A 72,089-nucleotide genomic window follows, 5' to 3' on the forward strand; every position below is an offset into this window, starting at 1 on the left:
GACCCCAGCAATAGAGCTCAAAGAGGAGGTAATACAAATTATTCCTCTGCTCCTGTGTTACTGTGGAGTTATCCCTTCCTTTAAACTGCCTGGAGTTCAATTAGGTAGCTTTTTCTGAAACTCCTAAGTGGATAAAAGAAAGAAAAGAGAGGAAAAACTCCACAGTGTGTATTCTTTTTTCTTTATTAAACTATATGGGGGAGAGGGGAGTCCTGTTAAAAAACACAGAAGAAAATCAGGGAAAAGGATATCTGTTAAAGGCTGTTTTAAGTGATGTTTGCTAAAATGCACAGTTTTGTTTGGCTGCAGCCCTGTGTGTTTTTAGTGTCATGTGTGGTCCCAAGTACCCTAATACCCGAGATGTGTGTTGATGGATTTCCTCCTGAACACAACATCCCAGATTTGGACTTTTTTTAAACTTTTTCATCCCAGAAATGTAGCAGTGCCAAAGGTCTGTACCTGCAGGACAGAAACCTGTGAGAGCTCAATCCAGCAGAATCAGTTACATTTACAAAGATGACTGTGACAAATGACTAGGAAGGTACTGCTGGAAGCCACCACCCATCACCAGGCTCATAGTGATATTTAATTCACAAGGTTGAATGCCTCTAATCCTGTTGTTGGAAAGTCTGGCTGTCCTGAGGCTGGGCTGCAAACTCTGTTACACAATCCAGCAGGGAAAAGTCATGACTCATTTAAATTCTGTACTCTTCTCTAAGTCCTTTTCCAAGTGGGCAGGGTGACTGGTGGAGGCAGAGCCCATTGCCCTCACTCCTATGAGGAAGGCAGCGACTCAGGGCCTTGGCATGTGTCACTCCTGCTGTGCTTTGGGCACTTCCAGTGGCTGAGATGAATTTCCCTCTGCTGGTCTGGATGAGTGGCTGATGGGGAGCTGTCTACATAACAGGCATCTCCATCTTGTGAGGTGAATCCCACCTGTAAGGCAGATCTGAGGGGATGGCAAGGGAACTGGGCACTTCTCCTGTGGCTGGGCTGTCTCACTGTGCTGTAACACTGCAAGGGTGGGAGCCACTGATATTTTAAACCACCAGAAGTTGATCCCTCCTGTGACTAACCCTTTGCTGCTTTTTGTTTGGGGATGTCACTGCCCCATGAGGAGTCATGCCCTGACAGTAGAACCCTTCCTGGGATCTCTTGCTCCTTGCCATGGCAAGGACAGGGTGCCTGTCTCTGTTCTATGTTATTTATTGCCTTACCCACAACCCCTTTCTAAGGCTATCCTGCACCTGATGGACCTCCTGGAGCAATAGGCTCTGCCTGGACATCACATGTCTCTGCAAGTCCTCAGGCCAAGGGCTGTTTCTTCATGCTGCTGTACAGCACCAGCCAATGCTGAGCCATGCTCAGCTGAAGGTCTTCAGTACCCTCTGTTACAGCAAATTAATCTCCTGACTGTAATATTCAATATCATACTTTTGCCTGAGGTTCATCTTGTCCGTTCAGTCTGCTAGAAAAAGGTGCAGAGTGAGAAACAGGTGGAGTAGCATTTCTAGCCTATTGGCAAAGCAGGAGAATATGAACCTTTAATATCTTTTGACACAATTTTGTAATTTTAATAAATATTTGTGTCTTTGGTCCACTGTAGAAAGCTAATACTAAATTCACTTTTGATGCCTATTTTTTATAAAAGGCTGGAGCCTTTCAACCCCGTTGTGTCTGGTAACTCCTGGGAATTAATTGCACGCTGTCAGAAAGGCAGATCCCACAAATCCAGCTCCAGACTGCTAAGAGTGGGATTATCATTTAATAGTTCAGGACTATATGGGTCTGCTTTTTATTCTACTCTTCTTGGTATGTTTAAACAGGTTTTTAAAAAACTGAAAGCTGAAGCAGAAGTCAGTGCGAGTTCAGTGGGGAGTGCATTGGAGTGTCCCATCTGCAGCATCCACTGCAAGAGCTGCTGAGAGAACTGTGGCTGCATGCAGGCATCACTCAGAGTAGCTGCTCTCTCTCATGGCTCTCATAGTGTCCCTCAGAGCAGCCCCAGTGGGATGAATAGGCTCAGGGAACACCTCAGCTGTCCTTTGAGCTGCTTCCAAGGAAGCACGGTCCCAGTGTGTTCTGCTGCCTGCCTCAGCTCATAATTCTGTGCATGAACCCACCAAGCTCCATTTAAAACCAGTGGGGCTGCTAGGAAGGCTTTTGCTGAGCCTTCCCTGCTTCAGTCATTAGCCTGTCTTCTAACTTCCAGGACAAATTTACCTGAGAAAAATTCATAAACACTTATTATTGTTCCAGCTGTTACATCAAGTTCTTCTGTGCTGCTATTTATCCCTTTATATACATATGCATGTAGAACATGAAATCTTATAAAATGCAATTAATACTGTGCTGTATCTTTAGAAGTGTCTGTGATTACATTCTGGGATTCTTCTCAGCTGTTTTCTGTTGGTGACTCATTGTCATTCAAGCCCAGCTGGCACAACGGGGTTCTTGGTTGTTTCTGGCTGCTGAGGTTTTATAGCAAATGTATTGTTATAGGCAGACAAGTGGAGAACCTTGTGTTTATTACTGTTGAATTCATCTCATTTTTATCACTGCCATCTTCAAGGTCATCTGTTTCTGACATGAAATACCTGCCCTTCAGTCCTCCGCCGGCAGTATAATTCCTTTTTTAATAACCTGTACACTTCATCAGGACTTCTCATGCTGTAACTGTTAATGAAACTATCAAGACAGGCAGACCCCAGGCTCCTTCCTTAAGGAACAACTCTGATAAGCTCCATCAAATCTGACATGGACCCTTTCTGCAGTGCCCCCTTCCCCTGGCTTCTCTCTTTGAAGCTCTCCTTTAAAACCTGTTCCCAGCCTTTCACAGCAGGGAAATCTGACAAGCAGGTTGGGCATTGCCTGGATTCTTGACCTCTAAGATACTGGACTCTTTCTGGGCAGTTTTGTCTCTATTCTCTGCTTAGTTTTAATATTTTTTGTAATATTCTTTTTATGTGCTTTTACTTCTCCAGAGAAGCTAGGAGCTTGATCCTAGCTCTACAAAGTTTTACATTTGCCACAGGTATGAAATCTTCATAGTGTTAATAGCTTTCATTTGAAGAAATGTTGGGCTTCCTCCACATGCAGTCCCCTGAGGTCCTGATTCCACTTTCTGTCTCTAGTATTTTGTATTTCTCATCATACTTTTGGGGGTTTTTTTCACTCTCTATTCTTGGCAACAGGTACAATACATTTATCATGTTCACATATTTGACAATACTCAAATCTGTAAGTGTGGTGTTTCATGAGGGATCCTTATTCCTGCAACAGACTGAAATTCCCTACAGGAACCAATGAAATCCAAAATGTTTGGGATCACCACTTGCAGTGTATCATAAGTATCTGTAAATCAGAAGTATATCATAAGAATCCATAAATCAAACAATAGCTTTGCACACAATAGTAAGTTATGCACCATCTCATAATTTATTATAATACAAACAAGTTTGTCAAACACAAGATATTGTCTACTTATGAAAATATCAATATTCACAATTTAAATAGCTGATAGGTCTCATAATTTTATATACCAGCAACTCATCTAAAAAGTATTTTGTTCCTAGCTGTGGTCTTCAAGGATGTATACCTATAAGTAATTGTAAAACTGTCCATTTGCAGCTTATTTTTTCTAATTGTAGACATTTGAAATATAAATTAGAGTACAAAAGACCATCTCCACAACAAAGATGGTTTTGTCTCCAGGATACTTTTTCCCTAAATAATGACACTATATGTGCTTGGTTAAGTTTTTTACTACTGGCAAATTAGGAGGTACAAATAATACAGCAAGACATTGGCTAGTTAGCAACAGTCATTGCAAAATGCTTCACACAACCAAAAATAAGGCAAGTATTATCAACAGCAGCTCCCATATGGCAGACTAAAAAGTCAAGGCTTTATTATCCAAACTGGCTTTGAATGTCTGTTAACAGGATACAGCTTGATCCAAAGCCCTCCTAAAATGATGGGGATTTGAAAAACCAACTACAAAACCCACTAGCAACCTTTCCTTTGACTTCAAAGGGCTTTGGAAGTAAGCTTTTAAAGCCCTAAATTATCAGAAGTGAAATGACCAATCCACTGTACATGAAAATTGCACCTTGTCATTTCTAAAATGATATGGAGAAGTATTGTGAGTTTTTCCAAATAAGTTACAAGAATTTAATAGGTTATTTTTCATGGGGAAATAAAATATACAGAAAGATTTTTGTTTTTAAATATGGTCATTTACAAAAATACGTTATCAGGACAGAAAAGATCAGACAACACTGATAGTCTGCAGGATAACCATTATGCTACAAAAATTAATAAATCACAGCATGTGAATGGCAGCATATGCCATGCACTTAATTAAATTTTTTTTAATAAATAAAAGCCCTAAACATTCACTATTTTCTTTAAGGTTACTATTATATTAAGTAGAACAGTGAAATTCTTGTATAAATAGGTTTTTTTCCCCATAGATACATTCTCAAAAATGAACCACTTATCTATATAGATATTGCACTTCAGACTCATTCACATGTAACTCAGACAAGCATTCCTCATAACAAATGTAGAATAAAAATAAGTTATAAATACAGTGTTTTCCCAAAATGAGACATACAGTACCTTTTCCATAAGGTAACTTTGGTTACTATCAACTGACAAAGACCAGAGAGAGGTTTGTGAGAGAAGGGCAGAAGGGATGGCCACAAAACTGAATTTCTGTAAAACACCACTAAAGGAAGCAATAATTTTAACCTTTCCATGAAAAATACAGCAAGGCTCAGCATCCCTTTTGCACTTATTACTGCAAGGGTGAAGCTTTGAGATCACAGGGGCAAACAGCTGACTGAGAGGCTCTTCATTTCCCTTTGGGGATGTTTAGGTGGGTACCATCCTCTCGGTGGTGAAGGTGGAAAGTGTCAGCTTTTGCTCTCAGCCCCCATTTCCCCAGACATGCCCCTCTCCTTGCTCTGACCTGTGGGTCCTTGGGGTGCCTGAGCACCTCAAGAGGAGTGCTGAGCAGCTCTCCCAAACACTCTGCCAGTGGGAGAGGACTGGGGGGTGTGTACTCCCCAAGGCCCTGGGCATTTGGACCAAACTGAGCAGCCTTGATCTCTCCTGAGAACACCCCTCCATGTAAGAGCCAGCCCTTGCCTGGGGACCCAATTTTCACACCTTGTGCCTTTTGCTGCCCTTCCCTCCTGGGCTCGGGTTTGTGGGTTTAGCTCTTGCAGGATGTCAGTATGAGGTGTTGTGCAAACCCACCCTGCGTGGCAGAAGGGAACCAGGCTGTTTTCCAAGACTTTTGTAGACTTGGCGTTTCTTAGGGAAAAATGCACCAAAGCTGAGCCATCCAAGGGTTTTAGAGAGATGCTTTCAGCCCTCAGATCCCACCACAGTGGGACTGATTGGATCCCTTCTGAAAGGACCCCTCTATGTTAGTCCCTGATGCACCATGAGCTCTCTGCTGGCATTGGAGATGGACACAGGCACAAATGCAGTGCTAGCACCAAGGTACTTGCTGAGGAGCTGCTGTGTCCACTGACCACACTGTGCTTGTGTTCACCATGTACCTTCACTGCTCTCATGTCAGTGAGGCTGCATAAATGCCCAATATAGAACAAAAAGGTTGTGGTATGTGGCTCCAAGACCACATGCAAAGATTTGAAAGTGAAAGAAATTAAAAGAAGTACATTTTCAGCCTTCCTGTAAATCTCTGCTTATTTTCTACACTCAGCAATGATGGGATGCTGTTTTTTGAGTGTGAAGGAAAAGAAGCTAACCTACTTGAAGTAAGTGTAATACTTAGATCAGCTTAGACTAAGGCTTTTATATTTTTACTACTGTTGGGTATTTAATGAATTTCTGTCATAATTGTTTTTAACAATTAAATGGCAAATCTGCAACAGAATGGCATCATCCATCAGGAGAAAAGCTTAGGTTGAGGTTTTTATATGTTAATCCTTAAAGGCCTGAACATGGAGGATAACTGAGAATCTGTATTGATTAAGAAAGAACTTGAAGGTTCTGATCACTCCAAACCTCACAGAAGCAGCTTTGGTGGGACCTCTGCATCAGGCAGGACTTGGTTTCAAACTTGAAAGTCCTCAGACACCATAACTGAAATAGTTGGGAAAAGATGCTGCTTTTGTTCTTGGCTCTATAAACTTCCCTCCCTCCCTCAAGCTCCCCTGTCTCGGTCACATTCTTAAATAACAACTTAAAACACATGAACATTGGCAGCTTGTGGATTGCTTTCCATGCCAAAGCTGCAACAGGTACTGTATCGGTCCTTGAGCCTTGTTCAAGTGAGCCACAAAAGGGCTTGTCACCACTTGTGTCTCACACGCTGCCTCCTGCAACGAGGTCTTGACAGCAAAACTGTGTGTGGTGGCATTTTGTGTCAGATTCAACACATAATTTTTGGCAAGTGCATACATCAGAAATGGCACCTTCCACAGTACACAAAAGCATCCATTCACTTTGTCGACAGCAAACGACACAGTCGAGCAAGGTTTTGTTGTTGTGTGTTAAAAGGTTGTAATTAAACACTGCTGTGGCTTCGCCCCTCCAATGACTTTGGACTGCACTGATGCTGGGATGCAAAACATTTGAGGGCGACTGAACACTAAGACTTGAACTCTGAAGCATATTCAAAATGCTATATAAGAGATGGAGGCGTTTGCCTTCTCACTTTTCCTTCTAAAATCAAGCGCTCCTGTTCCTTCCTGACAGTCTGCTCTGCCCTTGGTCTCCCAGGGAAATGAAATCAAATGACCACTCTTCAAAACAGCCATTTCAGCAAATTACATCCTGAAGATGTAACCACTTGAAAGGAACTTGCACCCAGAAACTCCAACTATTGCCCTTTTCATGGTGATATTTTTATAGGCTTTCCATTCTTATCATACTGGTAAACAAGCATTTTGATGCAGTGAGAGTTGGCTGGGGAAATCCAAGGGCTGCTAGTTATGGAAAAGTTATGATTTGTATAGAATTGCACTGGTTGCTTCTGACACTTAAAGAAGGCTTTCAGTGTGGCAGCTGCCATTGTGCGAAATCTTTTGCTAATAAAACAGTAGAGAAAGAAATTAATTGCAGTGTTCAGCAGTGCAAGCATATTGGCGATGTCCGACACGATATGTACCACCCAGCTGTTGTTTATGGGTGACACGTAGAGGTGATACAATATCATGATGATTCTTGGTGCCCAAAGTATGGCAAAAATAGAAGTTATAGTAAACAAAATGGCTGTTGTTTTCCCTGTGGAGTACCCTCGCAGTCGGAAATTGCTCTTTCGCCGCAGCTTGTACACAATGATGGAATTCAGGATGAAGAAGATGGAGCAGGGCACTAAGTAAACAGTAAAGCAGTGGACCCAGATGAGGACGTGATGCATTGATGTGCTTATGTAGTCTTCAATCCAAATATTGGGCCACCAGTAGTAGGGAATGCTGGTCAGAAAGCAGGTGATATAGACACTTACTATGACTTTCCGAGTACGAGCAGGGTAGGAGACTGTGTGATACTTCAGCGGGTGGCACACAGCTATGTACCTATCGATGGTTAGTGGAACTGTAATCCAAATGGAGGTGTGGATGGAAGAAAATTCCAAGACCTCAATTATTTTGTCCAGTACCTGAGGCATCTGTTTGTTTAAGATGAAGTCTTCCATGAGGAAATCAACGAAGACGATGAAGAAGAGAACCAGGATGTCAGCAGCAGCTAGTGCTAGAAGATAGTTATAGGAGGACTTCTGCCTGCGAGCTACAAGCTGGGAGAGGATGATGACTGTCAAGATGTTTGCTGTGGAGAAAGAAATGCAAAGTTAGGCTATTAAGGTGTACCACCAGCTTTTCTGAGCACTTGTTTGGAGCTGCTCAAGCACTTGGCAGCATGATTACCTTTATTAAATTTAAGCCAAAAGGAAAACACCACAGTCAGGTCCCTCAGAGAAACTGTTGTACTGGGGGGAAGGCGGGGCCCTGCTCTCAGCTGTGGAATACACATCCTGAGCAGAGGGTACTGGGACCCCTGTCCATGCACACAGAGGCAGGGGTAGCAGGAGAAAAAAGCTAATAGCTCACATGCACATTTTCCCTTGGTTCTCACCTTGCTTTTTTCACTTTTTTGTTTAACCAGGGACAAATGAGAAGAGTGGGGTGGGCTTTGGGGAAAACACATTTTGTCTCTCATCCCAGCTTGTGGTACCTGACTGTTTTAGAACTGAAACCAAAGCCACTTGGATTAGGTACTTCTCTCTTGACTGAGTGGGCTCCCAATCGAGAGAAGGACTTTCAGGGAAACAAGTGTCCTCAGCTCTTCCTGAGACTCTTCTGTGATTCAGTCATTCCTGTCTGACTGCTCTCCTACTCATGGGCTCTGGGGAAGCATCTCCCTTCCCACCACTGAGACAGTCAGCTCCACGAAGACTTGCCTGCTTCCCCAGAGCTGCCCTTTAGAAGTCCTTCAGCTGGAAGGCATTTTTCCTATAAAGTGATATAATTTAGCCTTAAATGAAATCCTTCTGGTCACATCAGACATGATGGATGTTCTGATTCAGCATGAATGTAAACATCCCTGAATTTCCCAAAAAGCACCTGTTTGCAACTCTCTGGCCACAATACAGACCTGTCACCTAGATGTACTGCATGGCAGTTAAATAATATTGTGGTGAAGTGCTGAAGTGTCTTTGCTCTGCTCTGTCACTGCCTGGTTTGCCTCAGTTTTCTAAAGCTTTGGTTAAACTTAGATATACTTTAATGTCTTCTTGAACCAGGGATCAGTCCTACAGCCCCTGGCCAGGCAGAGCTCCCCATGAATATAAACAGCCTTTGCAACCCTTGAGAGCTTTCCTGGTGCACTAAGATGCAGCCAAATTTTAACTACTTGCTCTCGTTTACTAGAACTTACTGTGTAGTCTTGAAGTGGGAAAAAAAAATAATTCTACTATTCCTACTATCACTATGGCTGGAATGAGACAGGCAAGATTGTTCCCATCAGAAGCTGGTATCACTTGGCTAGAATAATACTTGAAGTAGTGCTTAAAAATCAGAGCTCTGGTGTACTGTACAAGAGGCTGCCAAATGTTTGTAGTTGATACTTTCCTAAGTGTTCTATAAATCACCTCTTCTGTGCATTCAGTGCTTCAAACATTTCTGCCAGCTTTGATGGATTTCCCAAAACAAATCAACAATACTTGTAAGGATTCCTTTAAATCAGAGAGAAAGGAAGTTGCTGACATTAAGGTAATGATAACTTAGGACACATGTCCTACAAGTGGAAACGCTCATTTTTTAAAAACTGTTTTACTTGGCACTGAAAAAAACTTCCTCCTTCATGAGTGCCTTCAAAGCCTGCTGTCTGGAAGCAGATTTCTGCCACCAGGGAAATGAACTGCAGCAGAGTGAATGATCTTGACTAACAGCCCTCACCAGCCCTCACCTATTTTTGTATTAACTTAATGTATTAATTTTGTATCTTGGAACAAAACTAAACAAAACATGACAATCAACTGACTCCTTCCCTATATTAAAAAAAAAAAAAAAAGACAGCATGATCTTTCCAAGGTATTGTCTCAAATTGCCTTCAGGGGAATTTTCCCGATTCTGTCCTCCATTAATGGGAATGCAACTGCATTGATTTCAGCTCAGAGCAGACGTGGGAGACAAGAGGTGATACAGTCAGAACTGCTGTGTCATTTTTCACTTGCTTACGAAATGCCTCTGTTGTGCCTGCTGATGAGCCCTGGAGGTGCAGTGAGTGATGTACTGTCAAGGAAATCCTCGAGCTGGAGTGTTTATCATGGCTCTGCAGCCACTGCTGGTTTTGGCCAGACAGACTGACTGGCTCGGCTTCAGATATTGGATGTGACCCATGGGGCGCATCTTCTCTTTAAATCCTCTGGATTTGACTCATTCCAGTGGCAGCAGCTGGAGCTAGCGTGCAGCAAGGGGGATGTCTCAAGACACTGGTCCCTGCTGGTAACTCTGGCCTGACTGTCAGACCAGCTCCTGCAGGGATGCTGAAGCCAGACTGTGCCCAGGCACAGCAGCCCCGCTCCCCACACTTTCTACTAACCCCACTCAGTTTTGCTACAGGAGCAAATTTATGATCAGTCCTTTCCTCTGTACCCTCTGCCCCTGCCTCTCAGGGTTACCAGCCATGGCAGTAACAGCATGTGCTGAAGCGCAAGTTATTCATCTAAGGCCAGCAAAGCCTTGCCTGGTGAGCTGGATTAGAAAATTGATCTGACAAAAGACATGCTAGCTCTATCCCATTTTTTCTGCAAGGGTTACTGTATCTTGTACTGGAAATGCTTTCCCTGGGATCACATTCAAGCCTTTTCTGGCTGGATGATATGAAATACAGTAACATCACTTACTTTGTGAAAACAGATATATACTGGGGTGCAGCAGAAAGTTGCCAGTGTGACAATGTCTTAGCACAGGGTCTGTGACTGTTTTTCTTGCTGCATACTGTATAGGGAAAGTGTAGATGAGCTATGAATGTCTCAGTCTTTCACCCATTTCCTAGCCAGTGTTGAGTTAGTCCTTGGTGTGTCCTCAAACACCGCCTAAAACTCAGTAAAATGGAAAATGGGTGGGCACACAGCTCTGTGTGAACAACTGTGTCCTTGTGCCAGTGTCTCTGTAAGTCCTACTCTCTTGTTCTCCTGTGGGTAAAAATTACCCACTGTGGGTGAAAGGTGATGGAAGAGTATTTGCAACCATATTTTAACCTGGCTGACCCTAATTCTTGCACTAATACTGTAGTGTGTGATGAGGACTGTGGCAGAGATGGTGATGACGGAGATAGAAAAGTATCTGTCTCTACTGTTACATACGTGGAGCTACAGCTGTTGGAGAGGTCAGCACCCCTAAATTGTCCTGGATGGTACACTGCCCATTTCTTGCTGTGTTTTTTCTAGATACTAAGTGGTTAAGATCATTTGAATTTGAAAGAGATTGATCACTGTGCTGGGAGATGATTAGGGGATGACAGATGGGAATTTATGCCAGCGTCGCTTGCTGCAGTGCAGTATTCTGAATTTATAAATATCTGGTTGAGAACCAGGGCTTGATTAGGGACTAGCTGGCTGAAGCCTTGAGGTGCCATTGGCAGATGATTAGAAGCAACTGTATGAAATGGCAGTCTCAATTCTTTCCCTTAAGGCCTGAGGATGCCTTTGAGGCACAGCGTCTGAAGGTCTCTGATACCCAAACACCCTTGGCCCACACTGCTCAAAATATGGCAACCTTCTAACTCAGCCAGGCTTCATCATGGGACACTCACATCTCTCCTTTGACATCTCCCCTGACTTTATCAGCTTCTGAGTACAAACTGTAGCACTGAAATTCACGCCACTGGAGGTTCTACATGGCTGAGAGGGATCTCCCTTTAGGAGTAACTTTGGTTCTCATGTGGATTTGGGTTTACTTCCCATACCAAAGCCATGCTGCCATGGCTGCAGAGCCCAGGCAATCTTCTGTGCCTCCTCAAAGCAGTGCCTGTGACCTAAGGGCACAGTTTTTTCCCCAGCTTCTTAGTTCATGGATTACAGTCATCGCTCAAACAGTGTCTAAGGACGGCCTTTGCAGGGGATTCGAAGAGCTCCTTTCACTGACTATCACCACTGCACGTGAGCTTAAGCAGGAGCAATTGTATCTATGTAAAGAAGAAATAGGTGTATTTCTGGGCTTTCTGGTTTGGGGTTTTTTAAACTGAGAGCACTTTGCACGAACACAGCAGCCCGTGCAGTGTAACAGCCATTACAACACGAGCAGCAGTGCCGTGGCGCTGGGGACAAGGCTGGTTGTGTGGCTCAGCAGTTCAGCATTACTAACCACCTAAATGAAGTAGCCACGAGTGTCGCTCACTGAGTGTGATAAACATTAGGCCACGGAATATAATGGACATCTTTTACCCAATACAGTTGTTGCTAGGATCCCCACAAATAATTGTGCAATGTACGAAACTTCTCTGCAGGCCTGGCATTAGTCACCTGACCGCCACAGAGAGACAGCTTACAAATGGGAAATTTTAAGTTGCTTTAGAAAACATGTTAGTAACACCTCGGTCTTAGATTTAGAAACTCTGAGAGTGGAAGTACAACATGCTAAAAATACACGGTGAGAAGAAGGGATGTTTTGGCTTGATGGGAATAGATGATTTCCTCTGAACTAGGAGGCAATATTCAAATGTAAACAGGTACTGTGTCCAGCAGCCAGATCTGACCACGGTTACTAATGCACCAATAGTTACCAGGCTGGAGATAAGGATGGCATTTAGCCCTTACTTTGTGTGGGAGCTCTCTGGGGAAGCTGATGACAAGGGCTGATTTCTGATGGAAGTGCTACATAACAGGAATTATTTAAAAAGAAACTCAGAATTGCTGTGGCAATTTAAATACTTGTTTATTACTAAAGTTGGCTATAGCTGGTTACGTGGCCTTTGAAAATGACCCCTGGATGCTGTTTGCCCTTAAAAATGATAGGGCAGGTCCACGTTTTCCTCTTACAGCCAATATGGATCAAACTCAGCACTAGAGCAGATGGGGACAGCCTCTGTGAACTGTGCCTCAATTTGTTCCTCTCTTTTATTATCGTATCCTGAGATCCTTCCTTAAACTGTTGTGAAGCGTAAAGAGATACTTTATAGAATATAATTAGTACAACACAAGTTCTTGCTTCCCTGGGAGTTCCTGTGAGGATTGATTTTTGAAAATAAATGGATTTATTTGCTGTTCAATTGTCTGAGTGCTGTCGAACAGCTCACGGCGAGGCACCCCCAGGAGGGAAGAGCTGTCAGCCCCTTCTGCTGGTTCCTGCATTATCTCCGTGGGGATGGAGGGGGATATAAGCAAAAAAAATGAGCATCATAAAAACTACAGCAGACGTGGATGTAGGACTGCTACTGGAGCAGGTTTCACATCTTGTAGGAAGGCTCTCATGTGGTGTGCTTAGAAATCCCACGTGCAGAGACAGACCACACCAGTTCTGAGGGTGAAAGAGAACTTGGAGGGAGAGGATGGCCAAGCTCCCGCCCAGGACAACCTGAACTCCCTTTTATATGCAGGAGACTGGGTTAGTCACTGCCAGAGAAAACACAGCATGGCCTTGCACTTACAAGTCACAAGTGAATGAACGAGTTAGTGCCAGAGGCCAGATTCTGACAAGGAAATCTGGCCTCTGGGGCCATTTTTCTCACTAACAGCATTTATTAGCTGAGACGGCTCTGGGGAAGGATGCAGTGAATGAGGTACTCTGCTCTGCAGCTGGCATTAGCCATCAGTGGGTCATGGAGGCCAGAGAAGGATTTTAATCCAGCAAAAGCACTTCCTCGCTGTTGGAGGCCACAGATGCAGTAATGGCATGGAGGTGCCAGTGGCTGGTATTCACTTTGAGCCTTGCCAGCCACTGAGGCTGGAGTGCAGTAGCTTTGTCTGGCAGAAAGGTGTAATTACACTGCACTGCTTTTGGCTTTCCTAGACCATTGGAATATGGTTTTTCCAAAGTCTTTATAAAATAGGGCTATTTCTGCAGTATGAGAAGGAACACTGGGCTAAGACACCGGGAAGGTCTGGTTTGTGCTCACTGGTGACACATGTGTGTGAATGTGACAGGGATCTGGTTTTCCTCTTGCCATCCTCACCCTCTTCATCTGCCTTTCCTGAGGTGGGCCTACAGCACAGAAAGTCTCTAATGACTCTCAGGGATTACCCCCTGCCTCCCCAAAGCCTTTCTTAGAGGCACTCACACAAGGATAAAAATGTCTAAAATGCACACCTCAAAATCTAGCCTTACATCTTGCTACCAGAGCAGTAAAGCTTTCCAATGGAAATTGATGCTGGGAAAAGAAAAGGCAATCTGCAAAATAATGCAGAAATCATAAAAGGAATTTGGTTATTCATGCAACATATCTGGACAGAGATTTTCAAGGCAATTCTGGTGTCTCATTTGGCAGGTGTCTGTGGCTTCTACATGTGGGCTGTCAGCACAGTGTAAGAGGTCCCAAGCTGAGTAACTTGAGCTCGAGGGTGACAAAACCATTCTACCCTTTTGATACCAAACGCCAAAGCACTGAGGCAGGTGCCAAAGGTGTTTCATGGGATGACTGGGATGGAGAGAGGATGTGATTTCATAAGGGCACTGGCATGAATTCTTTACTGAACATGAATAATTAAGAGGATTTTACCTCTGATTGTGGTTTTGCTAAAATAAACCAGTCTTTATGTCTTCCTAAAGCATTAGCTAATGCAATAGGAGCTCATGCTTGCAAACCCCATGGCCAAGCTTTCTCAGAGACTACGCCAATTTTACACAATATGCAGGAAATTACAGACTATGTAAAACCATTGCAGTTTGGCTTTATTCCCCCCACAGAGAATATACTGCATCCACACTAGATATATCACTCTTTGGTGTGCTAGTCTGGACATTGAAGGAAACACTCTTGGAGGGAACAAACATTTGAGAAATATCCTAGTCTGATATAACAGACTGACAGGTAATTTGTCTTGAAACCAAAAGCAACCTCTAGTGCACCTGTCTGTGCTGCCAATGGTCCATATGATTGAAAAGAGGGAGAAGTTAAACGACTGTTGCAAGGACTCTCTGTTTCAGTTGGTAGAAGGGAACAATTTTAGTGAAAAAGATGTTCAGTGTTTCAATAGGCAAGGTTCTCTCCTCTTCCATGAATAAAGGGATAGAACCCTTTTTTTGTCATCTTCTGTACCTCTAATTCTGGTCCTACTTGGCTGCCTCTACTTCATTCTCTCTGCACAACCATACTGGTGTCCTGGGGGGCAACCCAATACCATCTTCTCCCATCAGGTCACTCCGAGAACAGCACCAACAGCACTCCAGACATTGGGGTTTAGGATCCTTATGTACTTTTCTGTATTCTGTAGAATGAAAACGGATTTGTGTGTAAGGTCTCCTGTTCTCAAGGAGTTAATTTTGGCTTTGTTTCCTTTTCTGGTGTCTCAAAGCTAATGGGAAAAGAGATCATAGGCTCAAAAAGACCACCTGAAACAGAAGGTGAAAGCTTTTGTGGACAGGGATTGCTTTGCACTGGGTGTGTGAAAGCAGAGGGCACCTCATCAGGACATCTCCGCGTTGTTGGTTTGCCTACAGCAAATTGTTTTGTCGTATGCGGATGAAGGCCTGCTCCTGCTGGCTTGTTTCTGCTGATTCACCCCCATTTTATGGAAGGAAGCAGAAAGAGGATGAGTAGGACAGAACTGAATAAGGGAGTGGATGAAGAACAGCAGGATATTAGACTGCCTAGTGTTTTTCAATGTTTTGACTTCTTCACAACTGGGGGCTCAGCATTACCCACCTACCGTGAAAACTGGCTGTGCTCTCTCTTATGTGTCGTTGTCATTTCAAGGAAAAATCTCCTCTGGAGTTTTTCCTTCCCAATCCATTTTAGCAGCCTGCCATGCAAGGTTGTGCACTTCATAGTCTACTGAGCCTCCCAAATATGGCACCTCATTATCATTACAGCCCTGACAGCGTTGTTTCCTACTGACGTGGCAGAAGAAAACCAAAGCTAGCAGTTGTACTCTGTAGTGGCATCCAGAAATGTGGAATCAACTTCTCCACAATCCATGCATTAGCAAGGGTTCATCCACATGCTGCCTTTCAGGCTGCAAGACTGTAGTGGCCACGGTCTGCAGATGTACTGACCAAACTAAATCACTCCTATCTGCACACCTTGCTGTCACCGGTTCTGTACAGGAACAGAATGAATTTATTCTTTTTCGAGATGATTCTTCTTTCCTTACAGAACAAGCATTCATTTTACAATAGGAAATGACTCATTTTAAGCATGTTAGCAGTAGTTTTGTTCCCCTCTGTCCTGTAGTACTACTGTAAATGTGCTGTAGTGCCCTTCAGTTGTTCCAATAGCTGAGCTAAAGTTCTGGCAATTTATTTTTCCTCTTTTAAGTAGGATGCAATGTACTGGCCTTGCATCCAATTCAGATTTTAAGTCAGAGAAAGTATGGTCTTTGAATGAAAGGGTGGCTGAATCAGGTCTCAGGAGGGTTTGGTTCTTATTCATTGTATGAACTCTGCCTAATGAGCGACAGCTGAAGAGTGCTGTTTTTTCAAGGTCATAATTGTACATGTAACAATTCTCCCACTCATATTTTCAGATCTTCCTTTAGCACTTCTGTTGTTCAGGTGTGCTGTTATGAGAAAGGCTATTTATTCAGGTGCTAGAAATGCTCTCTTTAATCAGAAGCCTGTACTGTGATTGCAAAAGAATATACTAGGCAGCAGATGGCAGGAATCCAAAACAAGCCAGACATTTCTATAGTGCTGTGTGCTGTATGTACACCTACCTTCTGCCTGCTTTGGTATTTACTGGGTATTACATGCCACGTTAGCCATCAACAAACGTTGCTACCTGTCTCCCTTCCTGCTCGTGGTACTAACAGGGTTGCAGCTGTAAGCACAGAATTGGCAACACTCCTTGGGTCTCATTCCCCCACTCGTGCCAAGGAGCGGAGGGAACACATCTGGGCTGTTGCATGGTGGTGGTCTCAGATCAGGGGTGCTCAGCCCACCAACAGGACCTGCCTTACCAGGATGATGATCCTGGCATGCATACCTCCCATGTAGCCTCCTTATTCCAAACTTTACACAAGGACAAGGCTCCAGAAGGACAAGTTCTCCATTGTTTCAGCTTTCCCGTGGCTATACTGCATTTTGCATGGGCACAGTGCACCTGTGTGTCAATCCAGCACCCTGGGAAGCATCTGGCTTGTTGAGCAAGGACAGCCAGTCTGTCATTTGTTAGGGGAAGGTCCATAACGCGTCTCTCTCTCTTCACAGTGTGTTAAAGCAGTTAGGCATCCCTGCTGAGCTTACATGTTCCTCCAGGTCAGGACTACAGCTTCTCTCCCTCCGCATGGAGCCCTCTGAGTGCACTCTGTGCATGGCTGGGATTTGAATAACCTGGGTTGTCCCCATCTCCACAACACCTTGTTCAGCAGCTGGTCTGACACAAACACTACCTCTTTTTACCCTCCAGCTGAGAGCATCCACGTGTGTCCCAGCTGCTTTCCCAAGCTTGTGAAGTCCTGAATCTGCGACTGGTTTTATGTAAAAGCCTACAGCACAAATAAAAGAGACAGTTGTGGACCAGGCTCCCAAAGTTTGGAGTGGCTCTTCCCTGGGGCATCCCCTCCTGGGGATGCTGTAAGGGTGCTGGGTACCTGCCTGTGCTTTGTGTTGCTGGGATGTGATGACCCCAGAAGCAAGGTAGGCGACTGACTGGGGAGCAAAGTGGAATCAGCGATCCCACATTAGGAAAGCCAGATTTCACTCTGCCTCTTGCATTGTCAGAAGGAGATGAGCCCTGGGAACATTGATCAGGCCAGACTCTGGTCTAGGAAATGCTGCTGCTCTGTCCTTTCAGGACCAATACACTTTACTCCTGATGGAAAAGCTGGCTGCCTGCAAGGCAAGCCTGTTGCTGCTGCATCTTCTCATGAAGCAGGAATTAAGGTCAAAGCCAGGTGTCTGCAGCAAGCAGTGTTGCTTCTGTGCCTGACCTTCCTGGTTGTGTTCAGTGGCCCGGCCACAGTAGGAGCAATTTTGTGCAGCTGCTTTGTGCAGCTCTCACGGACAAAGGGACAGACCGAGTGGTACCTGCTGCTCTTTGCTTTCTCACCTTTACCAGCCCCCTCCTAGACTAAAACAGAGCAATTTATTCCCTCCCCTACAGCCAACATCATCTCTTCTTTAGCATTTTCTCTCACTAAAGCAAGAAACACTTCCATTAAGACTTTTTGCAGTCCCTCTCTTGCTTCCCAATTAACTGCAGGTGCTTCAAGGGTTCTCTCTGACTGACAGACAAGGGGAGTGCAGGGTTAGTAAAGCAGGGGCTGCAGAACAGCTCCATAAATGAGAAACCCTCTCCTCTAAATAGGAGAATGACCCTACTTCCAGCACCTCTGCCTTGATCTCCTCCTCACCCTTGTACTGGCAGTTTCTCCTTGTTCCATGCATCCTGCTCCCGAGGCACACCACTCCTGGTAGCACAACTGCACACTTGTGGGACATCTTTGCACATGTGCACTCATAACAAGTTTTGAAAAACTGTCTCTGCGTTATCAGCCTCTCCTTAGAGGGAAAAGAAGCAGCCTCCTGCCCCAGCTGATGGAAGGCATGACCTCCCCAGCAGAGCTGTAACCACCTTCAGGTTGGTGTAGTGCTGCCTCTGTGGTTGCCCCTCTTTGCAGGGCACAGCCTGGTCCTTGCCTCTGTGTGCTAATACCACGGCAGGGATGAAGGGAGTCCACTTTGATCTCTCTCCTCCCTATCTTTACAGACTTTCTAGTGCCTGGTTGAACAGAGAGGGAGAAGGAGCCAGAGCTGAGAACAGGCTCTACTGAGGTGCCTGGGTTATACACAGGCAGGAGGGGAAGGATGCTTCCTCTGCATGCACAGTCAGGCCTGGCATCACTTGGCCTCAATGTGGAGTTGTTGAGTTAGTGAAATTTCCCTCAGACACTACAGCAGGAAAGGCAGAAACAGTTAACCGGTTTCTCCTCTTATCAGTCTTTCTCTAAGATTTGTGGCAATGAGTTAACTGTTTACATTTCAGCAAAACACTGCACCAGTGCTGTTTTTGAGGACAGATCCTCAACAGTGTTTCTCTTAAATTCTTGGCACCATGCAAAGCTAATTAAGATCCCACATACTTCAGGGTTCTTTTTCTAACAGCCAATAAAGTCTGCTACCTTTACAATTTTCTAATGTTAAAAAATTTTCAAATTAAAACATGAAAAGCTCTTTTAGCGCTTCTCTTGCCCCGTAACCCATCCCCGATGAAGCGTGGCTGTGTGAGTCTTCCCCTAAACGTATTTAGCTTGTTCTTATCTCTGTGCAGTGTCAGGGTGAGAATCATGAATTTCTCATGCACTCAGCATACTGTGCATTTATTCAACATACTGTACCAGTGCAATGAGTTGGAGTGTTAGTGCCAGTGTTATCCTCAGATCATGTGCACTGAGCACATCCATACCTGATATAAGCTCACTGAACTCAGCAGTGTTGCACTACCAAATGCTTTGGCTAGTTCTGTTGAGCACTGTCACAGGTGCCACTGCTCTAATCAACTGATGTCTGATCCCTTGAGAAATGCATGTCACCATTGCTAATTTGGATCGTGTACTGATTTTAACCATGTTCTTAGAATGACAGCATTAGGTCTGTAATTACAATGCAGTATCCTTAGGGAGCCAGTGCAAGTATGTGCAGAACGCTCATTAAATTTTTTTTCTTGTCTGTTCATGTAAGACTTTCCCCTGTATGAGACATACAAAGGCAAGCTTAGCCACAGACTGCTTCATGACAACTTCTTCACCTGATAATCTTGAGAAGGTCTTGGTCATTTCCTAGGGGACTGGTGTTAAAATCAGAGCTTTTCATACAGACATCTAAGCAGCCCCTAAGGGATTAATGAAGAGGAAGCTACCACCTCATCCCTGCTGGCTGGGTCTCTTTGGGTCAGGGCTGTGACTCGTCGATGCTGTGGAGCACAGACACTTGCCTGTGCTCTACATCCTCTGTGGGCAAATTCAGAACTTAACTTTCCAGTTCTCTGAACTATTAGCCAATGTTCAAATTTTAATTATAAACCAGGAAGGGAAAAAAACCCCAAAACAACACAAAGAACATCAATTCATATGCAGAGTGGTAATTGCATGTGTGCTGTTCAGAGGCAGGCTTCTCTTCATGTCCGATTAAAAATTTTTCTATGAATTAATTGCTTGAAGAAGGAATTAAGACGAACAAAACATTTAGAAATTGTAGACTATTAACTATCATTGCTGCTTGCCATTCCACATGGCACTTTAAATGTAGCTGTACGAGGAAACAGCCAAACTCTTCTTCGGCATCCTTAAAATACCGGTACATCTTGGTGCATGAGATTGCTCTAACTTTTCCCCGACTCATTCTGCCTGTCCTTGGGATCACTCTAAGTTACTCCCAGGTAGGAGGCGTTAAGCTCTGCCCACTGGAGCCCCATCTGTAACTATAACAGCTCTCAGTGGTCCTGCGTGTCAAGGTGTCTCTCTCTGGCAGCCACAGGCAGCCCCTAGGGATGAGGTACCTGCTCAGTCCCTGTCTCAGCTGAGACAGTGCTGCTGATGTGATGCTCGTGTAGCATCTGCACATTTTGAGCTGTGGGCACCTGCGTGCTGGCAGCGGTGTCTCACAGGTGTTCACACCCAAGACTGAGACATCCTTTCCTTCCCTATTTGGGATGTTTCTAGCTTTTCTCATCTCCAGCATCTCTGTATTGTCTTTGTCCCCTTTTTAAGTAGGAAATTTCTCTGAGAGTTACACAGGCTGGAGGCTGGTGCCTGCGAGCTGGGACTTTGTTCCAAGCCCTGTACCTGTATTCAGGGGTCTCAGCGTCAGCATTGCAGTGCACTGACCCCAAGACCGGACTTTATAAGTACTGTCCTGCTCCACCACCCCGGGGATGGGCTCACGAGTATGATAACTGTCTGCTAACATTCCGACAGCGTGCTCCTTCCTCAGCCAAGTTCTGTACTGCTGGCATGTTGCTCCTAAAGCCCAGGGAATAAGGCGGAGATTTGCACTAGAAAAACTCGGCAGCTACACTTGTGCTTACTGCTGGCCCGGCACGCGATCGGTGGGGACCAGACCCGGTTGTCGCGGTACCGCTCTGGCACTCACATGGCCAAATTGACAACGACAAGAAACTTCACGACAGGCTGACTCCGTACTGTCAAGTTCAAAGTCAGGGTGCCCGAGGCCGGGTGGGAAAGCGGCCGCAGCAGCAGCAGTGCGATGGCAGGCAGGGACAAACCCCGGAGAGGGAGGCAGCGCCGGGACGGCAGCGCGCCGGGCGGGGAGATGCTGCCCGGGGAGAGAGATGCTGCCCGAAGCGCCCGCGTTCATCCCGCCGGGCACACGGAGGCAGCGCGCCCGGGGCAGCCCGAGGACGTTCATCCCGCCCCGCCCCGCACAGCGGGCAGGAGCCGCTCCGGCGGGCGGTGCCGGGGCCCCGCAGCCTCGCCCGTCCCGCGGCACTCACCCGGCAGCCCGAGGCAGAGCAGGAGGCTGTAGTAGACGACAGGTGCGTACCCCAAGCCGCAGCCATAGCGGTGGTGCGCCAGCAGGGAGCCGTTGTGGAGGTGGAGGTGGTTGTGCTCCATGGACCCGCTCTCTCCCCGCTGCCGGCGCTCGCTCCGCCGCACGGGCCGCCCCGGCCGCGCCGCCCGCCCGCCCCTCGCACGCTCCGCGGCGGCGGCGAGCGCGGCGCGGCCCCGCGGCGGGCGGTGGCACATGGCGCGGCCCCCGGCGAGCCGGGCCGGGCGGGGCGGAGAGGGGCGGGACCGGCCCCCGCCCCCGGCCGTGCGGGGGGATCTCCCCCGGTGAGCATCTTCCGAGAGCCACCGCCTCCCGGGGGGCGGCGGGCTCGCCCCACAGCCAAGAGCAGGAAAAAGGGGGATGTCCTCCAAGTTGGTGCAGGAGTCAATGAAAGATGAGCAGAGGCGGGGGTTGCCAGCGGTGAACGCGCCCGGCAGCCCTGGGTTGTGGTTCAAGCCGGCTGGGGAGGCAGGGGTACATCCCGCAATGGGCGTTTGTATCTGCGGCATCGAAACGCAGGCCCGGGTTAACTGCACTGTCCCTCTTCTCCCCGCAGTGCTGCGGGGTGAGGGACGGGGCGGCCAGCGGGGTCACACCATGCTCCAGCATGGGCATACACCGTGCTCCAGCAGGGACACACCATGCACAAGCATGGACACACACCGTGCTCCAGCAGGGACACATGCCATCCACCAGGATGGACACGCACCGTGCTCCAGCAGGGACACATGCCATCCACCAGGACGGACACACACCGTGCTCCAGCAGGGACACACCATGTGCAAGCATGGACACACACCGTGCTCCAGCAGGGACACAACCTGAGCGGCAGGTGTGGGTGCAGCTCCCACAGGGGCAACGCTAAAGGGCAGTCAAAATTTGAGAAGCTTTCTCCAGCTGTTCCTTAAGGCTTGTGTGTTTCTGTACAGAACCTCGTGTGAAACTAATAAGGTGGTGAGCCCTGTGCTTTGTGCTGCTGATCAGTGGGCTGGACAGATGTCAGCATGTTGATATGGTCAGGAGGTCATGGTTTAGTGACAAAATAGATGTTAGGTTACAGTGCACACCTCCTGAGCAGAAGACAAGATGTTTTTTCACCCAAAGTGTGTAGGGCTGAGCCCCACAAATCAGCACTGGGAGCAGGAAGAACCCCTGGATTTCTGTGGCTGCCAGAGAAGGCCAAGGGGGATGTACGTTTGCAGTGCATGTGAGGTTGGTCAGTAAGGCATGTCTGATGGGATATGCACAAGGTACAGTGGGTGGGTTACCAAACTAAATGAAGATGTGGTCCTTGCTCTCTGAAAACACCCAGCTGCTTAGTGTGGGTAATAATATAAAAAATGTGTTACAGGTGGGAAGGCACCGTTAGAACAAGTACTGTAACAGACCACCAGGTGACTAAGCAAGGACTTCTGTATCTTTGGGTTTCCATGGTCTTGTTTGAAAAGTAGTATAGCTTCTGTTTGGAAGCACAACTAGGAGAAAGCAAGGCTCTGGTCTTGCAAGGACTTGAGTAGCTTACTTTGCTGGGAGAGTCAGCAAGATTATTCATGTGATTAAATCTTTAATAGAAAAGGTCTTCTTGAACTGTACTAAAACTGCTGTCCATCTTCCCAGGCTAAACATGCTGGAAAAAAATTGTTTTTCCTCTGTTTTTTCAATTGATGTCTTCATGAATGTAGCATAGTAGTGAGAGTCTACTAGTACAGCTTTTAAGTGGATGTGTTCCTTTTAAAAAGAATTTTTTTGAAACCAATAATTCAAATAACCAACAGAATTTTATAAAGCAGTGAGGTGTATGTGGTTATATAATACAAAGTCCTGTGAAATCAGCTTTGCCTGTTTTTTTCCCCAGCTATTTAACCTTCAGGGGGTTTTTTTGTTATTTTAAAAAGTGTAATTTATCCTCATGTTTCTGCAACAGACTTGATGAGGAAAGAGATCTTTTATTGCCTCCTAAAAGAGAAGTGATGATTCCTGGAGCCTTTTCTTGGGGGGAGTAAGTCCATCAGCAGGGCTGATAGTGTGACTCGCAGTTTCGAAGCTAAGTGAAGTTTATCAGCAAAGGAAAACACCAAAGAAGGAGATGGCAGTGGAGAGGTACCTTGGCAAATGCTGGTTGAAAAGCCTCACATCCAGTTCATTGCAGCACCATGAGTCTCTCAGCTTCCCAGTTAACAACAGTGAAATTTCACAAAAGCTGAAGGCTGAGGAAGAGCCTCTGCCATCCATTTTCTGTTGTGCTGTTGCCAGTATTCACACTGGCCTAGTTTTAAACTTCCTGAGCAATAGGGCTTCCCTGGAGAGGTTTCTATAATAGCAGCATTTGCTTCCTCAGAGCTAGAGTTGTCTCCAGGGCACAGTTCAGGTAGATGCTCATGTGCTGAGAAGAACTGTTGGTAGTAAGAGAATATTTTCCCATCTCCCCACCTGGAATGCTCACTAGAGCCTCACAAGAGGTTCTGCTGCATGTGATGTTTTCCCATTCTAAGGGGGAAAACTAGAAAATTCGCTCGCATTCACTAACACTTCCCTCTGGCCTGCTCTGCAAGTGGAGTGGCCACAGAAAGTAAATCTGCTCCTGGTACCTCAGTTAGCTTAATTAAAGCTTCTTGAGGAACTTTTCTGCTTGCACTGTGCAAAGAGCTAAGATAGGATGGACCAGGTTTCCACATCTGATTTACTTTTGCTTCAGTGAATTCAAATCAATGAAATACTTTGTAATACCAGAATTAAGGGTCCAAAGTAAAGGTGAAGATTGCTTTTGTGTTCCATGTGTAAATTGTGTTTTGAGGGGCTTTTGTCCTTCAAACAACTTCAAAGCAATTTTTGGCTTAAATGAAATGAATTTGGTTGTTCTGCCCTCTGAAGTGTGAAGTAACAGAACCCTAGACAGATATTTCAATAAAGCCAATTCAAAACTAACCACAATGCTTAGGTCTACTTAAAGCTGTTTATTTTTAAACTTCTCGCTGTTTTCTAAGGGGATGACATTTATGTGTGGCATCAGGGCCACAGTGAGAAGAGCACTGGTCTGCTGCTGAATCAACAGGCAGAAAGCATCGGGAGCCTTGAGGAGGATGGTTTCTGAAGCTCATCTCATAAACAGCCACATGCTCAGGCAATGAATGATGTTTATTCCTTTCCAAAGAGCAGTTTATTCTTTGCATGACGCGCCACATAGAGATACGAAGTGAATGTACTTTGCTTTAAGATTCCAGAGGCACTTGAGCTTGGTTAGCTTTCTGTTTTTCAGAGGAACTGAGCCTCCCTAGAAACTGCTAGGGAGTGATCCCGGGGGAAGGAAGATGACGTTGGTCACACACACCCCCATGCACTTGGGCCCTGGAGCAAAGTAATGGTGACTTCAAAAGACAAGAGTCATTGACTGAAGGAGTCGGGAAGAACCAAATGTGTTGTTGCAACACAGGTGTGAGTAACATGCCTGGAAGATAGCAAAGGTGAAACCGGAAGACTGATGCATGGAGTGTGTACAAGGGATTGGGAGAGGCAGTGTGACGGCAGAGAAGTCTCTCAAAGGAAGAGGTATCATCTGGCCAAAACTATGGGGGTTAACAGTTACAAGAGGCCAGGGATGTTGGCAAGAGAACTGGTTTATGGCCTGATCAAGGCTGTCTTACCTGTGTAGCAGTGAGGCAGGAATGACACTCAGAACTGCTACAGAGAAAATGACACCTATAAGAATGACAACTCTTAGATTATATCTTATTAGGTGCTTGTATATAATTTTGCTGCAAGGAAACCCTTCTCTTCAAAGCAATATTTTTATCTTTCCTTACTGTTAGGTTGCAGAGTAATTGAGTCAAATTCTACTCCTCCTGAGTTAAAGGACTGTCTTTGTCAATAGTTTTTTGCAGGTCTCTCCAGGCCTGGAAGGGGAGGGAAACCTTTCTGTGTTCTCATAAAAGCCATTAAGGAAAAAATGTGATTATGAAGGTTCTTTACTGGAGCCTCCTCAGTGTCTGTGCATAGGCAGGCTCCAGTTTTACAAGAGAAGTGAAGATTTATTAGTTTTTAAGGTGAGAATTTTTTTCTTGTGCTGGTAGTGATTGCTAGGGAAGGCTGTGAGGCCACCATACGGATTCATCAAGACTTCTCCAGCTTGTGCTGCAGGTCCATAGCCTTCACCTTCAGGCTCCACAGCCCTGTAGACTCCTCTTCATCTCTTTTTCCTTTGACCTCATATTTCCTTGGAGACCCATGAAGTTTGCAACAGGTCTCAAACAGTGTCTGTAATGAAGCTTTGCCTATTTGAACCATCTGAAAACAAGTTTAAAGCCTTTAAACACCAATTATTTCCTTCTTTGTTTATTCCCTGAACTCCCTTTTAGGTTTCAACTGACAAATCTCATTGTAATTAATTTGAGCACGATTGTGAGTATACTTTCCAAGGGAACAGAAAACAGATGTGATAAATGCCTGAACATGAGATTTAACCTAGCATCTGTTGTTTTAAAGAAGAGTTACAAAACAAACCGTGTTTTGTTTGTGTTTAGTTGGTAGGTGATACACCTGATTTTCCATCATACTCTTTTCAGGTTACATTGAAAACATCTGACAGAAATGTGCACTGAGATAAACTCATTTGACCTGTCCAATTTGCAGTGGTTATGATAAATTATTACTGTTTTTGCAATAGTCAGCATATAGGTGGTGTTTCAGATAAAATTAATCCATTACTTACAATAGAAATCAAACTCTTTTTACAAGATAAGGAAGTAAAAAGGATCCATCAGGAGCTTGTATGATGTATTTGTATGATGTTTAACTGCGAAATTAATGGGCTAATTCATATGTTAAGTATCAGCATATGCTTAAATCCCTTGCTGGATTTAGGCATAAATAAATTAGGATTAAAATGTAATTACTTGGCAAATATTTCTGAAGATGGAGGCTAGTTTAGCCTCTCCCCATGGTGAAAAGAAAGCACATGAGATTTATGTCGCAGAGACTCTGTATTTCCTCTACTGGGAGTTTTAAAAGTTGAATAACAAAGTATGTGAATATTCCAGTTTTCTTGGGCTGGAAATTCCAAGTAGTTTTCTGTAGAAAAGGTGTGGCATGCATAGACCTCACAGTGGAATGCTGACAAATGGAGGTGATGCTTCCTTACTCTGGTACTGAGGAAAAATCAAGTCCAGCCTGTGAATACCAAGAAAAAGGGTGACAACAGATTAGATTATTTTAAAATCATTTTACCAATTATCCGTACTAATTATTGCAAGCCCCCCAAGTACTATTACAACATAACAATGCATTCGTATTTGCTATCCTAAACCTCATTAGGCCTCATTTCAGGATCAAGTCACAAAGTTATGTACATTGTTCGGCAGTTTAGTGTTTCCATGCAAATGCCACGTTTAGCTGGTTTGGTTCAATCCTCCCTGCATATCTCAAGATGAGCTAAATGATTTAGATCTGGATCTTTTCTTCACCTTAGGGAAATACGTAATTCTTCCTGTATTTGCTTGTTAGTGCCTTCGCATGGCTGGGACGTAGCGAGCGCCGACCAAATCAATGCAGCCCTTCAGGAGGGCTGGGAGTGGTTCCTGTGTGGAGCAGCTGTCACTGGCTGTGATGAGATGCCTACAGAGAGTGTCTTGTCCGGAGTGGAGGCTCTGCCACTGCCGTGCTTGTCACGGGCACTCGCAGTGACAGCCCCTGCAGCTGCGGGGCACGAGTGCTGAACGCACCTTTCCCGCTGACCTGTGTGCGGCCAGTTTCTGGCAGCCTGGTGGAAATGAAGGAAGGTCTTGCAGCATCACCTTCATTTTCTGTGGGAAGGCATAAAAAAAGTGCAGCTCTACGGACAAAAGGCTGATGCAGACTCTGAGTTTGTGGGCAATTAAATAATTTGCAAGGTCCCTTGTTAACTTCTGCCCGTCTACCAAATGAGCAGCCAGGCTGAGCAGAATAAGATTGCTTTCTCATTTTACATAAGGCTTTCACATGCTATCCCCCTGTTAATTAACTAGATTAAAGGTTCTGGCTTCCTTGAGCTCCTCTTTTCTTGGCTGATTCACTTTGAATTAGATGTAACCATTATAAACTGATCAGAAGCAAAAGACCCATTTTTTCTCACTTTCTAGGTATTGTGGGTATTTTTAGGTACCACACTTAGCAGATACAGCAAAAATACCTCCCTGCAGGTGAATGTTTTAACTGGCTATAAAAGCCACTATTAATTTGGCTTTATTTCCGTGATATAAAAAAGTCTTATTTTGAATTTTCTGCAAGAATAATTTGTCTGTCAGTGGACGTATATTCTCCTGCTTCAGGCTTGACTTTTTTGTTGTTGTTATTGCTCTAGATAAAAAGAGTTAGTGATTAATCAAAAAGTAGAGCCATTAAAAATGTTAGTGAGCTTTTTACTCAGTGTTACTCCCATGTAATTCCACAAACTGTGCCACAGTTTCTCTCAATTTACCTTGGCATAAGTGAGGCATAAGCAGGATCTTATGTCTCAGGTTAGCCACAGCTTTACTGTAATCTATGGGGTCAACGACAGCAGAAAATGAAGGAAGTTCTACATAAGCAGAAATCAAATAATAGAATCCCCCTACAGCTCTGCTGGTGATGTCAAACATATGTCCAAGCCTACACTAGAGGCACCACCAGCAGTTGCCTAGGGGAAGAGCAACAAGACCAGTCGTGTGTCTGAGCCCTGAGACTAGAAATGGTTTTTATTAAATTCATGTCATTTTACAGGCAGGTGCAGCTCTCTGATACCCTTATGTTTATTCTGCAGTTCACCCACCTCAGCCTATGGCAGGAGGCAAAGATGTTGGAACACATCATTGAAGAAAGGAAGGAAAAAAAAAGGAGGGGAAGAAAACAACTGAAAAAATGGAACTTGTCAGTATTAGCAGGGAGGGGGATGTAACTGCAAACTAACGGATGCGGTTCCACTCAACCGAGACCGTGAGCAATTCTCTGTGCAGCAGCAGGGCTGCAGGAAGCCTGCCTTCTAGGTGGGGACTGGTTTCATTAACTTCAGCAAGATTGCTTCACTGAGTAGGATGAGCAGGATCTGGGTTTTAGAAAACTGCAGAGAATATCATTGCAGGGTTCTCAGATTCCCCCCCCCCCCCATCGTTTAAATTGGCTCAGCAGGCCTTGCAAAAATCCCAATGGGTTTGAACAAAAAATTATTTGCAGTTTCCTAGAGGCCAACAACTGTTTCTCCTCTAATCAGACATTGCCCTGAAGGGAGCTTTGGTCTCCCTGGGGATCAGACAGTGGTAATCTAAAGTTACTTAAATGGGGCCAAATCCTGCTTGCTGGCATATTTTAAGGAGAGTTAGTAGTTTATTTTACGCCTAAGTCCACAAAGGCTCTGGATGATATACAGTGTGTGGTAAGATTACATGGTAAAAGTTTCTGTCCTTGATGATATTAGTGCTTGGGCACACTTTTGACAAAGACATACAGCTGTGATTTTCCTACCTTGAACTTGAAAGAGAAGTCAGGATTTAATTTTATGTCAGCACCCGGAGGCTCTTTATTTCTTGCCTTTGCTCTTTATTGCTCCCACACTGCACAAACATACACCAAACTGAAGTCTCTAATAATACAGCCTATGGAAATCACAAATGCAGGGTCACACAGTGCTTGCTATTGGCCCCTGAAGAACAACTTGGGCACTGCTATAAAAGCAGAGACTCCTCTGCCATTGACTCTTCTCTTCCACTGCTGTTGGCCTGGGAACACTAGAGCACTTACTGACCACAGAGCTTGTCTTCCAGACACGTCACAAACAGCACAGTAGTTTCCAAAGGGGCCACTGATCTTCCCCTGTAGTCAGTGGAAGCTGTCAGTGGCCAGCATTTCCAGTATGAGGTCTCAATTCGTAGTCATGAGCCTACTCCTGATGGTTGATATGCAAGGGCTTTGTCGGTTCAATGGCAAAATTAAATTCCAGAGTCAGACTTGGCTTTAATTTTTTTCAATAGATTTGGGTTTATGTGAGAATGGAAAGGCAAGCCATCAGGAGGACTTCAACCCTTTCTTTTTTTTTTTTTTTCCTTTATAACAGCCAATGCTTCTGGGCTAGATGATGCAGGTTACACCCTTTTAATTTTGTTAAGTTCCTGTAGATGCATGCAAGCATTGGTGGAGTACTGTGCTAGCAAGGATTTTCCTGCAGCTGTGGGTTGGGTGCTCTCCTTTTAGTCTTTGAATGAACTCACGTATTTCTGAACTTCTCTTGCATGATACTGGTGGTAGATACTAAAATACAGCTTGGATCAGAAAGACAAGTGTTTCCTCATTTTCAGAGGTTTGTTCTGTTTTGTGATGGTTGTACAGTGACCGATGAAATAAGCATTTGTTTTTCACTTTGAGGTAGCTAATGGATTTCAAAACTATTTGCTATTGTAACTTTTTGCCTAATTGTTTTCTGTCTGTAACTGTATGCCTTCACTTCCAGAATTGACTCTTACATTCCCATGTAGTTAGATTGATGTAGATTCTGTTCACAAAATGACACTGTTCAATAGCAATCAGGGATGCATAGAGAGGAGACAGAGACTGCCAAAAGATTATTTTCGTCTGCCACTGGAAATGCAATTTCTAACCTGCTTTTGGAAAAAATGACACCCCAATCTCAGAAAGCGGGTAACATATCATTTTATGTGGCAATTATTTAAAGCTGTTGGGCAGCTGACTAATGAAAGTGACAAACAAGCTGTACATGAGTCAGATTTCTGAGTCGGTTTTGCAAAGGTGGTTTTTGTGCAGGCACTGATTTACAACCAATGTGCTTTTTAAGGTCCTTGATTTGGTGTGGCATGTGGGAAGGTACTTGTAGGTCAGCACCACATCTAACATTAGGATGGTATCTAGTTTCTGTAAATATTGATTTCTCTTTAAACAGGTTGACTTTAACTTGTTTTTAATTAGTAATGGCAGATGTTCAGCTGGGAGAACATCTAGGGATCATTATTCTAATAATGTCCTATTAGCTTTTAAACCTTCCTCTTAATGTAAATCTGTAATTAGAGTGCTCTCTCTATCTGCTGCATCCTACTACCAATTCTCTCTGTAAGCCAATACAGAGGGATGCCAAAAAGCTGCAGGGATTGTAAATTGTGTCTTATGACTCTGTGTTTCGGGTAATTGCACACCGAGGACAAAGCAGAATAAAGCTGCAGAACTGCAGCAGCAGCCCTCACCTTCTCACAGTCCATAGGAAGGATATTCCTTTGGGTACAGGATGCCTTGACAGCAAAGGGAGGACTGGAGAGTTGGAGCAGTGATTGTGGTGTGTGTCCCACTGACACAAAGAGAACCCAGGGGCAGAACAGCCCTTGGGGTTGGTGGTGGTGTGTCCCACAGCCCTGCCCACATGGGTGCTTGGCGACATGCCTGAGATAATGTGTGTGGACTGTCTGAGGAAGCTTTCCCTCTGCTGGAAGCTTTTGGCTTTGCATATATTTAGACAAAGGTTTCTCCCCTAGGCCATTGTTTCCCTGCCTCATCTGTGTGCAGTTCCCAACACAATAGCACTGAGTAGACACTTCCCTAGAGAGATTTTATGTCCGTGCAGCTTCTCTGGTTCTCACCAAGCCATTCCAGCATCAAACTGATAGTGAATCACCAAACCATCGGTGAATCAGGCCATGAGCTGTGTCTGTAAGTACAGGTGTGTAGAATGAAGCTGGTTTGGTTGTTTTATCCATGTGCTTTGTCTCTTACAAACCCAATACAATAAAAACCCAACCCATTTCATTCAGTGCCCTCTGGTGGCACATTCACTTTTCCTCACATTGATCCTTTCTCATGTACAAAAAAATCCATTGCATCTGTGGATCCCAAAAGAGAAGTTAATGTCATCTTTTGCACATGGTGCAAACCAGATGTGCAGAGGCCTTATTAACTGCCTATGGAAACGTCAGGAACATCCAGCCTTCTGATGGCCTCCAGGGGTTCCAGAGTAGATCTGCAGTCCCCTACTCCCACCCCACTGACTGTGAGAGGTGTTCTTTAGTGTATTCCTCAAAAAACACAAATGCCATTCATATTTTCTATTGCAATAGAAAAAGCTAGTCCTTGCCATCAGATAGGAGGCATATGTGACCATGTCTATATACTTGATGTTTCCCTGGAGAATGTGGTGTCATTAAACTTCTTCAGTGTTGCGGCTTTGCTGCGTACCCGCGTTGAAATAAAATGCCATTCTGAAAAACTCACTCCAACTTTCCAGCCTCCTGAAGTCAAGCCTAGAGTGACATAAATCTGCCACGCTGTCTGTGAGAGACTTATTTCTAGTCCTGCAGTGACACAATATTTTTTACTTATCTGCAAAAGTTTCCTGCCTTGCTCTCTCCCCATCCCGCTCACCATATCTTTCTCTTCTCTTCCTGCAGGCACAGTGCTTAGCTGCTGGCTCAGTTTAAAATAAATAAATAATGCTCCAAGGTACTCTCTTCTGGATCACTCTTGAAAGGTCACTCCATACTCACAGGGCATGTTGAAGTTACCAGAGCCTGCTGACCTGTTTCTCTTATTTATTCTGCAGCTTTCGCACTGGCAGAGTCTGCCTTTAGTAATTAAATAATCTGCACAAATGGAGTCAACAGGCAGCAGAGGTAGGACAAGAACCAGATTTCATATCTTTCTTTGCATTTCTTTTACAAGATGAAGATACCTGATACTCTTGAAAGCCAGAAGACCTGTTGGTAGTGACAGCTGATAAACTGCTGTCCTGATATACACGCTGATAAATCCAGCTTATTTCCTTTAAATCCATACCCTGCTGCCTCACAGGGTGCCATGCAGTCTTACTCAAAGACTATCCTGTGTGTTACCTCTTGCTGTTTTAGGGAAGAAACTATTAGGGTTCTTTTTCTAATTACCTTGTGTTTCTCAGTGTTTAACTTCATTCTTTCATTCAGGCGGTGCTTGAAGCACATCCTGCCTGATGTGACTAAGCTGTTGACTCACTTCTTTTATGGCTGTAATAAAACTAGATCTAATGTCTGGATATCAACCACGACAGCATTTGCAAAAAAAAAAATAAATCCAGATTGTTTCTTCTCAGTATTGTGTGTCCTGGTATAACTTTCACGTAATTTATAATTTCAAGTGAGCATGGCCCAGTTTTAATCACAGTTTTGTTTTCTTCTTTTCTAGAGATTATCTGCTTGGCTTTAGTGTTATCCCAAACCCTCCAGTTCTGAGTTTTAAATAGTGCTTGTTTGGAATCTGTCCCTGTAACCATTAGTGCTGGTAATTGCACTTCAAAGACTTAAAGCAGACAATTAGCCTTGCACTGGGCCCCAGGGATTTCGTAATTTCATGAATTTGGAGCTCTCCTCAGTTTTGCCATCCGTCTGGTATAATTTGGTGGTCTCTCAGCCCCTGCTGTCATCTCAGGTGGGCTGTTGCCTGTGATTCCAAAGTGTCTTTGCTACACAGGGTTGGGGTTTGCAGGTTGACCCCAGCAAATTTCTGTGATGTAAGGAAGGCTGGGGTGAGCATCTGCAGGAGAATGTGGCCACTGCACTTCTGCTCATGTCTTTGCTGAGTATAAGGTGAGTGCCATGCACGAGAACGTGACATGAGAGGATTTATTTCCTCTATGTCATCAGTATTTTCCTTGCCAGTGGCAAAATAGTGGACTGTTTAATGTAGTATAGGGCATGGATGGGGAAGGAGATTCAGGGACCTGGAATTGATTCCCTTGAGCCTCCACCATCTGCTGCACTGAGGAAAGCCCACAGTAATTCTACACGTTCAATCCAGACTCAGGGAAATGATAGGTTTTAGCCCTAAGACATCTGCAATTGCAAGTCTCCCAAACTGAGATTGTATCACAATATTTGATGCTGGAGTCATTCAATTACATAGGATTCTCAGTTTCATTTGAAAGAAAAAATAACTTTTTGTACTGTAGAGTAGCAAAGATTAGCTTGCACAGATGAGCTGAGGGACTACAAAAGGTTTACAGTCCAGAGGACTAAAGAGTCTCATGTTTGTTGTTTAATGCCTCATGATTCTAGAAACCATGCCACAGTAGAGGCAATAGAGGCAATATCATAATGGGAAGTTGATTTCAGTGAATGCCAAGTTTTTTTTTTTTTAAAAATGAAAGTCCCAAACCCAACAACAGCAGTTTCAGCGGATCTGAAGCTTTCTGTGAATTCAGATGATGTTCAGCAAATACTTTGGGAGGAAAACTGGAGACATTTGCTTTGAATAAGCTGAATAATTTTTCTCAAGCATTCTAGCTTTTACTTTCACATGGTGTTTACATTCCAAAATTGAGCTGTTATATAAAAGTAAATTAAACAAAGAAGATAAACAAAACAGTAGAGGATTATTTAAAAACTTTGGACGGTGCAGACATTTTGATATGACAAAATATATGGTCATTATATGTACGGCTCTTAATCTGGAGATTGGGTTTGCTGGGCATGAATGCTGCAGGGAAGGCTGCCCTGGAAAAATAAATTGAATCTGGATTTTAAACGTGCTGCACTGATCTGTGTCCTTAGTACCAATGGAGAAAATCCAGCACTCCTCAGAGTCTGACCTCCTCTTTCATAAAGACAGCAGAAATTTTTTTGGCACACGTGCAGGAATTATGAACTTACTTTCCTTTGCCTTTCTTGTCTTGCCACAAGCTGAGATCACCTGAATGTCTCACCTTCCTGGATTCAATCAGCAGGACTTAAAATACACATCTAAGCCTTGGTTGAAAAAGAAATTTTGAGGTTATATCGAGTCACTTTGTGAAGCCCAAGGACACTGACCTGGAATCTGCCTCTTTTTCCAACTGCTGCTTCTGGCTGTTTCTCATGGGCTTTCCCATGGGGTCTGAGCCCCTGCAGGCCTTACCAGGGTTATATGTGGGGGTGGGGACTGCAGATGCCTGAGGATCTGATCCCACATACAGGATTCTGCCTAAGAAGATTCAGGGTCTGGGCTGACCTGCTTGTGCAGCTCTCTCGGGGTCCAGGATTCCTGAAAAAAAACAAGGACCTTTCAGTGGAGCTGAACGAGAAGTTTTTATACTCGACTCTGAGAGCAGAGCTGGCTTTTGATAAGTGGTTGAGTGGTTTCAAACAATGAAAAATTAAAACAATCATTCAATTAAATGTTAGCAGATGCCCTGAAGTGAACTGGTGTGGCTGGCTTTACAGTTTTATTGATGATAAGGCATGGAAGTATTTGATCATTCTTATTTCATGCCTCTCCCTTGCTTAATATTATCCTTTTTTATAGCTGACATGGTTTAAAAACCTGAGTTAAATTTTTGCAGCAGCAATACACTTTCTAAAAGAAAGAAAAATGCAAATCTCCAGGAAGAGCTTAGTTAGAGTATACGGAGCCGGAGGGGGTCTTACTCAATTTTATTTAGAGCAAAATTTTAAAAGATATTTAGGTATCTATGGAGGAGACTAACAACTGGGATTTTCAGAATCACTTAGGCAACAGCCCCCCAGAGTACTTTTTGAAAACAGGTCCTTATTTCATATGGAGATAAAAATCCCTAATAATAGAGCAGCCATGGTCTGTTTGCTCCCTTGAGGGCAGGAGCTGCTTAGCATCTGCAGGGACTAGCATTTTGTGAAAGTAGGGTCTAAACCATGTTCAAAGAAAAATGCCCCCTTTTAAAAAATAAATATTTTATTTTCCTATTCTTTTGTAAAAACCAAAAATTTCCACTTTAGCAGACATCATTCCTAACTGTCTTGAATGTACTATATTGATACTCAAATATGTTTTGAAGGTCTGAGTTTCTTACTTTATTTTGGTTTTAAACTCTTGTAAGCTTTCCAAGTTCAGGGAAAGTGACGGGGAGAAGCCTCAGCCTGGGGATCCTTCATGTTGTTGCATTCAGAAAGTGGAAAGTATTCCTGTACTCTGAATCCTTGTATAAAAACAACTTGATACATAATCCCCAAGTGTGGGGAACTGCCCTGTTTCATTCCCCTGTGAAGCAAAACCAACTTCGAAGTCCACATTTTTGTTTAGTTTTCATGAGCTCTGCTGCAGACCTGTTTCACTCCCCCTGGATGGAATGGCCTCTTCACTGCCAAAGCTGGACACTAACAAGGTGACATGTTTTGTCCTGTCACTGGGTTTGTCCCTTTTCTCACCTCTGGTCCACTGTCCATTGTCATTTTCAGGAGCATTTCCTCATCATTTCTGTGTATCCTGTTTGTTTTGATGAATTTCTGATATAACAGGCAATAGCTTCACCCCCACTGCAAATGAAGAAGGTGGTGCAAGTACTGAAAAGCAAGAAGAGTGCAAATAATTACTTCCTTAGAAAGGTAAAGTGTGGTTTACCTCATTACACTAAACTAATTAAAGCTGGGCTCGATCTGGTCCTTTGGGCTATGCATTGATACCTGGTGATAATACGGCTAACTACACATAGGTCAACGGGAAATAAAAGTCCTTATTTATATTAATAGAGCAGAATGAGGTTTGTGCCTTCCTTTTAGGTTTCTGAGGTTGACTATTAACAATTTGTGGGAAAAGGATGCTCTAATGCTTCTGTCTGACCTTTCAGAGTAGCACATGGCAGCGTGGACTCAGGAAGGAAATACACAGTTCTGGATGAGAATTTAATTTTTTGGAGGCAGAGCCTGTAAAAATACTGCCAGATAAGGACCCTCTCAGGTGTGATCTCTTTTGGAAGCTACCTCAAACCCCAAAATGCTTCTCCCTCAATTCAGGTTGTCCTTAAGATGTTTACCTTTTCCTTCACCATTAAGGCAAGATGATAGCTGTAGATGTCCTGGTTGAGAGTTGGATGGATTTCCCAATCTCTTCTTTGTTTTTCTGCTTTTTTTCCCCCCAAATCTAACACCACAAATACTTTAGAGAGACTTCAACAAGTTTCCTGCAGAAGTTGCACCTGTATTTTTGCACAGTGATTACTCATTATACCTCCTCCTCCTCTCTTGTGTCTTGATTTCAGTGGATTTTGTGTTGAACTAGCCTCTAATTATCTGTATGTCCATACTGCAGCATTTATGGCTTTGGATCCCAAAGGGATTTTCTAATCAGGAATGCAATTGGTCATTATTTACCAGTAATAAGTAGAAATAATTAACCTGTCGGTGACTGTAGGAAAACAAATTAGGTGAAAAATACCCACAAAGCCAGAAAGCAGGTTGCATTTTTGAGAATTGCAGGGAGCATGAAACTCAGTTGTAGTCTGAGCAGAAGGAGGAGTGTCAGCAGCTCTTACATGTCCAGAAGTGCCATTTTAAAGGTACCACTGATATTCCTGACTTCTTAACCATGCCACTGCTTAGCAACTGCACATTAAAATACCAAAAAACTCTGTGTTAAGTTGAAAGAGGAGAAAGGGAGATGGTAACTTCAACGTGGGAGGCATCAGTACCTCAGGCATCAGCTTGAAAACCCCATGAGAAGGACAATATGTCAAACCCCTGTCATCAAGGGCCAGCTGATCAACCCAGCAGCCACCTCTCACACCTAAACTGGATTCTTAGCAGATGGAGGAGACAAATCCACCTTCTCATCAGGCTCTAAAACGTTTGCAGGGCTCGTCCATGGCAGGTGTGGTGGTGTCCCTGGTGTGGTGTCAGCTGGGACTCTGAAAATCTGGCTTTCATGATGGCAGACCTTGACCAGGCTGGATCCATGCCAAGCTTGGAGAAAATCAACCTAGGAAAATGAGAGGCTATAACGTGAGTGTGAGGGGGCTGGCTGCTGCAGGCTTGCAGGTGGGGTTGCTTGGGCTTTGTACCTCTCCTCTGAGGGCTACTGACTTATAGGTGAGCTGGAAATCCCTTGCCCTGTTCACTGGATGCTCTCCCAAGATCCTTGTTCTGCACAGGCGATTGCTTGGTTACCATTTGTCTTAGAAACACATAATAATATCTAGAGCACATGAAGAATGGCATGTTAGTGTCTGTATTTGGGGAATTATAGGGGAACAGCCTTAACGTCACTTGGGATCTCCGAAACACTCCTCTAAGGCAAAATGAAAAAGTCAACATTTTATGTGAAATCAGAAATTAACTATTTTGATTTGGTTTTGACCTCTTAAACAGATCCTTTGAAAACATCGATCAGAATCTTTATTTTGACAGAGCCTTACTCAGTATAAAACTATTGAACAAATTCAAGTAGGAGTGTTTTGTTTAAAGGATTCCTTTCAGAGATGCCTGAAGTGCAGAAATACCTATGATCTCTTCTAAACAGTACAGTATGATATTCTTGATAGAACCAAAAGATTATGTGTTATATATTTCAAGTTATTTTCTCAAAGTCTTTTGACATGAAGGGCTATATATTGAAGAAAAGTCTGTGGAACTCTCTCACTGCAAAAAGCAACATCTGTAAAGTGGAAAGTGTGCCTTCCTCACAGCAAGGGTTAATTGTCAAAAAGGGTGGTAGTTATGAATTACGTCTTGGTAAATTGGAAATGTCCGAAAATACTGTGTGGAGAAAAACCTGCCAAACAGCAGACAGGGAAATTTAAGGGGAGGAGAAAGTGAGTGTCACAAAGTGCACAAAGTGTAAACCAGTACTTTTCTTTGATTAGAAATATGCCAGCTAAATAAAATTAAGAAGCATCACTCGTCTGAGTCAGAATCTGAAAAAGGTTATACAAAGAGATCTTCTCAAAATATTTATGAACTACAGGGCAATGTAAATCCCACTTGAGTTTTACAGGCCCAGAGACACTGGTTTGGACTCATATTTTTGTGAATCTCTTTATACATATTTTCATAATGTGCCATCATTTTTTCCCCTTTTTTGGAGTGGTAGCACTGATTTCTGTGCTCAGCAGAATAGATTTTAAAGAATATTTCAGTGAATGAGAAGCTATAAAAATCTGCTTTTTGCGACAAAGTTTTTGGTTACTAAAAAATGAGTCCACATGAGAAGATGTTATCTGGCTTCAGCTTATGGGAATTTTGCAGAAATCTGTATGAACAAAGCTTTTTTAGTCCAAATTTGGCTGTGCTGAAGATCGACTTGTATCTGTAAGTGATTGCAGCTATTCTGAAAAAAGTTATTAATAAAAGACACATTATTTCTGTAGAGAAGGGAACGCTATGGAAGCTTGTGAGGAGTCAGAGGACAACTTAAGTCCCAAACTGTTCCCATCTCTGTGATGCATTGCATGTAATTAACAGGAATGATGGAGAGACTGCAGGCAGAATCCTTCTGAGCAGGATGTAAGGTGAAATGGTCTCTGTGTACTTATTGAATCTAATAATTTACATCTCATTGAATCCAATCAAGTTAGCAGTTTATCACATTAAGATTGCATTTAGTTGGTTGTCTCCAGCAAGGCTGAATTATTGCTGGAGGGAATCCTACAGCTCTGTGCTCAGGGCTCTTATATTCCCCAAATAAAAGGCCCAACTGGCCAGGACATCCAGCAAGAATTAAAAAGGCTTTTGCAGGGGCCACCTTGCCTGACATAGTTCCATGTCGTATGTGCTAGGGATGGAAGAAAACTGTGGGCCAGCAAAAGGAGACAGCTCCCCACTCACATCTTGCTTACACTCAGTGCACACTGAAATGTCACTGAAATCAGCAGGTTTGTTTAGAATTTTCCTTCTTGCAGCTGAGGTCTGATCAAGTCCTTGAGATGTGGTTTTATGATAGAAGGCTGTTAGTCAGGTGCGTGGTGGATGGCAGTAGTAGTAAGTGTATAATCCCACTTTATCTTCACCTATTGAGAATATGGAGTGATGTGTTCGTTACTGGAATATTTTGAAATTCAGAAGCTTAAGTTGATCGATTGTGATCAGAAAGAAAAAAACAAAGTGTCCAGTTTCCAATTGATTCAGTGATGTCCCATGGGCTCAGAAACAGAGAGTAAGAGTGAGGGACAGAGTTAATCTTGATGCTGAGAAACAGAAGTTAGAAAATTAGGTATTTTGTATAGCCCCACTGCAATATTCCAGATTGTACTAAAAATACCAAGTATTTTTGTAACTAACTCTTGCTTATGAGGCAAAATCAAATAACTGTGCTCTTTTTTTAATCTGTAAGTATCCAGCCTGTAAATTGGAATGAACTTGAAGAGGAGAGAGCTCTGTAGAGATTACTTGAATGCCATATAGATTTTTACAGAGAATTTTGGCTCTGTGGTGGAACCCTGTTGGGCAGTTTTACAGTTCTGGGGAAAGATTATTGTTATTTCTTCAAGACATTCTTATGAACACCTTGGTCCTGTTGGTGCTGCCTGTGGGAGACAGCACCCCCCAGGGCAGGTGGAGGGTGGCTGCACTGGGTGGGGGCAGCTGGGACTCAGGGCAGTGTCTTCTGATCTCCTGGGGTTCTTTGTCTTGTGCAAGGATTACCTCCTATGCAGTCAATTGTCCCACCTTACAGACCCACTGGTGCTGCTTAACCTGTTCCCTGCAGGGGTGGTTGTTGCCAGTCCCAGTGTCTCACAGGGGAGCTGAGCTGTGCCAGGCAGGGTGTGCTTCAGAGCCACTTTTCATAGAATCATTGAATCCTAAAATCAACCAGGTCGGAAAAGACCTCCAAGATCATCAAGTCCAACCCTTGATCCAATCCCACCGTGGTTACCAGACCATGGCACTGATGCCACGTCCAGTCTCACCTTAAAAACCTCCAGGGACGGTGAATTCCCCACCTCCCCAGGCAGACCATTCCAATGTCTGATTGCTCTCTCTGTAAAAAATTTCTTCCTAATGTCCCACACCATGTCTTGTTTTACTGAGGAAGAAGTGCATCAGAGGGGAGTATGTTCCTGCTGACCCAAAACCCGAACATTTTGGCCAGAAGATAAAAAATACAAAGAAGAAAATAGTTACTGGGTATAGCTTACAGGTGTGAAGTCAAATGTTTTCATTGGCAGTTGACTTTTAAACAGCCTCTTCTTCTGGATTGCAGCTGCTGATTGCACAATGTCATAAAGCCTGTTACTCTGATTCTCCATTCTCTCCCTGCTCTGCAGCTTTCCCACTGCTTTGCAGCCCGCTCACATTCTGCTGAGGAGTGTGCAGAGAAGGGTTTTTAATATTTTTTTCAACAGCTTGTGGGCAATTGATCTAAGATTACCCGTATCCTGCAAATTGGTTGTCATTATTTAAACATCAGATAGAGAATTTTTGCCCTAGAGCCTGGGCCAAATAAGTATGGCTTTTCTGAAAAATAATTTTATAATAATAATTTGAACATGAACTGAGGAGAGGGGATGACCTTCATCTCACTGACCATATCTCATTACAGCTTACCCCAGTGCAGTAATGTGGGAATCATCAGGAAAGGCAGTTCAATTTCTGTCAAAGGCTCCACAATACTTTTCTTGGCGCTTGCAGTAGCCGTAAACTGATTAGATTTGTTTTGGAATAGGCTGGATGAAGTAGAATTCCACAGAGGCTAAATGAAAATCCTTGTAGTTCTAAATTCTAGGACTACTGTAAAGGCATTTAAATATACTGCATTTTCAAAAAGAAATGCAGGGGTTTAATAATTTGCTGTTTCATCTCTTTATCTATTGAGAGTCAGTGGAGTTGCCTTTCAATAGTGACACAATGTTCATGTCCACATTTAGCAATCCTTAAATTAACTTGATTTTTTTCTCAACTGCCACCTTACTTGTAATCAAGTAACACTTTCAGTCCTTGTGAAGACCTTCCAGCTTTTCAGAAGGGTTCACACCTCTTTTAATTCAGCCAGACATTGGTGCAGAACAGGGGCTGCAGGGACATGCATATAGTGAAGCTTGGCTGGTTTAACAAAGGTGACTTTGAACTACCACTGTGCTCCAATAATTGTGAGATTGGTGAGCTCCAAAGGAAAACTGCAAGGGAAACTAGATTATACCTGGTCATGATCTCTTTTCTTTGCCATCATTTATGTGTTTCTGAGGCAGGGGCACCATTAACACTTTCAGCTCATTTTATGTAAAGTCTCATCAAGTCACTGCGTTAGTCTTGCTATTTTTGAGTCTGACTTTTACCATCACAAAAGAGATTTAATACGCTAACAGATTGAATCACTATATTTAGGATTTGGTCAATGAGCAGCTGAGCAGAAAACACTTTAAGTAAAGTTATCACATAGGTAAAGATGTTCTTTCTCTGCTGGTTCTGCTCTTTCACTGGGTTTATACAACAGTGAACACAATTAATTCAGTGATTGTATTCCAAATCATCTATGTGTTACAGTGAAATAATACAAAATACTCAAAAGTGTAGTTTCAGTGATTTCTCTTGGTGAGCAGTTTAAAACAGCTGTTGTGTTTTGACTAGATGGAAAATCCAATTTCCAAGGCTGGGAAAATACTTTACTTTTTAAAATAGGGGATGTTTATTAAACTCATAAAAGTTAATAGAAACAACAAAAAGCCAATAAGATCTGTGGAAGAAATAACAAGATTTCTCTCCTTATAAAACTACCTTTACCTGGGATGGCATTTTCTGTTCCTCTCTGCAGGGAGGTGGCCAGTCCCTGGCATGGGGGGAGGAAGGCTGAATCAGTGACAGGACTCACAGGTATCCATCAGGACACAATAACCCTGAAAAACCTCTCAGAAGCCGTGAGCAGCTGCTGACTCTCAAAGTCAGGAATTTACAGAGGAGCTGGGAAAGCAGCCTCTTCCAAGAGAGCCCATGAGCACAGCCTGTAGGCAGGCAGGTCCTGAGCCTGGGCTTTCCAGTGGGGTTTTCAGCAGTGATGGAACTGCCTTGGCTCTTCCCCTGAGTGAAGCTCTGTGGCTTTGAAGGGAGCAGAGTGAAGTTGCATGTCCCACCCTGGGGATCTGCTCCCCTGGCCAGGCAGTGGTGGTGTGGAGGAGCAGAAACTGAAATTACATTTTATACAAGCAGATTTTTTGATCCTCCCAAAGCACTGTCCTTCAGGAAAGATTATCAAGCACAACTCCCACTTACATTTGAATATGCAGAAGAGAGGGCAGTTTGCTGGTTATTTACTCTATTCTACTTGGTTTTAAGGTTTTCTTTCTAGCAGTCACTGCCTACCACAACCTTGGTACATGACCCAGACAACAAAACACGTGAAGTGGCTCTCTGGGAATAATGGAAATGGCAGTGGGAAGGCTCAAGCAACTGGACCAGAGCCAGGTTATGTTACAGAAGCAAGGACTGCTGTAAAGCAGGGGAAGGGCTCTCTTCTTTCTCTGCAGGGTAAACTAAGAAGAGAGAGAGAGAGGGAAACCCATCTTCTCTTAGGCATATAAAGAAGACATCATAAACCATTTGGGTCATGAGAAGCAAGGGAAGAGATGCATTTAATGGAATCTATGTTAGAGCTGTAGAAGATTAATAGATTCCTTGGACATAGCTGGCGTTTGGGTTAGAGCATCCTTCAACAAAGAGCCCATCTGTGACCCCGTTTCTCTGTAGGGCTATTCTCATTGCCAGGTGCCTGCCCCCGATGAGAGCAGTGGCTGCTGGGCTGCCAGTCAGGCTGGACGGGGAGATGCTGAGAGAGCCCCAGTTGTTAGGAGAATGTGTGGCTTTATTCCTTTTCAATTAACGTCATCATGTATAAATCTGCTGTGGGACTCCAGTGATAAAGAAAACTGACGTGCACCACTCCAGAGCAATAAATCTTCAGGCTCTGGCTGTGGGGATGCCAAATCCACTTGTCAGCTTGTTATTCTTGAGCCTATCAATTGTGTGGCAGTTGTTGCTGCCTCTGAACACCATTGTTTATGCAGAGACAGAGCTCTGCTTGGACAACTGAAAAAATCCTCTAAGTGAGAAGCTCAGGTTTTGCTTTTCTACACTTTTCTTAGCTTTCTATAATAGAACATATCCCTGTAATCATTTTAAGAGCCTATAAGGCATTTCCCTGCCCCATTTTCAGTATTGACAATTTTAGATTTTGGTTTTTAGCTTGTGCTTATGTATCTGTGTGCACAGTGCACGTATGTGTGGGAACTCTGTGGATGAAACCAGACAACTTCCCAGCCTAAATGACTGATTTCTACCAGGATGACTTTGCACCAGTGTTCCTGGTCCTAGATTGAATCCAGGCAGAGCAGACTTGTGTCACTCTGCTCTCTGTGTATTTCTGTAGGACCCCATGTGCAAAGGATTGGTCCATAGTTGGGGTTCCTGAATATGTCCAGGCTACACGTAAGAACAATTTTAATTAACCCACTCCCAGACAAGGTGTAGCTCTTGGTTGTGGAGGTTCAAAGAGGCCCTCTGCTCTGAAGCTTTCTGACACTAGAGAAGTTGAACATTACCTCTCTTCAGATAAATCACATTATTTTGCACAAGACCTCAGTATTTTATCCAGGTGCCAGGAATAATCCAGCACATCAGGCTGGCTGACTGAAGTATTTGCAGAAGCCATACAGTTCCTACTGATGGACCATTTGGGGCTTGTTCCCATCACTAGCTTTTTTATCATTATTCTCAAAGTAGAAGCCTGCCACAAATAATGTATGTAGTGTCTGGCATGAGCTAACTAATGGCCTGCTGGCAGGATGGCTATTTTGCTGCCTACAGTACTTTGTTCTTGAATATTCTAGTGGGATGGGAACCGTGTAATGCTAACTGTGGTAATGATGGGCTACCTGCACAAGCCTATATATATGTCCCAGAAAATGGCTCCCTTTGGTACTCATTCATTCTTTAAGCACCTTATATTATATAGGCTATAGTAACACCACAATTTAATATTGGAAAATGTGGGTAAAATGCAAAAAAATATCAAATACACGAGACTGCACATAAATCATATCAGTCCATTTTTTCAGAACCGCATTTATTTCTTGAAGAGAAGGTGTGGGGCTGTGAGAGTTGAAATTTCTTTTCTGAGCAGTCCTTATAATTATTTATGTAACATCATGACAGCAGTCCCACTAAGGGATGCTGCCTTTATGGCGACTGTATAAGGTGGAATGAAAGATGATGTACCGCTGCAGGAGAGCCGTGACAATGTATCATAGTACCTGGAGAGCAAGGGAAGTGACTGGGCTTTGGGGAAGCTTGTGAAAATCATGTGGAGGGGAAAAGAATCAGTGAAAATTATTTTAAGAGTGGATTTTTTTTGCATTTCTTTACTGGCTATTTAGATTTTTTAAAAATAATTTAATTGCTCAGAATTTCAACCAACTCCATGACTGAGCAACTGATTCAAAATGGTCAGTATAGTTTGTCATTATGTCAGTTTTGGATCTGCACCTTTTCCTCCCTTACTTCTCCTTTAGTTGTAACAGTGAAAAACCCCTGTAGATTCTCTCATAAAACAAAATTTGAGCAGCTGCAGGAAAAGAGTTTTGTTGAAATCACCCATTGCTTTCTCTATATGAGTATCATTAGGTTTCAGAAGATATGTCTGTATGCAAAAGGGAAAAGTTACATGATTTTTGAGCAAGGGTATATGGTTGTAACATAATCATATGTTTATGTTCTGTACCTGCATTTTTACTCACACACTTTAATTTTTTGTGTGGATGAGACAATAACTGAATAACTGAATAGCAAGTTGATGGTGCTGGCTGTGTTTTCCTTCTCCCCTCTATCAGAGATTAAACTTTCTTTTTCCATCTATATAGTCCAAAGTAAATATGGTTGAACAATTTGTATAATAGAATTGCACATGGAATTGGATCTGCTCAAGCTCATGATGCAGAAGCAATGCAGGATCAGGCTCATAAACTTTCTGAAATTTTCTGCTACTTTCTGCGTGCATTTAGCCCACTTAACTTGGAATCCACATTAAAAGCTAAATGCTTCAGAAGCCACCATCACTATGTACTGTGTCAGAAGACTGGGGTTGTTAATGCTCTTGCTGTATTAAGATAAAATTGAACCAACACAGAATTTTCCAATTTTTGTTTAATTACCCGAGTCACTTTTTAATAAATTAGGAAGTTGCTTCACTTCTTGTAAACAAGTCTATTTGTACGAAGTTCCTTTCAACTCAAACGATCTCTCTTGCTTGAATTTTGGGTGTCACTTTGTATCACTGTCAAGATGATGGAATTTAAATTGGTGATTAAAAACAACACCCTGAAGGATTTCATTTGCTTTTAAGAACCCTGAAAATGCTAGTGGTTAAATTCAGACCTGCCAGTTAAGACAAAGCCATTACAGTTTCTGGAAATGTGAGAGACACCACTAATGAGAATAACTCATCTACTCCCTGGTATCATGGGGGTGGGTTTAGCTCTTTGGAAATTTCCTGAAAATACTCTCTTTTTAAGATACTTGGCAGGCAGGATAAGGACAGAAAGAGCAGACACTATTTCAGACACATTTCCAGTCTTATTTTTGCTTCCTTTCAGTTGCTATTTATTCTCAGCTATTATAATAATTTCATACTTAATAAGCACCTAGATAACCAAATACAGACAGAAACAGAGATAAATAAAATATTGATGTTATCTGGACATGCTGTGCTTCTGTAGCAATAAAGTAAACTATTTATGCTGCTCTGAATAACAGCATAAATTATAGATCAGATAATTATACCGTGTGATTGTGGGAAATAATAGGATGAAACTGAACCAAAACAAACCAGATGTGTAAGGAAGCAGCCTTATGCTCTGCACTGGCTTTGCATGACAGTGAGCTAAAGGAAAAGGTTCATATTTTGTTGATGCCAACTATGCAAACAATATTTGCTGCCTGGGCTGAATCTAATGATAGCTGGTGATGAGAGCCTGTGGTTTGAATGCTACAGAGACTAACAGATTTAAAGAGGGATATTTGGTCCAGGAATTTTTATTCAACCTCCTCCAAATTTCTAGAAAATTTGGAAAAAGCATGTTAGTTTTCCATTTGAGATGTAGAGATTTCACTAACAATTCTACATCAATTTTCTTTTTAACATGGGTATGATCTTTTAAAAGAATGAATTATGTTTTGGCAATATTTTAATGAAAACTTTCTTGTATTTGGTTGAGCTATTGGAAGGTGTTAAATGAAGGCAAGCTTCAGAGCCTTGCCAAATAGCACATTACTGATTTTTCCTCCTTATCCTTAAATGACCAACTCTCCAAAATGCCTGAGAGAAAAGAGGTATAGCACACCAAGAAAATCAGGCAGAAAAAAAGAGGAAAGCATTCTCCACAGGTGAAGTGTTTTCACTGGTAATTCCTTTTCACCAAATATTCCCAGTTACACCAGAGCAGCTCCCGTATGGATCTCGTTGGCAGCGCTGTCGGTGTGCGCTGCTGGCTTCCAAAAGCTGAATCCTTCTCCTGGCTTTGCTGGGTCACAGCTCAGCTGTCCTGAAGGAAGGGCCAGCTCTGGGCTCCCAAACCATCACAGCTCAAAGTGCTGGGGTGGTGGTTACCTGTAGATGGGAAGGATCCAGCACTTCAACTCCTCTGATCCATCGCTTGCACTCGTTTGTACTTTGTGCTCACAACCAGCATTTGGCAACTGGTAACAGTGTCCTTGTCTGCCAGATGCCGAGGCAGCTGAGGAGCCTGGAAGAATGAAGCTCTTTGAAGTGGTAACCCAGACACTCATTAAACACCCTGCTTGGGCTTTCATCCCTCCTCTGGACCTCTGTCTGCAACTGCTCAATTGTTTGTGTTTCTTCCAGACGTGCTATTTCATTACGATGCCTCCTGGATTAGATAGAAGAGCAGTAATAAGTTTTATTGTTTAATCATTGATGAGGTTAGGCTAAATTAGACGTGAATTCAGTTATGTAGTTCTGAATATGGTATTTCAAGATGGAACTGGGAACAGAACTGGTCCAAAGCTCGGGCAGAAGAGGCTGGAACCAGGCTGGAGCCAGGCCTGGCAGCCTGCAGGGGTCACCTTTCCTCATCCACAGCTGTGGAGAATGGGTCATGGGGAGGAATGAGAAGAGCTCACCCCTCTGCCAGGTGAGGAGGGAGGAGTGGGAGGAATGGGTGCTCCCCATGCTAGCTTCATCCTTTTCCCCATTCTTCCTGGCAGCAGGAACAGAAATCTCTGGAGATTTGTCCCCTCCTGTGTCCTTTCCCCAGTCTCACTGTGGAGGATGCTGGTGCCAGGCTGGGCATAGGACTATGATGGCATGAAATGTCCCATACCCAGGACAGCAAGGAGGGGAGGATTCGGAAACACTCATTTTGAAACCCTTCCATGGCCCCACTCAAAAATCTCACTCACCCTTCCCAGCCCTTCTTTCCCAACAGCTTCCTAAAGCCCCTGGTGTCTCCCCTCACTCTCTTTTCACTGGTACTTGCTTCCCTTGCTCAGCCCCCTGCCACATCCTGACTTCTACCCAAAAGGCTTTGAAAACCATGGATCTCCAAAGATACACCTCACCCCACCCACCCCCTGTCGTTCTCTTCCTGGCACCAACACAAAGCTGAATTTTGCTTCTGTTGCTGCCATGTTTGGAGGTGGCTCTGATCATGATATCTAACAGGTGAGTGCTGTGGTGATGAGAGACTGTTGGGAAAGGAGTTCAAAACAAAATCTGCTCGTGTGAGCATCACTGCAGCTGCCTGTGTTTGGTTTGCAATAGTTACCCAAGCAAATCACTGATGCCTGCTGGAGAACAATACTCCAGTGTGGGAACCAGTAAGTAACCTGGTGGCATCCTAACTGAGCCCAAAAATCTGCATACATCAGCATAACCATGTATGCATAGATTTAGATTAATTTATTAATTTGATTCATAAAAGCCTCCTATATTCTGTTCTCCCTTTTTATTGCCTCATGTATATACTCATATGCTTGAGTTTGCTTTGCTATGAAGGAAAAATAATAAAAGATGATCCTGCAGGTATCATCAATGTTTATAGCTCTCATATATCTTTGCAAAGCAGAACTGGTTATTAGAAAGCCTAGCTACAGAGCAAGGTTATCTGCAGTATGTAAGATGCTTTTCCAACCAGTGTAGTAAATACACAGAACAGTCACACTCCAGTTGTTCCCTGCATTAATGAACTATCAGAAAGCTAAGGATCTGCTCAGCCTAAAATCCAGCATAGATGGCCTTGCTGATTTACAGTGCTACTTTTGAAATAATTGAGGATTGGGCTGGGATATTTTTCTCCGGAGCCTTTTATTCAGCAGTTTTACAACCATAAGTAACTGCAGTGAGTTGATGCATCAGCTGGTGCAGCTGAGGACAGACAGCTCCTCTGAAGTCACTGAAATAATTTCTGTATTAGAGTTGCCCAGTTATTTGTAGGAGTTAATTCTTGATTCATTCTATACGGATCTAAGTGTAAGCTAAGGGTCTTCATGCAATGGGAAAATACTCTGTGATTGGTAGGTTTAACCTAATAAAATAGCAATGACCTAGTAACAGAGCTATGTTTATGTGTTTATTTGTTGATTTATTTACCTTTTCAGTCAGATGGTTAGTTGGATGCTAAATATTATTTCAGGAGATCAGGAGGTAAATTGTGTTATCAAATCTTTGTGAGAATGAGTAAACAAATCTGTAAATATGGACCTATTTTTCTACAACTACCTGGGAATGGAGTCTAATTTTAATCAAAAAACCTATCTAGATGGAGAACCTCAGTGTGCAATGAAGTGAACTGTGACAATCTGGTGGATTAAGGTAGCACCAGAGATTAAATTCAAGATCACTTTGTGCCATTCAACAAAGATGACTGTGTTTTTTGGAGTTACCTATATCTCTGGTTCTCAGGTATAGTTTTATACACAGCATTAAGACACAGTGAGAAACACGTATATAAAAAAGAACTGTTAGATATATATTCTGTATTCTGGTGGGGTTTACAGGGATGTGACCTATACCCTGAGCAGAGGGCACTTTGAAGCACATACTGGGAAGCACTTACGGGGAAGGCTGCACAGAGAGCTGTCCCGGTCAGGGTCACAGCTGTATTGCAGTTATTCCTATTCCCATCAGTAACAGTTTTGAAGACCTTTGCAAATTGAAATTCACTTGTCCTTGCATCACCCCTGAAGTAATATGATATTCATTTTACAAATGGGAAGCTGAAGCACAGAGAAACTAGATGACTGTCTCTAGCCTCATCCTCAATCAATGTGTATCAAATTAGCTTAATGTTCATTCGAATGCTCAGATTGGTCTAGAAGAAAGTGTGATCACCACCAGATATTATCACTCATTTGTCAATATGGTAGGAATGACTGAAGAGTATAAAGATCTGTTGCTGCTTGTCCTGAGAGCCGTCATTCGAGTTGTGTTTTTCAATCATGAAGTTTCACACTGCAAGTGGTCAGGCTCATCCTAGCTAAGGGTATTACCTGCTATCTCTGTTCCCCCCCATTAGGTGCTATTAACATAGGTGTAATGAGACTTTCTTTTGAATGATGAATGCCATTTTCTGTAAAGCAGCAGGCAGGCTCCCCAGTTCTTACTACCTGTACAGCAGGTAGAGAAATAAATGCAGCCACTCCCAGAAGGTCACATCTGGTGAATCCACACCTTTGTCTGCTGAGACAAGGAGTAGTGAGTGTCTTGTTAAAAGGAATTATGGAATGAATGAAAAGAAAAACTCATTTTCAATCAGAGAGTCTGATCAAAGCAATTATTCTACCTGCTTATAGAAAAGTAACTCCCTACAGACTATGATTTTTGCAGGACTTCAGGACCACAGAGGCACTGCATGCTTCCATGACCCTGTGCTTGTAAAGAAAATATATGTTTGCTAATCTCATTCTAATTAGCTAATTAGTTAATCTCATTCTGTGATTTACAGCACATTGGCCCTAGCACCACAGACACGTAGAAAGCACCTGAAAATACCTGCAGCTGCTTTCAACACCAACAAAATGCTTTTGGAAATATTTGGATGGGCTGTGATTTCCTTTCAGCTCTTATTATCCTCCATAGACTTTCCCAGAGACAACATTTTGAACCCTGGACATCAAGAAAAATGGGTCAGGTATGTATTTGTGTTAGACTATAAGCTTCTAGAGATTTTATAAAAGTTTTTGGAGCTGCCTGTAATACTACATGTTCTGCCTGTAGATTTGATATCAGGCTCTTTTTGTGATGACAGCTGTGCTTTGCTGAAGACAGAACAGGCAATTTCCCTGTTTAGGAGTGAGAGGGGTTTGTTCCGTGGAAGGATTTTCTCTGACTAAGGTGTATTTTGTTCCTGAGCTCATACCTGCAGATGAGAGAGCTTTGGTGAGGGGGGAAAGTAGTATCTAGAAACTGCCATAGCTGAAGATGCAACCAAAAATAAGCCAGAACCCAGACTGAAGCCTAGTTGCCACTGTGTAAGTGGTTGGCTGACTGCTGGAAAGACCAGCATTCACTAAGGCTGGGTGCAGAAGTCATGTTCCTTTGTTCTATGTTGCTCCCACTGTTACATTTAGACCAGGTTGTTATTCTTTATAATTCTGTTGCGAGTCCTGTAAAATGTCAAATGTCATGACTCCAAAGGGGAAAATATCAGGGAGGACAAACCCAACCTGGTGTACCTGTGTAGCTGAGACCTCAGTAGCAAGAGTGAAGGGTAAAGGCTAAGGAAGAAACTGGAGAGGCAAAAGGTATTGCTATCCTCAAAATGTAGTCTGTGAGTGGGTTTTTTAGAGAGTATTTTAAAACATGTTTTAGTTGAGGGCCCTGTTTGATATCTGTGTATGTCACCATCTCCTCATAGGGCTGTGTGCTCGATGATCCCCTCGTCATCATCAAGATGATTCACAAATACAGTGAATTTGTCATCCCAGTGAAATAAATAGAAGGCAGGATAACCTACTCCCCTCTCTCAGCTTAAATTGTGATAAAGCCCCTTCCCAATGTTACCTGTCGGCTCTGAAATCTGAAGTCCTTGGTCAGAATAAATGCAGGTGCAGAAGTTTACATCTTCTCACATCTTGTATTATGATTCTCTGCAATTAGATTCTCCCCAACATCCATCTAGGACAGACAGGTATCAGTTTACCTTGTTCAGGAGTATTTTATGTTTTCAATTAATGTCTTAGTGTGGTGAAAAGTTTGTATCCTGTTTTGGAGTATAGTGTGCAGACTGTGCAGTAGTCTACTACAGGAAGGGAGATTTGTGTCTTTTACATTACTTTCACTAATTGATGCCTGAAGCCAGATCCAGTGGAGTTTTTACTGTCCTGAACTCATCTGCCTTCTCTCCAGCCTGTTGCTGTATAACTTGCTTTTACCTCAGCAAACAGTGTAAACAGTATTGAGTAACTGTGCACAGTCACGTGGGCACCTGAGTGTGCTGGGGTGGGATGGATGAGGGGGCTGTGTTTGTGATGTTGCTCTCTATGGGTTTTGGGTGGCTGTGTGACTCCAGCACATGGGCAGCATCACTTCAGCACTGAAAGCTGTTCCCTGGAGGCTGTGGGATTACACAGCTATCTCCAGGCTTCACGGGAGGGGACTGTGCATGGCTCTGTATCTTTGACCCAAAGGATTGCTTTGATATTGTTCTGGGAGTATGCATGAGATTCAAATATAGAAAGTGAGTTTGAATATGTACTGAAGGAGTCTCTGTCCCCTGAGCAAAACCCTAATGATGAGAGAAGGGAGAAGCAGCTTCACCATCAGCTTTCTCCTGGAGAGGAGCATTTTGTGCTTCTCAGGTGTCTGTTTAATACATATGACAAGCACGAGGAGGCTGTGCTGCTGAGATTTGAGAATCTTTTGGCTCTGGGATTCCTGATCAAGGACAGACAAAATAAAGATTAATACTGAGACGTGAAATACAAAATCTGAATGAATACCACAAACACTTATTAACACAGAAATGAAATCCAATGAAGCAATATATACCTTCAAATAAATAAAAGACAGTGTATTTCAACAGTGTTGATCTGATCTCTGATTGTAATTATTTTGCCAAATCATGTTTGAAGATCACGAACAAACCCAAGACAGAATAGCTGAAGAATTTTCAAATGGAATGAGTGCTGCAGATGTCTGTTATAATTGCTGTTACGTATTCAGCTTGAGTTTCTCTGCATAGAGACATATGTATAAAGCTCTGAAAGGGCTGCAATAACATCTGGATGGTGTTTTGGTGGCATAATGAGCTGGTAAATAACATTACTGAAAGTAAGGAATGTTGCACTGCATACCCTTTTTTTCTGTTTCCACTCTAGCAGTAGTTTTCAGTGTTGAAATGAAGATGCCTGATTAATGATCCGTCCAGGAACTAGCATCAGATTTGCAGTGGAGTTCTCAAGGGTGAAACTCATTAATACCTAATATTTGTTCTATTAAGTTTCTTAAACTGAAGTCTGACTGACCTGGTGGAATCCTAAATCCTGAGCCAAGAGTGCTGCTACTCTTCAAAGAGATTTGGTAGCCTTGCTGATATATTGCTGTCCCTAAGGGAGACTTTCAAAGCTAGAAAAACCTGAGGGGCAAAAAAAGTGAAAGCATCCAATTTACACAAATCTGTCTGGTACTGAAGAGATGAAAAGATCAGTCATCACTAGCCCAGTGTTTGGAAATAAAAGGTGAGGATTCCAACAAGCATCTGTCATGATTTCTAGAGCCCATGCTTCAGTGGTAAGAACCAGTGCTTTCCACTGTAGTCAGTGGAGTTGTACCAGTTTACAGTAGATGGGAGCTGGGTCCTGTACTTCAGCAAACTGTAAATGTCAGCTCTTAGCTGCAGAAATAGAAAAAATGGAGCCCTGTTGTGATGCACTGCATGATTGTCAGCCCTTAATCTATTTAATCAAGCAGAAATAATAGAAACTGGCTAATCTTGACACCTTTGCTGTCCCTTTCTTGCAAAGAGTGTTGACTTTCTCAGCAATCCCCATACTAACAAATTTTTAGTGATATGACTAAAGGGGAAAAAGCAAATGATGGTGAGTTTGTTATTTGCATGCATTTTCCTATGACATAACTTGAGGCTAATCCCAGCTATTCATACCAAGGTACATTCTTGTCTCCAAATACTTCACTGCATCATTTTCTTAGCATTCTGCTTAGACACATTTCTTATGCTTCCATGACCGACAGTGGAAAGGCTTTAAAAAAAAAATCAAACCAAAAGTAGATACAAGAAGTGTACCATAGTGTATTTAGAAATCAGTGAGTTAAATCAAGTCTCAAGTAAAATAAAGGAAACTCCACAGACTCAGGTTAATTTCTTCTGTATGTATTTTCTTCTATTCATTATATTACTGCAATACAAAGGCCAGTGTTCCTCTCTCTTAGAGATAAGATAGACCTTGGCTCTGGTATAATTTTTTCTGTACCAGCTCAACCACTGAGAGCCAAACACCACAGATGAGATCCTCCAAGTGGAGCTTTGAAGAAAATTGTTCTTGTTTTAATTTTTATTTAGTCTCCTTGAAGATACTGACAAGGAGGCAAAAGGAAGAGCAGCTCTTTCACATATTGTAAAGTGTGGGTATAGCCAGTGCAGTCAACATGCCAAGCTCTTCAGGACATGTCTTTGATCTGTGGAGGAGACTGTACCTGCAGTGTTCACAGGGACCCTTGGCTAAGACAAACCTTTAAAACCCACCCTGACTGATGGTGCTGTGACTGACAGAGTGGGGGTGGCAAGCTTCCCAAGATGAAGAAACAGGAACATCCCTAGGTTTCTTTTGACCCAGACAGTTTCCACAAGAGACTCCTATTTTTAATAAGTTGTATATAGCCTTTGCTAGAGGTCCTATCAAAGTGCTTCTAAATAGGAGTGTTGAGGTTGCACATTCTGATGGGAATGCAGAAGCAGATACAATCAGTGGAAACTCAAGGTGTACGTCATCAGGGAGCCAATTAGGGAGGCTTTATGTAAACACAGGGCTTGCATGACTCCGTGGCTGATGCTCTTGCTCTTTCCTTCCTGCATTTATTCAGAACACACTTCCAGCACAGCTGAGCACATACCAGATACCGAGGCATGCAAACATTGACTCTGTTTGTGTAAAGTCACTTTTTAGCAAATTGGCTTCATAAGCCGTGATTATGCATTGATAGTGTTGATGTGTGTAGTCAAGCTAATCCCAAAATATAGAGACAGACAATCCACTTTGAATTAAAAAATTGCTGAGAGAGCTAACATTGTTACAGGTGATCATTGGGACGTTTCATTAAGAAGGGTTAGATTCAGTTGAAGTTGTAAAATTCGGATGTGGCTGCTCTGAAGCTGGTAATAATGAATGACTTCTAGTATCAATTTCAGGACTACAGCATGTTACAGAAAGAGAAACTTTTTTGACATGTGCTCTGCCAGCATTTAAGAGCTGAGACTTTCTGGAAAGGCAAATGGCTGAAGAGAAAGTTCAAGAATGGCTCTAATCTGGTAACTAGTTGCTGTGCTTAAGGATTTCTTACGGTTTATTGTTGATGATGGTACATTTCTGTTCCAATGGTACTGCTGCCACACTGCAGCTCTGGAGAAACAGCAATACAGTGTCTGTGACATTGGGCGACATCCCTTCCCATTAGATCAGGAAGGAGGATTTGCATATTCTTGAGAAGTATTTTGCAAGCCCAAGTGGGACTGCAAAAAGCCTGGGGTAACCCCCATCAGGCTGGGATCCTGGGTAACCAGGAGGCTTCTGCTGTTCTGAGCACAGCAGTCTTAAATCTTCTTGTGGGAGCTTTCAGCGAGGGATGATGTAAACAGACTGCACTAGATATGAATTAGGTTTTAAGATATAACACATACTACCTTTATTTAACAAATGCTTTGAAATATGGCATTCCTTGTAAAGGAAGACTCTTAAATCGTGTGTACCTAGTGGGCACACACTGTAACTCAGTTAACTTTTGCAATTTTTTTTCCAGAGTATCATTGATATAGTATGATATCCTTTGTATAAAGTGTACTCGGGCTTAGTGTTTTTCCATTTCCAAGCTCTTAGTTTTATTTTCAATAGCAGGGAAACTCTGCATCAAATATATTTACAGCTCGTACAATATGAGTCTTAAAATTGTAATGCTTCAAGAAGCTAAGAGATAAGTGACATAATGTGTGATGAATGAATGAATGCAACTAGAATGGTTAAACAGCTCCATAGCAATAGGTTTTTAGAGAGAGACAAAGGAACCATGTCTGAGGTAATGCATTCATTTTTGCTGGCATTTAGATGGCAAGACTGAGAAGAGAAAATAAGATCATGAAATGGACTTTTTTGCAGTCTGCTTCTCTGACCCTTGTTTAAGGTCAAAGAGACCTTCTGTGTCTTGGCACTGACAGAAACTGGTGATCCCAGCTGAAATATCTTTTAACACTGGCAGAGCTGGTGCTGGCAATGGCAACTAAGGGATGGAGTGAAATGAGGGATGAATGACAACCAATGGAGTCCTTTCCAAAGGGGGCATGAGGGTGTGTCCATGTTTTAGCATCTGTGTTGCACAAGATAGACACAGTCTCTCAGAGGCTACAGGGACTTTTGCTGCAAACTGCAGAGTCAGCAATTAATCATAAACTTGAGTACTTTGGTCAATTATAAACCAAGGATGAGCTGGCAAAGTGTCCAGTCTAGAAAGAGCTGCCATGATTTTCAAGTGCATCGATTAAAACATCCTTGGTGATGGTGGGAAGTGTTTAAACTGTAGCATAAGACATTGGCAAGTTTTCATTTAGAATAATCCCAACTACAGAAAAAAACTATAAATTAGCTCAAATTCAAAAGCATCAATGCATTAAATGAACTAAGAAATGTCAAGTGTGTTAGGCTCTTCAAGGACAGGGTCCATTCACATTCAGTGGGATTCTATCCAAAACTCAACACTTCTTATTTATTGCAGAACATTTATCAACTCTAATTAGAGGTCAGGCTTTTCTAAACTAAATATACTTGGGAAAATAAAAAAAAAGACAACCTACAGTAAGTCATCCTGAAAGACAAACTTGGAAGAAAAAATAAATGTTGCCCTATGTGCAGAAAATATTACAACAATTTGTCTTTTTGTGTCATGGTGAACCTCTAGGAAAATGTAAAGCAAGGAAAAATAATGGTGATGGCAGATATTAAGTTTAGAATTGTAGAGCTTCATTTATTAGACAGCAAAAATCAAAATGCCCCAAAATGTCTATTTTGTCTGGAGGCAAATGACACAAAACAATCCCTGTAATGGTTTATTGCACCAGTAGACATTTTGAAAGCTCTGTATGGAGGATTTTTAAAAGAAATTAGTTAAATTAAATTTTATATAAAGAGCACTTAATGACTCTTTAGAGAGCCTACACACTGTTGAATTTTAACAAATATGAAAAATAGATTTTTTGATTTCTGCTTAACACTCAGGACCTGATTATTTCCTTGCTACTAAGGAAAAGCCATGAGAATGGGTATATATTGCCAGGGAGTAACACAGGATGGCTGAACCTGTACAGCTTGTCCCCAGATCTCTACTGTGTGTGTAATACCTCTGCATATGCTATTCCTGCCTCTCAGTTTAGGATTGTTTGCAACTGTTTGTGTACATTTTTAAAGCAGAAGTGAGCACAAAGCTGCAGTGTCAAATCCTGCGTGGGTCTGCGTGCAAATGTGCACAAATGTGCTGCATGGGAAATGCCCAGTCTTGCTTATAGGTATATGAGTGCTCCTGAGTGTGGATGTCAAGCATAATTTTTAGACTCTCCATCTATCAGGTAGAAATGAAGCACTAGTCACATGAGATCATGTCCAGTACGACACAGGCTGTAAAACTTCATTTGCTGTGGAGAGAAATATTTTTCTGTGCTACTTATGATAGCACAGTTTCCATGTAACTGAGAAACTATGCTTTGAATTCATAATAGTACACTTGCACTTATACAAATCATGCTGATGGTCCCAACTTTTGCATATGTCCAGTCCTTTGGGCACCAGGATCATTACTAGCCCAAATAAAGAACATGTAGTAAGCAAAGTTTCCTGTTCTCAGGTCTAATCATCAATTGGAGAAGATGCAACAAAAATACCATTAAAAAGTCATTTTGTATAAAGAATTGTAAAAGAAATCTATTTACATGGAATTACAGGAATACTTCCAAAAATAAAGATGAGCAGAAAGAGAAAGCCAGCAAAACTATTGTAATGATATAATATCCCACTACCACAGTTCATGGAAGTGGCATCAAACACAGTACTGAAACAGATTAAAGGCATGAGGGATTAAACTGTGTTCAGAGCTATAACTGTACCCTCCGAGTTTAAAACTTATTAGGTCTTATCTTCTGCAGTGTAAATCTGTCTTGCTGTCCCACTGTCAATGGAGTTGTACCCACTTACAGCTGCCAAGGATCTGTCTCATTGGGTTCATCTGACACACTGTGCTGGAAACCATGTCTTTTGCAAGCTCTACAGTTATTGCTGCCAAAAACTTTTCAACCTTGAGAGACTGAAAGAAATGTGTGACAAAAGAATTGCACTTTGGGGATAAAGCATCTCCTAAAAAAAAATAAATCTGTTTTTCTCTGTCTGGTTGCCAAATGCTTCCTCCCACAAAAGCCATTGAAAAGTCTCCTTTGAGCAACTTCTCGTGAATAGCATAACTGTTGCAAAAATGCATGGTCTGAAGGCCCATCATAAGTATTTAAACAATCTATTCTCAGACCCAAGGGGGATAGCTGCTGACCTTCTCTCACAAGACAGTTCTGGCTGAATGTAAGGTTGTTGGTAAGACAGACAGCACTTGGAAGATGAACTTTTGTCTTTTCTCTTCCTGCAAACACCCACCACACCTGAGCTCTCAGACGAACTATGGGGCTGACCACCCATTCCCTTTCTGTGGTCAGTCACGGGACAAGCATTGAAAGGACTCTTGGTAGTCTATAGTACATCTGGAAAATGATCTCAAAAAATAACGTACTCTGCTGTTCAAACTTTAGAGTGGCAGAGAATGGACATTTTACCTTGCCTTTTAAAATTTAAGTAAAAAGTAATTTTAAACTATTTTTGTCATCTGATGTACAGGATTTTTATGCATTAAAGGCTCTTTTATTGTAACATTTATAGAGCTGGAGAAGTCCTAATTTATTCCTATTGATTTTAGCTTTGACTTACTTATACACTGTGGGCAAGCTTCTTCAGAAATCAATATTTTTACATTTTGACAGATCTGCTGCAAATGCATTGTTTTCCTATCAATCCTTGACTTTTGAGTAACAATAAAATACAGAGAAAAAAAGAAAAAAGGAAAGCCAGTCAGTATAAAACCTTCCTTATCTTCCTTAACATTGCTTGCAGTAAGCCTCATTGAGCATATACAGTGTATGCTCTCTGCTAAGTGATCAGGGTTTGAATTTAAGGTCTCATTCAAATTATGGTATTGTGGGATATTTTATTCCTCAAATTGGGTCGTTTAACAACAACACTAGGGAGAAACTTTACAAGTGCATTAAAACTTAAAAGCATATAATAAGTACAGATGAGCACAGCCATCCCCATTTTGCAGGCAGAGGGAAAAATGGTCTGTCAAGGTGATAGGAAGGCCATGGAGCAGACAAGGAATTTTCTCAAGGTGCATGTGCAGCTTCTGCTTCAGGCATTGTTTGGCGGAGCACATTTGACTGTACAGAACCAAACTTCCTCCCAGTGTAAGTCCCTAAAACTGCGATGTTGAACAGGGCACTTGTAGACAGCCTATAACAGTTCTGCTTCATTGCTTCACTGAAAGCTGTGGGATTTTGCCTTTGACTTTAATAGCCACAAAGACAGCTCCAAAATATTTTTATATTATATATGTTTTGTTTGTTTTTTTTTTTTAATCAGATGCTTCCATTAATACATCCCTTAGGCAGCATTCAGTTTTGTGACTGGCACTTAGCAGGTCATCTTGGGTCCCACTGACATCAGCAGGATTAAGCAGGGTCTTAATTTTAATAATGAGAAGCTGTCAGATAATTTCTACTGCTGTTTATTCACAAATGAAAATTCCTTTAACAGTCATTGGGGGCTCTGAAGGACACCTGTTGTTGTTTAATTTCTTTCAGCAAATGCATTTATTATGATTATGTGGCTCTCAGAGTCAGGAGCACCTCCCCGCCTTTTTCAGGGAAATTAGGAGGAAGGATGATGGGCACCTCAAGTCCAGTTAAAACTGTTTAGAAGGCAAATATCTGAAAGTACTAGAGACATTTCTTCTCAGAATAGGATCACTGGATGTTTCAAGGAGAGTAGAGAACAGGAGCCATCGTAGTTGCCACTGGTTTCAGCTGGAGGATGGCCTTTAGTGTTCCTCAGACACAGGACCCCACTCTGTGGTCCCTGAATGTTCTTTTAACTGTCCCTGTTCCCCTGCTGTTCTCCTTATGAGTTTAGTAGGAAGTTCTTCTAATGAAGTGCTTACGCTGGGTAAGCCTCCCGTGCCTTCCTGCCATGGCCCTGCTGGCAGGCTGCTTGCAGAAGTGCACACAAAGGCAGAAAGGGCCCTTCAAACAGAATGAATGCTGATGGCACATAATGCTTATTGCTAAATCCATGCTGCATCTGATAGCATCACACAGGGTAGTTACAGTTAGTTGTCCATTATTCTTCATCCTTAGCCAGCAGGAAAAGGAATGTTCAAGAACGTCTGCCAGGATAGCAGAAGGTAAGGTACAGGCTTGTTATAAGGAGAGAGTGAATCAAGAGCAAAAAATGAGAGGTTGGAACCTGGCAAAATGAGGCTCTAAAATACATATCGCTATTATTTAATGATAGTATTAATCCAGTCATCCAGTTTATTGCTTCCTGCTTTTACCCCACCCTGTAAGACATCATCCATCTACTGCAGTCTCAGTTGCTTTGGAGAAGTTTCTCCATCCAATAGGAAAAACAGGAAGAACAACTAGAGACTACTCTGCAGTTCAAATAGCTGCAGTGCCAATCACTCCACTGACCTGTCCCTGAGAATTTAGGGTCTTACTCTGGAGGGTCTTATTGCAGTCCTAGAGCCCTTCCTCCTGGTACTGCTGGAGACAGTGCTGGCCCCACAGTCATTGGGCCACTAAAATATATGTATTGCTCTTTCAGCTTTTAGATGCTTCCAATGGTAGTTAAAGTGCCTTTTTAATAAAGATCCATATTTCTTTTGAGATTACAGGCCACTTGCTTAATTTCAGCTTGAGAAAGGTGCCCAGGGTGCACCAGCCCAGATTTCAATGCTATGGTAACAGAGGTCTTGCTTTCCCAATTTCTAGAGGCCAAGGACATCCCCAGGCATGACTTGTGCATGAAAACCCTGCTTTGTTGTTCCTTGTCATTTCTCCTAATCAATAGTAGCCTCCATGAGCTGGGTATCAACTGCCTCTCAGATTTAGGGGATAGAGAACTACTGTCTAATAGTATCCTAATATTGTCTAATAGTAATACTAATAGTATAGTATTACCCTTTTGATAGTTACTAATATTATCTCTCTATAAATGATAACAAGATAATGATTGGACTGCCTTAATGTGAGATATTTGTATTTTATTGCTTGTCTCTATTCTCATTGCTGTGCACAGACCTGCAGTTTCCCATCAAGCTGGGAGGTGCTATATCACCGAGACTATGTATGCACCATATGGAAAAGCCAAAAAAGCAGGCAGAGGGTATAAGCACCTCAGTGCTGAGCTGTGACATCAAGAGTTAAAATCTGAGATAGTTAAGAAAGATATAACCGCAATTTGGGGTTTATTTCCCACTCCAAGGACAGGATGCCATTCGCACTCTTGCCCTTTATGTTTTAAGATACAAGCCTGAATCAAACCAAAGAGATCTGGTTTTGCTGAAATGTTAAGCAACGTTTTATTTTTTAAATAAAAGAACTCAGCTAAGTAATTCTGACCATTTAATTGGAAAATACTCTGTACTGTTCTTGCTGACCCCTCTGAACAAGGCAACATTATCACCAGCGTGCAGAAAAGTCCTGACAGAAAGCACACAGAGTATCTTTAATACAGTACAAACAAGGGGGTGGGACTGAACTTTGGGGTGCTCTTATAGTCATGCCATCTATTCCTCTGAAAGTGCATGCCCTCTGCCTGCTTCCAGGGAAACACCAAATTGCATTATCAGCTGCTCTGAATGCACAGAACTGGTGCAGAAATTAGAGCATCTGACAGCATCAACTGTTCGCTCTGCATTCAGGAATATCCCTCTCTGCAGATGTTCCTTATCTGTGTTGGTATATATTGGATCAGTACATTCAAGTAATGCGCAGAAATAGAATACCTGAGGTGGAATCCAGACTGGGAAGCACTTGGCTCAGACTGAATCACAACAGAGATATAAAAAGCCCTTTTCAGCAGTGCTGGACAGTAAAGCCAAAAAGATACTATTAGTGTGATCTAAAATTCACCAGTTTCTGCTCAATGGTTGGAAACTTGCTGAATCCTTTTCTTGGGTTTGCTTGCTAACTCTTTCCCCGTGACCAAAAGCAGTTTTCCTCTCCATTTGAGACTCTCTGTACCTGCAGCCAGCTGGGGAGGGAGAGCAGTGGTGGCTCTTTACTGGTGTCACCTCGATGTGTGGCACATGGGCACCCACTTTTCCCAGCTCTCACTTCCCCTGCAGTGCTCCAGCTATGCCAAAACCACAGTAGCCAACATCCCCAATGAAAACATGGCCATTGCTTTAAGGAATTGTGCAGTACTGAAACATACACACTCCCATGGAAAATGGCCTTGCATTTTTTGTCAAAATACTGGTTGTTGCTTTCAGCATCTGTCATGAAAATGGTTTTAATCCCAGAATGTACAAAATACCTTAGAGGCTGGTAGCTTTGATTTTTGTTATGAATGTCATCCCTGCCTATTACTACTATAGGCCCTTGATTTTCCGTGTCCTCGTACTGGGGTACGTGGCATCACTTTTATCATAAATGGGAAACACACAGTTGTTTTCTATGCATAGGGGAGGCACTTTGTTCTCAGAGAAAGATGAATTATGTAGTCAAAACAGGTGACACATAGTAGATGTTGTTGCTTTCCATAACCTGAGATGTAACCCAGCTGTGCCCTTTGCTTTTGCAGATGTCAGCTGTACCATCTGCTGCTGAAAAAAAAACCCCACATTCATCTCTGTGGCAACACTGAGCAATTCTGTGGTCTTTTCTGCACTCTCTTCGGGCTCTATATTTTTAAATAGCATGACCTTTATTGATTCTTACAAAAATGAACTGTGCAAGATGGAAAACCTGAAAAGTATACTGTCAGAGTTTCCTTTTAGGACAAAGAATACAATTATATTGCAGAAATGTTAAAACTAGGAGAGATGAAATCAGTTAATTTCCTCTGAAAATGTTTGAAAGCGCTTCAGAAAAATAGAATGGGTGACAAAGGGAACAGAGATCTGATCAGAGAGACAGTGGGAAGGGAAAATACTTGCTCCACTGAAAAAAGACATAGTTTTGGCATTGCTTCAATGGAATGAGGGTTTCATCAACTATAATGTTTAATACACCACAAATTTACTGTGCTTTTCCTAAGGAGAATGCTGTGTCCTGAGCTCCTCTTTGCTGTAGGTATTACCTGGCTCCTGGCAGCTGCTGTCAGGTGATGGCTGGGAAGGGGTGCAAACAGTCCAGGGAAGGGAAACCTGCACAGCGGTTACTGCTTTGCTTTCCTTGCGTTTTCTGCTGCCAGATCAGCCATTTTCTTCCTCCTCTAACAGAAGCTACAGAAGGTGTTTTCTTTCCATATATAAAAGTCCTCCACTCTGTTTTTTCCAAGGATTTCTAGGACAATTTCCCTTAGCTGACCCTCCAGACCAGCCAAGTCAGCTTTTCTTCTCCTCTTCATTGTCCCCCTGCACTTTGAGCAGCAAGAAGAAAACATGGGCCCTTTTGCAGCCCCCATCCTTGTTCATACCAACTCCTTGCCTCAGGTGGATAGCATAAGGTCTCCAGTTGTAGACTTTATTACCAGGCTCCAGTGAGAAACAATGCTAAGTAAAACAACTAAGCAATTGTTTTGTACTGTAGTGACTTATCAGTGGCTTTGTTTCCTTTCCTTCAATTGATCAAATTCCAGATGGCTCTAGAAGGAGTTGTGGCTCAGCAGATAACCAAACAGAGTATGCTGGAGAGCGTGGCAAGTAGCTTTAACTCTGCAGTCTTGTGCTGTTCTTGGCTACTGCCAGCATGAAGTACCAGAAAAGAGTTTCTAAATACTCAAATCACTCAAACATAGCTTGAAAGTGTAACTATTCTTCCTGGATTTCAGTGTTTTAATGTCTACATTATTTTAGGACTAATGGCAGGAAACTTTGTTTCTGCTCTTTCATAGCTTCTAGGTGCACACTTCATTAGTATTAAGTACCCACAAGCCTAGTCTTAGAAACCAGGTTTCCCAACAAGAAGAGAATGGAAGACAAATTTTAGTAGTACTGTGCTGCTTTGTGTCACTGTGAAACAGCATCAATTCTTCAAACAGACACAAATAATGTCAAGCGGTCCAGACTCCCTGAAGAAATGCAAAAAAGGGAAGATTCTACTGAAAATAGGAAAACAGGGACTTGTGCTGATCAGGCTGGTCTAATGGGGGCTATCCAGTGGAGGAGCTGGCTGCTGTGTTATTCATCATCACTGCCTGCAGCCTGCACATTCCTTGTGGCTGACAAAGAACGGGGACAGTTTCCTATGTCTGCTTAGGTAAAGGCTGTTCATGGAAATTAGGACACTTAAATTTGTTAGGGATATTTCTAAGACTGTTTCTGGGAGGTGATTTACCATAATAGTAGGTGAAACTGCAGACTCCTCCAGAAAAGGACATTTGATGTTTAACAGACAGTTGCCAGTGTAAATGTTTATGAAGGGTTTGTTAAGTATGTGACGTGACCCATATGGTAACACAGAAATGACACTGCTACTGAAAGATATGTTATGATATAAAAATCAGTGGATAAGAAATGGATGAGAATGGTGCCAAAACAGGACCACTGCTATGACAAATGTAGTGCTGAGCAAGAGCAGCAAGAAGAAAATCTATTAACTCCATATATACACTGTTAGTGGCATATCTTGAAGTTGTCATTTTAAGATGCTATTAAAATTAATGCTGTCCTGAGAGGTAGGTATAAAATTGCCTAATTAGCTCAAAAAAAAGAATTCCAGTGAGATGCTAGATTTTGGGAGAGAGGCAGCGAGCAGATAAGTATGCCACCAGACACTCATAAAATGGACTCTCTTTGGAGAGGAATGCTTTGTCTCTGATTTCCAAGAACTGCCTTGCAGCAGAATTGAAGTGGGAACTGAGATCACAACTGCAGATCTTTCAATTCTGAAAGGTATTCTTTCACTTATTAAAAGGGCATTTTACTGACTGGATTCATACCACAAATCAGTGGGTTTAATTAGGTGAAATAAATTACTCTCTTATTGAAACTCTCTTTCATTTATAGATGCAGACCCTGAAATCACTGGTCACTAGTTTTCATGTCTGTGATTTAATCTGATAGTGAAACAGAGGGAAACCCTGATATTCACCTCTGGCAAAACATTTGCAAATATTTTTCAGATCTCTTTCTCTTCTTCCCATCCAATCCACTGTAGGACCCATAAACAGACCTGGCTGAGTGATCTGTAAAATAATTAGGATAGCTAAACCTTTGGCCTTACTGGGCTAACAGCTGATGGAAGAGACCAGCACATTTCAAGTGTGGAATGGTGCCAGAAATAAAGAAAAACACAGGCAGGTGCAGGAGCTGGCACAGAGTGTTTCCATGCATCACGAGGGAAGAGCTAGAAATGCCAGCAGAGAAAGGCAAAGGGAAGTGTGGGAGTGAAGGGGGACCTCCCGAGCTCCAAGCTGTGGTAACTTGGCCTTTTTCACATGGAGTTCTCTGAATCCCACTGGTCAGGAATGCTGAATGTGGTTAGAGGTGGGGAGGGACCCAGCTGAGCATTTCTGCAACCTGGACTGAGCCTCTGGTGTCCCTGCAGCTGGATTTATCCTCCCACCATCGGAGGTTGTGAGTGTTCATATTTTCTGGCAGTTCACCACAGCAAAGCCTCTTCTCTGCTGTGCCAGTACCCTAGTCAGTAAGTGAAATCACAGCCTGGTATTGATTTTCTGTTCTAGTGATAATGAATTTGGGAGTCCTCTGGGATTAGATGTGGGGTATGCACTGACACAGAGCTAAGGGGAGGGATCCTGTGTCCCAGTTTCACAGCAGCTAGCCACTATCAACACACACATTTCTGTTACAATGATGTATTAATATTCAATTTGAGTGTTTCATCTTACTTAAAACAAGAGGAGGGAGATGTGGGGAGGAGGGATGGGATTGGCCTGCTAATCCTAATAAAAGTAAGCCCATTTAAATGAATAATTTTATAAAATACTGAGTACTTGTGCTGAATAAGAACTGAAGCCTGCTGCTATTAGCTTTGGCAATAAAAGGCTGCTTTGATTATTAAAGCCACCACGAGGGAATACCTAGAAGCAGATGCTGCCAGTGAACCATACAGATTTTGGGCAGAAGATCTTTCGATATGTAAGTGCAGGGAAACATTTCCTTTAAAAAGAAAAAAAGCCAAATTCCCACTACATTCAAAGCAAAACTATTCTGCAAAAAGACATAAATGGTACTGCGTGCTGAACTATCAGACCCTGCCTCAAGCAGACACTGTTACAGCCTTCTCCCCATGAGTACGGGGAAGTACAAGGAGACACAGAACATGAGTCCCACATGAACAGCTATAGTAACTGTTAGAAACCATTTGAGAACCAATTTTAATAGTTAAAATTTAATTTTGGTGATTTATATATGAATATTTCCTGATTTTTGCTTATGAAAGGCAGTGGTTGTAACATTTACAAAGCTCCCACAATCCTCAGAATTTGCTTAGATAGTGATTTTTGAAGGCATGTGCTGCTAATCAATGAGGTAGTGATTTCTTCCATGCTGTAATCCATCATTTTATCACAGCACACAATTTAGCAATTTGTTTATGCTAATTACTACAACAACCAGAGCAGTTCTGAACACAGCTCTAGGCTATGGCTAGAGAAATGTTTGCCATGTTATTTACATTTCCTCCATTTACCATGGGAAAGGCCTAGAATTCAAAATACACCAGGAAAAATTTACTAGGATAGCAAAAGTATTCATCTTGCAGTCATTGAGTTTCCCTCAGTGATCACTGCAAAGGATGCTTAAGGAAAACTGCTCTCTTCTCCTCTCCTCAAATCACTGAGTGCCCAGGTGCAGGTGTGAACAGGAGACAGTCGGGAACTGGAGGGAAAAGGGGCTCCTTGCACTGCTGGTTGTAGCCCAGTAAATGTGTTCAAGGATCAGGGCTGTTAATCACAAGAGCCAAGCAGTCTGAGGGACAACAGCTTGGCAGACAGAGCGCTAGGTAGGTGTCCCATTTAGGCTTTATTTTCTATCTTGTGTTGTATTGCCTGTTCAGGCTGCTTTGACCTTGCTGAAGGCAGGAAGCATTGCCGGGGTATCCCACTTGTCTCCATGGGGCTGTTCACTGGGGTAAGCAGAGTTCATCTCCTGCCCATCTGTGCCGTAGGAATATACCCACCTCTTAAGCACAAGGGGGGGATTCAGTGTATCCTGCACCACCAGTGCAGTCAGCAGTGGCTGCTCTAAGAGAGGAGAGCCTTCAGGGTGTCCTGGTATAGGATTTTAATCACAAGGGTCAATGGTCTAGTGTATCTAGGGCAGCTGCCAGGAAGGAGGGGCAATGAGACACCTGGAGAGCCCAGCAAATATCCATGTCATCTGAGGAAGTGTCAGATGTTCTCCCGGACAGAGCTCTGCATCTTGGGAAGTCGGTCACCCAAGAGTGTGAACACTGGATGGGTGTTCCAGAGGGCAGCTGTGCCTGAAGGGCATTTGACCCTACTGCCATGCCCTTGGCCTTGCTGAGAACCTGAAGGCTATGTTGAAATTGCAGCCTGTCACAGGACAATAGTTTTCAACCTCTGTCATAATTGCTCTCTTAAAAGTAGCACAGAAGACTTTCCTGACAAGGCCATTACTGTTGGAAGGACAAAGGGAAAGTAGTTAGTCGGCTGTGTTCAGAACTGGGTTATCAAATTAGCTTCAGCCACTTTCAATTACAGAATCTTATGGTTTTGAAATGAGCTCTAAATGAGGGGCTATAATTCTTTGTCGACAGTGAGCAAAAAGAACATAATCATCATTATTTAACAGGGGCCTACAGTCTAGCTGGCTCCCGGATAAGTTCATCCAAGAGAAAAAAGGATTCAATTGGTATAAGCAAGGCAAAAGATTATCAGCTGGCCAGGCTTCAGTGCATTTCTCCGTCCTGCAGCTATGGAAGTGACCTTGGGATTCATCCAGAAGGGATTTACTCCCAGAGCCATTCTGAATCACTAGCTAATTAAACATAAATACCAGAAAAATTAGAACAGTAGGGGTTGTCCCAGGCATGCATTATTCCACCTTTAGCTGCGGCTTTGTTCTGCCAGGATTTGCACTCTGCCTGAAGACTGTTGTTGTTATTATAGGAGCATTGTTTAATCCTACCTGTCTGGTGGCTGCTGCTTTAGAGCAACAAGGAGAGAGAAGAGCTGGGCTCATGCCAATAGAAAGAAGGTTCATTTGTGAGATCAGGCAGCTTTCTGTAACAAACCAGTGCCTGACCTGGTGCACCCTGTTTTCCTCAATGCCACGGAGAGGGAGTAGCCTTTGCTACGCCATCCTGCCACAGCTGCTCTGCCCCAGGCAGCCAGAGGGTCTGGGTGCAGTGGACAAGCTTGGCCAGGGGCCACAGATCCACCAGCAGTAAGTGCAAATCCTCTAGGCATGCAGGGACACTATATAGGGTATGTGGGGAGCTGATGACATACCGTCACCATCCTCATCCTCACTGGACCCTTGAGGAAACCATTCCCAGGTTAAAGAGAATGGCTGTCCCTGGGCAGCTTCACAAACTCACACCCATGGAGTGTGACCTCTGAGACCAATTCCAAACACAGTCCTTTAACAATATGCACAGCTAATATCAGCAAAATTGTCCAGGCTTCGTGGTCTCTGAGGGAGCTGCTGGTGACATCTGGATTGTTTTTCACAGTGCCATAAATTGCAAGGACACCACTGTCATGCAGGTGTTGGTGGGCAACCCAGGGAGAGCAACAGATTTCTTTGGCAGGCTCATTGCATACTGCATGGCATCTGAGTTCTCTTTAACTTGGGCTCTGAAGCCAGTTTAAATACATGAAAGGTGTTGGGTTATGGTCTCTCTTTTTCTCACTGCCTCCATTTGGAAATGAGAGATTGTGGTTTGTCTCTGTTTCAGTACAGCAGCTACAAGGGTAAGTGTGAGAAAGACAACCTTCAAGGATAGAGTCAGGGTAACCAGCACAGGCTTGTCTCCACGTGGAAGTGAGTACATGGTACCATAGATGTATATACCACAGGAACTAGTCTGTACTGTTCTCCTCCACTGCACACTCTTAACACAAAATAAGCGTGAGATCATCTGGCACATCTTGAAAGTCCATTCTGATCTGCCCTATCTCACATGAAGCTGTATAATTACTCCATCTAACTCTAGACCAACACTTCTACTTAATGAGCTTACACCATCCCTGAGGTAGTGGAGAAAGAGGCATCACCAGATAATGACAAGGTGGAGGTAGGGAAGCAAGTTTTGAGCATTGTTTGTTACATTTTCAGGAAAATTTTACAAAACAGGTGGACAATCCAAAGGCCATTTTCCTTTACCTCTTCACTGATTTTCAAAGGTCAAATTTATTACCTTCTGGCTGTTGGTAAATTTGTCCCAAATATCTGGGGCAAAATTCTGTCTCTGCTGAAGTCAAGGGAGTTTTGCCATTTATTTCAACAGGTCATTGATTCTTTAATTTTTTTCCTGTGTTTCTGAATCAACATTGCCTCCAGGCTTGGGAATGTATTTAGGTTTACACACAGTCATGAATACACACACAAATGAAAATGACAGAGAAAGAAACCATTTCTTTTCAAGTCCCACAGCTTTTATTAATTTTTTCAGTCCTTGTTCTGTACATTAATTTTATTTTCAACAAGGTTTCTATTCTATACCTGTTATAGAACAGATATCTGTGGAAAACTCATGCCATTTAACACTAGTTTTGTTATTCCTGATGCTGTCTTGTTATGTATACATTGACTTTCTTGTTTTCTTTGACAGTTTTGTGGGGTTTATTTTTTCATCATAAATGGAGTTTCACTGACAATACCTAATAGCTGCTGAAACTGCTTTTAAGTTTTCTCGGGGAAAAATCATCATTTTATATCTGAAAATTGAATGACTGTAAACAGTGGGAATATGGAGGTCAGTCAGTTGTGTAGTCTACGATTGCATCCTGAAAAGGTGCAAAACGTCTCCATAATGGATGCATTACTTGACTAAGGATTATGACATTTACCCTCAACTTGCTGATCAGAATGGCAAAGAAGTCTCATTTTAAAATATTAAAGTTGATAGAAAACTGATGTTCTGATTAGCTCTGGAGTGGAAGCATTCTTCATCAGAGAGCTGGACATTGAGAAGAACAGCACGTAGTTTGGGTACACCGGGGTAGGACACTGGGAGAACCATCAGAAAAGGAGTTTCATTCAGGTGTTGGATGAACAAGCAGGACTCGGGCTCACTCCTGGGGTTGTTGCCAGGGTCACGTGCTGCTTCCATGCCTTGGTTTCACTTCTGTGAAATAGAGCTTGATCTTTCACCTTCCTTGTATTTTTTTTTCTGTGTTGACACTTTACAGGAAACAGAGTGTCTCAGGGCCTTGTTTTTGTCAGGTTCACTTAGTCCTGCTATGAATTAAAGTGTTATTAATTATAGACAGTTCTGTTTACATCTGTCATTTCCCAAAGTGATAGTTGGCTGTTGGAGAACCAGTCATCAACACTGCTAGTGCAAGGAAGATAATTCCAATTTTGAACTCTAAACACACTCGAGACCATTAGCAAGTCAAAGCCTTCTGTCAAGGAACCTGTGAAATTCCCTGCAGTTTCTCTTTAACTTTCAGCAGAGAGAAATCCCACTACCTCTCCCTGGCTCCACAGCCACAGAACATGTATATCCTCATGCATGGAGTGCAGTACCTGTGCACCCATAGTCTGTAAGAGGGATTAGCACTTTGGTGTGCCAAACAAAGGGGCAGCTGGTGTGGTTGTGTTGTGTTTACACACCTCATTCACTCACACCTCTGTTAAATGGTCTAATGAAACAAGGTGCTCTGAGGGGAAAGCCCATTTAGGAGAATAACAAATCCCATTAAGCTCAGTGGTGCTGGAAATCTACTGCATAATAAATTAACTCTGAGTTCATGGCTTTGAACATAAATTTCCAGGACTAAACTGATACATTTTTTTAAGCTTGTATACTGCTTAGCTAATAAGCTCAGCATTGGTTTTTCTTCAGGTACATTTTGCTGATATTTTTTCACTTTTTCTGTCAGAGCAGCAGTTTTATTGCTCTGTCCTCCTGCTACAAAAGGAAGAGCTGCTGTTATTCAAATGCAGGAACACATGTGCATTCACGTTGAAGAGTGAGACCACAAGATGGAATGTATTGCCCTCATCTAAGCCAAAGGCTGTCCCTGTCCCAAAGGCCTGGCAGTCCAAGGCACTCTAATATAATCCACTTATACAGACTGGGGAGAGGAGAAATGCTGTCTCCAAGTGACACAGGCAGCTGCATACAGGCCAGTTTAGACTGGAAAACAGTGTGGCTGTATATGACTTGGTACCTTGCCCACAGTAATAAACCAGGAGACAGGTTTTACTGATCTGGATTTAATTCAGCACAAATGGGGCTATGTAACTTCCAGGCCAAATCTGATGTACCCACTGCACTGTGGGAGCTTACCTGGGGCCTGTCCAGCATCTCAGCTTAAGGCTCTGTCAAGTAGTGTAAGAATATGTTGTCTCCAGTACAGAACACATCAACTCTTGTCTTGAATTCTTGTCTTGCTGGCCTGCTGCCCGAGAGATACAGGATAGTAAACACTGCAAAATCCTGGTAGAATTAATTTGAGCTACCTTCCTTTCAGTTAAAGCTTCTGACTGATCACAGTGGCTACACGGATTAAACAGTGAATTCGCCAAATCAAACTGCTTGAATAAAAACTGAATTTCCATCTTGTGAAGCCAGAACACATCCTGCAAAGCTCTTCACTGACAAGGTGGCTCAGACAGGTTATATAATTGGCACCCTTGCAAGCTTTTCATCTTTGTCTGAGTGGTACTCGAAAGGAATGAAGTTCTCTCCTACCCTTGAAAATACCAACGAAACTCAAAGAGTGCTTGCTGCTGAATGTCCCACTGATCACAAGGAGCCAAGGGCACCCAAAACCTCACCATCAAGAACAGAGCTTCCAGAAAGTCAGCCTTCCTCCTCTTAAAAAAAATCCGTGATTCCCAGGAACATTCCCATCAAAATCATTTAGGTCCTTTGGGTCACTGATTCATACTGTGCATAATATAAGAGCTACAGATCTAACCCAGAGGCTATTTTTTACAGCTCATATTCAGGAATGGCTGAAATGCTCTCTCTGCCTTTCTGTGTCAGGCAGGAGGCTTTGCCTGCCTCTCTTGGCATGCCATGGTGGTGTATTGACCTCAACAAAATATTTGCAACCTCCCAAGGCACCAGGTGAACTTGGGGCTGTGAGCCTCCTTGTCCTGATCGTGGCAGCATATTCTGGGGCTTGAGTTAGAACATGCAGTGAATCTGTCCTTGTGGGGTGACTGCTCACACACACTTTTGAAGGGCAACAGTGATGCAGACAGTGAGATAAAATCTAACTTACTGGGGTGAATCAATTCTGATGTAACTTCATGCATGTCAGTAAAATTGCACTTGGTCCAGGATCTGTACATGCTGAGTATGTCATTGAATTTATTGCTGTCTGCTATAGAACAACTGAGACATTTCTGTGAGGAGAACTGTCAAGGGCAGAACAGCAGCATTGCCCTAGGTATAGCAGCAAGTTTTCCTGGGTGGTGTTATTAAATCATTGGTAGTATTCAGTGTCAACAAACCCTCTGCAGAGTGCCAGTCCCTCAGGAGCAGGTACATAGGTGGAGGAGACCTCTCTGAGCAGAGCTGTAGTTGCTGGATCTTATCCTGTTGAGAAAATGACAAGTCCATTGGGGATCGGAGCTCGGATCAACATGTACCTGTTTCTGCTCCCT

At 42.9% G+C, this 72,089-nt stretch overlaps 1 protein-coding gene and 1 long non-coding RNA gene across 2 annotated transcripts; both read right to left on the reverse strand.

Moving 5' to 3' along the window:
* Window positions 1–3,432: 3,432 nt before the first annotated feature.
* On the reverse strand, window positions 3,433–21,233 carry GPR139 (G protein-coupled receptor 139). The gene is made up of 2 exons (XM_032704472.1): window positions 21,088–21,233; window positions 3,433–7,806 (listed from the first exon to the last, which is right to left on the reverse strand). Exons 1-2 carry the CDS (start codon window positions 21,206–21,208, stop codon window positions 6,872–6,874), a joined length of 1,056 nt encoding a protein of 351 aa, XP_032560363.1. The 5' UTR covers window positions 21,209–21,233; the 3' UTR covers window positions 3,433–6,871.
* A 4,958-nt stretch (window positions 21,234–26,191) lies between these two features.
* LOC116795052 lies at window positions 26,192–28,859 on the reverse strand. The gene is made up of 3 exons (XR_004359950.1): window positions 28,611–28,859; window positions 26,871–26,938; window positions 26,192–26,306 (listed from the first exon to the last, which is right to left on the reverse strand). It is a non-coding gene; the product is annotated as an uncharacterized LOC116795052 (long non-coding RNA).
* Between the last annotated feature and the right edge of the window lie 43,230 nt (window positions 28,860–72,089).

The sequence above is a fragment of the Chiroxiphia lanceolata genome, chromosome 16 (genome assembly GCF_009829145.1).
Source record: "Chiroxiphia lanceolata isolate bChiLan1 chromosome 16, bChiLan1.pri, whole genome shotgun sequence".
Lineage (NCBI taxonomy): Eukaryota > Metazoa > Chordata > Aves > Passeriformes > Pipridae > Chiroxiphia > Chiroxiphia lanceolata.

What these genes read in the sequence shown, in the direction of transcription:
- GPR139 (XM_032704472.1), bottom strand. Translation starts at nt 21,208, where the DNA reads ATGGAGCACAACCACCTCCACCTCCACAACGGCTCCCTGCTGGCGCAC. An exon ending in GCTCTGCCTCGGGCTGCCGG is followed by an intron (nt 7,807 to 21,087) that starts GTGAGTGCCGCG and finishes CTTTCTCCACAG; the next exon opens with CAAACATCTTGACAGTCATC.